Source organism: Phocoena phocoena, chromosome 11 (assembly GCF_963924675.1).
Source record: "Phocoena phocoena chromosome 11, mPhoPho1.1, whole genome shotgun sequence".
Lineage (NCBI taxonomy): Eukaryota > Metazoa > Chordata > Mammalia > Artiodactyla > Phocoenidae > Phocoena > Phocoena phocoena.
In genome coordinates this window covers 55,047,284-55,119,372 of record NC_089229.1, presented here as the reverse complement: position 1 = coordinate 55,119,372, position 72,089 = coordinate 55,047,284, and positions in this window count along the sequence as shown.

Genomic DNA, 72,089 nt, shown 5'->3' with positions numbered 1-72,089 from the left:
CTCCGAAGCTTACCCCAGCCCAAGCCCTGTCTCCACCAGTGAAGGGGTTTCTATTGTGTGGAAACTTTTCCTCCTTCACAGCTCCCTCCCAGATTCAGGTCCCACCTGTATTCTTTCATCTCTGTTTTTTGTTTTTTCTTTTATCCTATCCAGGTATTTGGGGAGGTTCTTGCCTTTTGGGAAGTCTGAGGTCTTCTGCCGGTATTCAGTAGGTGTTCTGTAGGAGTTGTTCTGCACGTAGATATATTTTTGATGTATTTGTGAAGAGGAAGGTGTTACTCCTCCGCCATCTTGAAGGTCCTCCCTCGAGACTTGATTTTCTTAAACATTAAGTCACATAAAATTAGACAAGCTCTAATCCTCAGTTACTTGCCATTTTCAAACTGATTATGACTTCTCTGTCACATCCATTTTTATTGTAAAATTCAGGGAAATTCTTATGTGTCTTTGATCTCATGTGGGACCACAGCTAAGTAATTACGAATTTTCATTATTGGTACCCTAAGAACTACACATTATACAATGGTACAGTGAGGCTACAGTACTTGGGATACTTAAGTTTAAATCCTGATTCAGTTACTGAAAACCTTTAAGAAAATCCTTTCAAGTCTTAGTGCTTAAGTCATGGATTTTAGAAACAGACTGCCTGGATTCATATCTTTAGCTGTGTACTCTTCAGGAAGGTACTCTTCTCCAGAGTGAAGATTGCTATCCTACCTACCGCAGGTACCACCCTACAGATGGCTAGAGCTGAAGGAAGGGAGAAACTTACTCTTCAATTCACTTTATAGTTTTGATTATTGGTGCTGAGCTGGACTTAATAAATACTGAACATAGACTAGACTTTGTGACTTAGAGTTTTTTATTATTTTGTTTGCTTATTTTTATTTTCTTGGTTACTTAGCCTTTTATTACTTACTTATTTTTATTGAAGTATAGTTCATTTACAATGTTTAATTTCTGCTGTACAGCAAAGTGATTCAGTTATACATATATATAGATATTCTTTTTTATATTCTCTTATGTTATGTGCTTATTTGTTTTTTAAAATAAAAGAGATCAGCAAAGTCTTAAGGACTGCTGTTATTATCATTGGAGGCAGAAATAAAACTAGACAAATGAGTACCTTCCAGGAACATTGGAAGCAAAAAAAAATATTGTTTTATGATTACTTCCCTAAGTCCTGGTTATTTATAATAACATATACCCAGATATTGCAAGGATATAGCCTCCATATTGGGAACTCCTCCAACCCACTGTCAACACTGCGTTTTACTAAATGCAACTTAAGGAATACATATAAAGGGACTCTGTTCCCTTCCTAGAAGAGTTCTTCCAGACATACTCGTATTTTATTTACTTCTGCCTAACCTATATCATGTTATGGTTATCTTAAAATAGTCCCATGTATTTACTGGGTATTGTGTTCCTATACTAAAAAGAATAATAACAATAACATTAAGTATAAGTAGGGTTAAAATACCTCAGGGATCTGTGTGAAGCATATCCTTAGTTTTCAGACTATTTGAAACAGTTCCCTGTGGTTCACCAGTTACAGTCTGTCTAGAGCAACTTACCACAGGAAGTTACAGTTCAATATTAGTTGTTGTGGTCCTTTACTTATTCGCTGTTTAGGGAAAGAACACACGGATAAAAAGAAATGCAGCGTAGTTTTCACCTTCAATGAGTCTTAAACACTTTACATAAAAAGGACAATTGAAGGAGCTATACTAAATATTTAATCAAAAGCAAACTGCGGGCTACGAGGGGAAGATAGCGGAAGAGTAAGAGGCAGAGATCACCTTCCTCCCCACAGATACACCAGAAATACATCTACACGTGGAACAACTCCTACAGAACACCTACTGAATGCTGGCAGAAGACCTCAGACCTCCCAAAAGGCAAGAAAGTCCCCACGTACCTGGGTAGGGCAAAAGAAAAAAGAATAAACAGAGACAAAAGGATAGGGACGGGACCTGCACCAGGGAGGGAGCTGTGAAGGAGGAAAGGTTTCCACACACTATGAAGCCCCTTCACGGGCAGAGACTGCGGGTGGCAGAGCGGGGAGCTTCAGCGCCGCGGAGGAGAGCACAGCAACAGGAGTGCGGAGGGCAAAGCGGGGAGATTCCCACACAGAGGATTGGTGCCGACTGGCACTCACCAGCCTGAGAGGCTTGTCTGCTCACCTTCCGGGGCGGGTGGGACTGGGAGCTGAGGCTCAGGCTTTGGTCGGAGAGCAGGGAGAGGACTGGGGTTGGTGGTGTGAACATAGCCTGAAGGGGTTAGTGCACCATGGCTAGCCGGGAGGGAGTCCTGGAAAAGGTCTGGAGCTGCCGAAGAGGCAAGAGACTTTTTCTTCCCTCTTTGTTTCGTGTTTTGTTTGGTGCAAGAAGAGAGGGGATTAAGAGTGCGGCTTTAAAGGAGCCCACGAGACAGGCGCAAGCTGCGGCTATAAGTGTGGACCCCAGAGACGGGCAGGAGATGCTAAGGCTGCTGCCGCTGCCACCAAGAAGCCTGTGTGCGAGCACAGGTCACTATCCACACCTCCCTTCTGGGGAGCCTGTGCAGCCCGCCACTGCCAGGTTGCCGGGATCCAGGGACAACTTCCCCAGGAGAACGCACGGCACGCCTCAGGCTGGTGCAACGTCATGCCGGGCTCTGCCGCCGCAGGCCCGCCCCGCACTCCGTGCCCCTCCCCACCCCCGGCCTGAGTGAGCCAGAGCCCCCGAATCAGCGGCTCCTTTAATCCCATCCTGCCTGAACGGAAAACAGACGCCCTCCGGCGACCTACACACAGAGGAGGGGCCAAATCCAAAGCTGAGCCCCTGGGAGCTGTGAGAACAAAGAAGAGAAAGGGAAATCTCTCCCAGCAGCCTCAGGAGCAGCAGATTAAATCTCCACAATCAACTTTATGTGCCCTGCATCTGTGGAATACATGAATAGACAACGAATCATCCCAAATTGAGGACGTGGACTTTGAGAGCAAGATTTATGATTTTTTCCCCTTTTCCTCTTTTTGTGAGTGTGCATGTGTACGCTTCTCTGTGAGAGTTTGTCTGTAGAGCTTTGCTTCCACCATTTGTCCTAGGGTGCTATCCGTCCGTTTTTAAAAAATTTTTCTTAATAATTAATTTTAATAACTTTATTTTATCTTCTTTCTTTCCTTTCTTTCCTCTTTCTTGCTTTTCTTCTTTCTTTCTTTCTTTCTTTCTTTCCTTTCTTTTTTCTTTCTTTCTTTCTTTCTTTCTTTCTTTCTTTCTTTCCTTCCTTCCTTCCCTTCCTCTTTTTGTGAGTGTGTATGTGTATGCTTCTATGTGAGATTTTGTCTGTATAGCTTTGCTTCCACCATTTGTCCTAAGTATCTATCTGTCTGTTTTATTCTTAATAATTATTTTTTAATTAATTTAACAACTTTATTATATTTTACTTTATCTTTTTTCTTTCTTTTTTCCTTCTTTCCCTCCTTCCTTCCTTCCTTCCTCCCACTGTCCCTCCCTCCTTTCTTTCTTTCCTTCTTTCTTTCTTTCTTCATTCCTTCCTTCCTTCCTCTCTTTCTTTCTTTCTACTAATTCTTTCTCTCTACTTTTTCTCCCTTTTATTCTGAGCCGTGTGGATGAAAGGCTCTTGGTGCTGCACGCAGGAGTCAGTGCTGTGTCTCTGAGGTGGGAGAGCCAACTTCAGGACACAGATCCACAAGAGACCTCCCAGCTCCACATAATATCAAATGGTGAAAATCTCCCAGAGATCTTCATCTCAACGCCAGCACCCAGCTTCACTCAACGACAAGCAACCTACAGTGCTGGACACTCTATGCCAAACAACTAGCAAAACAGGAACACAACCCCACCCATTAGCAGAGAGGCTGCCTAAAATCATAATAAGGCCACAGACACACCAAAACACACCAACAGACGTGGACCTGCCCACCAGAAACACAAGATCCAGCCTCACCCACCAGAACACAGGCACTAGTCCCCTCCACCAGGAAGCCTACACAACCCACTGAACCAACTTTAGCCACTGGGGACAGACACCAAAAACAACGGGAACTACGAACCTGCAGCCTGCAAAAAGGAGACCCCAAACACAGTAAGATAAGCAAAATGAGGAGACAGAAAAACCGCAGATGAAGGAGCAAGATAAAAACCCACCAGACCTAACATATGAAGAGGAAATAGTCTACCTGAAAAAGAATTCAGAATAATGATAGTAAAGATGATCCAAAATCTTGGAAATAGAATACAGAAAATGCAAGAAACATTGAACAAGAACCTAGAAGAACTAAAGATGAAACAAACAACGATGAACAACACAATAAGTGAAATGAACAATACTCTAGATGGGATCAATAGCAGAATAACTGAGGCAGAAGAACGGATAAGTGACCTGGAAGATAAAATAGCAGAAATAACTACTGCAGAGCAGAATAAAGAAAAAAGAATGAAAAGAGGACAGTCTCAGAGACCTCTGGGACAACATTAAACGCACCAACATTCAAATTATACGGGTTCCAGAAGAAGAAGAGAAAAAGAAAGGGACTGAGAAAATATTTGAAGAGATTATAGATGAAAACTTCCGTATATGGGAAAGGAAATAGTTAAGTCAAGGAAGCACAGAGAGTCCTATACAGGATAAATCCAAGGAGAAATACGCCAAGACACATATTAATCAAACTGTCAAAAATTAACTACACAGAAAGCATATGAAAAGCAGCAAGGGAAAAACAACAAATAACACACAAGGGAATCCCCATAAGGTTAACAGCTGATCTTTCAGCAGAAACTCTGCAAGCCAGAAGGGAGTGGCAGGACATATTTAAAGTGATGATGGAGAGAAACCTGCAACCAAGATTACTCTACCCAGCAAGGATTTCATTCAGATTTGATGGAGAAATTAAAACCTTTACAGACAATCAAAAGCTGAGAGAGTTCAGCACCAACAAACCAGCTTTACAACAAATGCTAAAGGAACTTCTCTAGGCAAGAAACACAAGAGGAGGAAAAGACCTACAATAATGAACCGAAAACAATTTAGAAAATGGGCATAGGAAAATACATATCGAAAATTACCTTAAATGTAAATGGACTAAATGCTCCCACCAAAAGACACAGATTGGCTGAATGGATACAAAAACAAGACCCATATATATGCTGTCTACAAGAGACCCACTTCAGACCTAGAGACACATACAGACTGAAAGTACGGGGATGGAAAAAGATATTCCATGCAAATGGAAACCAAAAGAAAGCTGGAGTAGCAATTCTCATATCAGACAAAATAGACTTTAAAATGAAGACTATTAGAAGAGACAAAGAAGGACACTACATAATGATCAAGGGATCGATCCAAGAAGAAGATATAACAATTGTAAATATTTATGCACCCAACATAGGAGCACCTCAATACATAAGGGAAATACTAACAGCCATAAAAGGGGAAATTGACAGTAACCCTTTATAGTAGGGACGTTAACACCCCACTTTCACCCATGGACAGATCATCCAAAATGAAAATAACTAAGGAAACACAAGCTTTAAATGATACATTAAACAAGATGGACTTAATTGATATTTATAGGACATTCCATCCAAAAACAACAGAAAACACATTTTTCTCAAGTGCTTATGGAACATTCTCCAGGATAGATCATATCTTGGGTCACAAATCAAGCCTTGGTAAACTTAATAAAATTGAAATCTTATCAAGTATCTTTTCCGACCACAACGCTATGAGACTAGATATCAATTACAGGAAAAGATCTGTAAAAAATACAAACACATGGAGGCTAAACAATACACTACTTAATAACGAAGTGATTACTGAAGAAATCAAAGAGGAAATTGAAAAAATACCTAGAAACAAATGACAATGGAGACATGACAACCCAAAACCTATGGGATGAAGCAAAAGCAGTTCTAAGAGGGAAGTTTATAGCAATACAAGCCAACCTTAAGAAACAGGAAGCATCTCGAATAAACAACCTAACCTTGCACCTAAAGCAATTAGAGAAAGAAGAACAAAACACCCCCAAAGTTAGCAGAAGGAAAGAAATCATAAGTATCAGATCAGAAATAAGTGAAAAAGAAATGAAGGAAATAATAGTAAAGATCAATAAAACTAAAAGCTGGTTCTTTGAGAAGATAAACAAAATAGATAAACCACTAGCCAGACTCATCAAGAAAAAAAGGGAGGAGACTCAAATCAATAGAATTAGAAATGAAAAAGGAGAAGTAACAACTGACACTACAGAAATACAAAAGATCATGAGAGATTACTACAAGCAACTCTATGCCAATAAAATGAACAACCTGGAAGAAATGGACAAATTCTTAGAAATGCACAACCTGCCAAGACTGAATCAGGAAGAACTAGACAATATGAGCAGACCAATCACAAGCACTGCAATTGAAACTGAGATTACAAGTCTTCCAACAAACAAAAGCCCAGGACCAGATGGCTTTACAGGCGAATTCTATCAAACATTTAGAGAAGAGCTATCACCTATCCTTCTCAAACTCTTCCAAAATATAGCAGAGGGAGTAACACTCCCTAATTCATTCTACGAGGCCACCATCACCTTGATACCAAAACCAGACAAGGAAGTCACAAAAAAAGAAAATTACAGGCCAATATCACTGATGAACATAGATGCAAAAATCCTCAACAAAACACTAGCAAACAGAATCTAACAGCACATTAAAAGGATCATACACCATGATCAAGTGGGGTTTATGATCAAGTGGGGTTTATTCCGGGAATGCAAGGATTCTTCAATATACGCAAATCTATCAATCTGATAAACCATATTAACAAATTGGAGAAAAAGCATATGATCATCTCAATAGATGCAGAGAAAGCTTTTGACAAAACTCAACACCCATTTATGATAAAAACCCTGCAGAAAGTAGGCATAGAGGGAATTTTCCTCAACATAATAAAGGCCATATATGACAAGCCCACAGCAAACATCATCCTCAATGGTGAAAAACTGAAAGCATTTCCACTAAGATCAGGAACAAGACAAGGTTGCCCACTCTCACCACTCTTATTCAACATAGTTTTGAAAGTTTTGGCCACAGCAATCAGAAAAGAAAAGGAAATAAAAGGAATCCAAATCGGAAAAGAAGAAGTAAAGCTGTCACTGTTTGCAGATGACATGCTACTATACATAGAGAATTCTAAAGATGCTACCAGAAAACTACTAGAGCTAATCAATGAATTTGGTAAAGTTGCAGGATACAAAATTAATGCACAGAAATCTCTGGCATTCCTATACACTAATGATGAAAAATGTGAAAGTGAAATGAAGAAAATCCTCCCATTTATCATTGCAACAAAAAGAATAAAATATCTAGGAATAAACCTACCTAAGGAGACAAAAGACCTGTATGCAGAAAATTATAAGACACTGATGAAAGAAATTAAAGATGATACAAATAGATGGAGAGATATACCATGTTCTTGGATTGGAAGAATCAATATTGTGAAAATGACTCTACTACCCAAAGCAATCTATAGATTCAATGCAATCCCTATCAAACTACCACAGGCATTTTTCACAGAATTAGAACAAAAAATTTCACAATTTGTATGGAAACACAAAAGACCCGGAATAGCCAAAGCAATCTTGAGAACGAAAAACAGAGCTGGAGGATTCAGGCTCCCTGACTTCAAACTATACTACAAAGCTACAGTCATCAAGACAGTATGGTACTGGCACAAAAACAGATAGATCAATGGAACAGGATAGAAAGCCCAGAGATAAACCCACGCACATATGGTCACCTTATCTTTGATAAAGGAGGCCGGAATGTACAGTGGAGAAAGGACAACCTCTTCAATAAGTGGTGCTGGGAAAACTGGACAGCTACATGTAAAAGTGTGAGATTAGATCACTCCCTAAAACCGTACTCAAAAATAAGCTTAAAATGGATTAAAGACCTAAATGTAAAGCCAGAAACTATCAAACTCTTAGAGGAAAACATAGGCAGAACACTCTATGACATAAATCACAGCAAGATCCTTTTTGACCCACCTCCTAGAGAAATGGAAATAAAAATAGAAATAAACAAATGGGACCTAGTGAAACTTCAAAGCTGTTGAACAGCAAAGGAAACCATAAACAAGACCAAAAGACAACCCTCAGAATGGGAGAAAATATTTGCAAATGAAGCAACTGACAAAGGATTAATCTCCAAAATTTACAAGCAGCTCATGCAGCTCAATAACAGAAAAACAAAGAACCCAATCCAAAAATGGGCAGAAAAGCTAAATAGACATTTCTCCAAATAAGATATACAGACTGCCAACAAACACATGAGAGAATGTTCAACGTCATTAATCATTAGAGAAATGCAAATCAAAACTACAATGAGATATCATCTCATGCCAGTCAGAATGGCCATCATCAAAAAATCTACAAACAGTAAATGCTGGAGAGGGTGTGGAGAAAAGGGAACACTCTTGCACTGCTGGTGGGAATGTGAATTGGTACAGCCACTATGGAGAACAGTATGGAGGTTTCTTAAAAAACTACAAATAGGGCTTCCCTGGTAGCGCAGTGGTTGAGAGTCCACCTGCCGATGCGGGGGACACGGGTTCGTGCCCCGGTCTTGGAAGATCCCACATGCCGCGGAGCAGCTGGGCCCGTGAGCCATGGCCGCTGGGCCTGTGTGTCTGGAGCCTGTGCTCCGCAACGGGAGAGGCCACAGCAGTGAGAGGCCCACGTACACCAAAAAAAAAAAAAAGAAAAGTACAAATAGAACTACTATATGACCCAGCAATCCCACTACTGGGCATATACCCTGAGAAAACCATAATTCAAAAAGAGTCATGTACCAAAATGTTCATTGCAGCTCTATTTACAATAGCCAGAACATGGAAACAACCTAAGTGCCCATCATCAGATGAATGGATAAAGAAGATGTGGCACATATATACAATGGAATATTACTCAGCCATAAAAGGAAATGAAATTGAGCTATTTGTAATGAGGTGGATAGACGTAGAATCTGTCATACAGAGTGAAGTAAGTTAGAAAGAGAACGACAAATACTGTATGTTAACACATATATATGGAATTTAAGGAAAAAATGTCATTAAAAACCTAGGGGTAAGACAGGAATAAAGACACAGACCTACTGGAGTACAGACTTGAGGATATGGGGGGGGGGAAGGGTGAGCTGTGACAAAGCGAGAGAGAAGCATGGACATATATACACTACCAAACGTAAGGTAGATAGCTAGTGGGAAGCAGCCGCATAGCACAGGGAGATCAGCTCAGTGCTTTGTGACCGCCTGGAGGGGTGGGATAGGGAGGGTGGGAGGGAGGGAGACACAAGAGGGAAGAGATCTGTGAACATATGTATATGTGTAACTGATTCACTTTGTTATAAAGCAGAAACTAACACACCATTGTAAAGCAATTATACCCCAATAAAGATGTTAAAAAAAAAATCAAACTGCATTCCTTTTTTGCATCTGGTGATGAATTTACATGGCTACTTAAATGATATTATTATTTTCTGAAGAAATATTCCACTACAGGCAGCATAAATTATATCCATGGTGTTTTTTCTAGGAAACACAACATAATAAGAGATTATGTATCATTTTAAGTTAGGTATAAATACTGGTGACATTGTATGAAGTGACCTACCTAAAGCTTCAGGCAGAAAACTTCACACATTGAATGTGCTAATAGTTCTCTCATCCTTCATAGTCTTACTTGCATTTCTGTGGAAGGGGCTGCTCTTTGAAACTTACATCATCTCCTAGTATATATCACCTGTCACCAGTATTTGAGAAATATTACTCAAACTATCAAGGCCACAGCGGTGAAGTCACCGCTGAATTCTTCTCTCCATACAGATAATTCCCTTGTACTCAGGCCTTTTTAGAGTATTTATTACAATTTCTGATTTATTTTAATTTTCCACAGAGGTCTCTATCGGCAAAGAATAGGATAACTCATATAGCTATGATTTTCAAGACATTGCAAGAATGTGGCCTAAAAAATCCAGGAAGACTGCCTAGTTATTAAGTATTTTCTTCAAGCTTCATCTATGCTCTTACTTTGATGCCCTCCCTAAGCCAAGGAAATTTAGGAAACTAAAATAGCTGACAATAACATCTGTAAAAATTCCCTCTATATGACATGTTTATTTTATCATAAAATAGTGGCTTTTCATATTCCAAGTACGCATTTTTCTCATGTTTGCTTATTATTGATTATATTGGCACATTACTCTTCTGATAGCTTCTATTTGACATATACAGTTGTAAAAATAATTCAAAATATCATACGTTAAAATGAAAAATACATGGCCATTTTAGGCCCCGTACCTTGCTACTTGAGATGTAGTTCTCAGATCAATAGCATCAGCGTCTCCTTGGGAGCTTATGCGAAATGCAGAATCTCAGACTCACCTCAGACTTAGTGTATTAGAATCTGCACGTGAGCAAGATCTCTATTATATATACACTGAAGTGTGAAAAACACTATTCTAAAATTGTAATAGAAATCTTATGAAAATTCAGGTATAGATGAGTAAAGCAACACAGATTTTTTTCTTCTAATTTTTAAAATTATTGTTTTCTTGGAGTAAATATCATTATAATAGACTATTGAGTAAAAAATCCTATAAGCTGGGGATTAGGCTTATTCTGTCTAGTAATATGGAAAATAGCATGCAATGAGGATGGTTGGCTACAGGAGGGAATGGAAACAAAAAATACTAATGTTTTAATAACTGAATTTTTGAAATGTGAATACATTCAAATGTGTATGATTAATTTATTGCTTTTTGATAAGCACAGGCTGCCTTTTCATTTCGTTGATTTCTTCTTATGATGTGCAGAGCTTTTTAGTTTGATGTAGCCTTTGGGACGTTGTCTTTAAAGTGCTGGAAGAATAAATGATGTAATTAAGCACTGTACCTACGTTTGAAGACTTCTGACTGACGGCCCTTCCTTGAAAATGTTTCAGGTACCTATAATTTTGTATTCTTTCTTGCATAAACTACTCACATAACATATTGGTTATTATTTTTCTTTTCATTTTTTTAATGGAGTGAAAATTTAGACTCATGAACTTTATATTTTTATGATCATTTTCTCTGGTTTTTAAATTTTTCTTGGTGTGATACATTTATTAACATTTTTTTCATAACATGTCATTACTCTTTACAGTTATTTCATTCATTGTTGACATAAAGAACTGCTATTATTAAATCCATATTTCTTAATAACTTTAATAATTTTTCATAAGTAAGTACTACTACCATAAATTGGTTTGAGTACGGATAAAACTGACTCTTTGTAAGCATACTCCTCAGTTTGTGGGCGTAGAGGAAATAACCTACAAGATATGAAGTTTATATTTTCTCCCTATTTTCAATAGAGGAGTGAATTTGTGAGTTTTCTGAGTTGATTAACTGGAGGTTGGGAAACAGCTTCCTAATTTATTTTACATTTTCTCTTATTTTGGCTTCTTTGCTTGTTTCTTTGTGAGTTTATTTTTGCAGAATACAAAATATGGGGCATATTTTACCATACATATACTTTCACATTTTTTCCACTGACCCCACTGACAGATGGCTAAAGCTGCTCCATGTATCTCACAGATCATAACATGAGCTGTACCCCATACAACCAGAAGGAAAGCATATTATGAAATATTGAGTTGGCCAAAAAGTTCATTTGCATTTTTCCGTAACATCTTACAGGAAAACCTGAACGAACTTTTTGGCTGACCCAATACTTGGTTGACCTGAAATAAACTGTCTGCCTGTCACCAGGCTGTGACAACTACAGAGCAAAAAGGAGGCCATGCCAAACATGCAGTGAAGGCTCTGGTCACCACAACACCAACACATCCCTTATCAAGGGAACAGGGCCAGCACACTATGAGGAAAGACATGGCAAGCATCCATACCAAAAAAAAAAAAAAAAACCCACACACCAAAAATACTGAACTCTCTCAGTCTACAGAGGGTTGCTCCCACATGAAAACAGCCCTTCAAGACCACAGCAGATAACTGTTTATCCTAAATTCACAGAGTCAGAGAAATATAAATAAAATAAGAAAGCAGAGAAACCACTGCCAATTAAAAGAATAAGAGAACTCCCCTGGAAGAACAAACAATTAAACAAACCTCTCTGGTCAGCTAGACCCTGAGTTCAAAAAGGAGGTAATAAAAAATGCTGAAGGATTTGAGAAAGAAAGACTATTGATATAAATGCAGATCACTAACAAGGAACTAGAAACTATAAAGAGAAACCAATCAAAATTAGACAACTCAATTGCTGATATGGAAACTGAGCTAAAGGAAATAAATAGCAAACTAAATAATATAGAAGAACAAATAATTTTTCCAGAGAATATAATAACAGAAATCACCCAATCAGAACAGCAGACAGAAAGACAAATGAAAGAAAAAAAGAAAGCAACATATGAGATCTACAGGATAATATAAAGTGTGACAATCTATGCACAATAGGAATCCCAGGAGATGAAAGGGAAAAGGGGTATTGAAAATGTATTTGGATAAATTATGGCTGTAAAATCCCCAAACCTGAAAAAGGAAACAGATATCCAGCTACAGAAAGCACAGAGGGTCCCAAAAAAAGATGAACCCCACAGAAATAGCTACTCCAAGACATAATCAAAATGATAAAAGTTAAAGAGTATTCGGGCTTCCCTGGTGGCACAGTGGTTGGGAGTCTGCCTGCCGATGCGGGGGACGCGGGGTTCGTGCCCCGGTCCGGGAGGATCCCATGTGCCACAGAGCGGCTGGGCCCGTGGACAGTGGCTGCTGGGCCTGCGCATCCTGAGCCTGTGCTCCGCAGCAGGGGAGGCCACGGCAGTGAGGCCTGCGTACTGCAAAAAAAAAAAAAAGTATTCTAGGGCTTCCCTGGTGGCCCAGTGGTTAAGAACCTGCCTGCCAACGCAGGGGATACAGGTTCGAGCCCTGGTCCAGGAAGATCACACATGCTGCGGAGCAACTAAACCCATGTACCACAACTACTGAAGCCTGCGCACCTAGAGCCTGTGTTCCACAACAAGAGGAGCCACCGCAATGAGAAGCCTGCACACCACAATGAAGAGTAGCCCCCGCTCGCCGCAACTAGAGAAAGCCCGCACACAGCAACAAAGACGCAATGCAACCAAAAATAAATAATAAATTAATTAATTTAAAAAAATGGATTCTAAAGGCAGCAGGAGAAAAGCAGAGTCAGTTACAAGGGAATCCTCATAAGGCTGTCACTGATAGGCTATCAGCTACTTTCACTACAGAAACTTTGCAGGTCAGAAGGGAGTGGCAAGATATATCCAAAGTTCCCAAAGGGAAAAACTTGTACTCTTATCCAGTAAGATTATCATTTAGAGTAGAAGGAGAGAGAAAAATATTTCTCAGACAAGCAAAGTGAAAGAATACAACAATACTAAACCTGTACTATAAGAAATACTGAAATGTCTTCTCTAAATAAAAGAGAAGCAAGAATCTATAGGAAAAGGAAAATCACAATAGGAAAGGCAAATATATATATAAATTGATGATCACTTAAGCCAGTGCAAAAAAAAATACAAAATAAAAAAAAATTCTGTGAAAGCAATTATAACTACAATGAACAACAAAAGATAAACATGAAGATGTAAAATAGGACATCAAAATCACAAAATGTGAGGGGGAGGAGTAAGAAAATGTAGATCTTTTAGAATGTGTTTGAGCTTACATGACTACCAGCCTAAAGCAAGTACACATAGTTTTTGGATAAAATACTTGAAAACCAGATTAACCACAAATCAAAAACATACAGGGATTTCCCTGGTGATGCAGTGGTTAAGAATCTGCCTGCCAGAGCTTCCCTGGTGGTGCAGTGGTTGAGAGTCCACCTGCTGATGCAGGGGACGCGGGTTCGTGCCCCGGTCCGGAGGCCACAACAGTGAGAGGCCACAACAGTGAGAGGCCCGCATACCACAAAAAAAAAAAAAAAGAAGAATCCGCCTGCCAATGAAGGAGACACAGGTTCGAGCCCTGGTCCAGGAAGATCCCACATGCCGCGGAGCTGCTAAGCCCATGCACCACAACTACTGAGCCTGTGCTCTAGAGCCTGCAACCCACAACTACTGAAGCACTCATGCCACAACTACTGAAGCCTGCACGCCTAGAGCCCATGCTCCGTGATAAGAGAAGCCACTGTAATGAGAAGCCTGTGCACTTCAATGAAGAGTAGTCCCCACGTGCCACAACTAGAGAAAGCCCACGCACAGCAATGAAGACCCAAAGCAGCCAAAAATAATATATAAATTTATTTTAAAAAACCCAAACATACAGATTTACCAAAAAAAAAAACCCAAAGAAACTTACGCATAATACAAAAGAAAACAATCAAACCAGAAAAGGAGAAACAAAAAGAAGAAATGAATTAAGAAGAAATGCAAAACAAAACAACAAAAAAAACCCAAAAACAACAGCAACAAAAAAATACAAAATCAACTGGAGAAAAAGTTTTAAAATGGCAATAAAAACATACTTTTCAATAATTATTTTAAATATTAATGTACAACAGGTGAATGGATATAGAAAATGTGGTACATTCCACATACAATGGAATATTACTCAGCCATTAAAAGAAATGAAATTGCGTCATTTGTAGAGATGTGGATGGACCTAGAATCTGTCATACAGAGTGAAGTAAGTCAGAAAAAGAAAAACAAATATCGTATATTAACACATGTATGTGGAATCTAGAAAAATCGTACAGATGAACCTATTTGCATGGCAGGAATAGGAAGGCAGATATAGAGAATGGACGTGTGGACACAGGCTGAAGGGGAGGGCGGGATGAACTGGGAGATTAGATTTGACATAAATACACTACCATGTGTAAAATGAATAGCTAGTGGGAACCTGCTGTATAGCACATGGAGCTCAGCTCGGTGCTCTGTGATGGCCTCACTGGGTGGGATGGTGGGGAGGCAGGTGCAAGAGGGAGGGGATGCAAAAACAGACATACAGATTAATGGAACAGAATAGCAAGGACAGAAATAAACCCACACTCCTATGGTCAATTAATCTTCGACAAAGGGAGCAAGAATACAGAATGACACAAAGACAATCTCTTCAGCAAGTGGTGTTGGGAAAGCTTAACAGCCACATGTAAATCTATGAAGTTAGAACACTCCCTCACACCACACACAAAAATAAACTCAAAATGGGTTAAAGACTTAAATATAAAACATGGGGCCATAAAACTCCTAGTTCTAAGAGAACATAGGCAAAACATTCTCTGACATAAATTGTAGCAATATTTTCTTAGGTCAGTCTCCCAAGGCAAAAGAAATAAAAGCAAAAGTAAAAAAAGGAACATAACCTTACAAGCTTTTGCACAGCAAAGGAAACCATCAACAAATCAAAAAGACAACTTACAGAATGGGAGAAAATATTTGCAAAGATGGGACTGACAAGGGGCTAATTTCTAAAATACACAAACAGCTCATACAACTCAATATCAAAAAGAGAAAAAAAAAGCCAATCAGAAAATGAGCAGAAAACCTAAATAGACATTTCTCCAGAGAAGACATACATATGGCCAACAGACACATGAAAAGATGCTCAACATCACTAATTATTAGATAATGCAAATCAAAACTACAATGACGTACCACCTCACACTGGTTAGAATGGCCATCATTAAAAAGTCTACAAATAATAAATACTGGAGAGGGTGTGGTGAAAAGCGAACACTCCTACACTGTTGGTGAGAATGTAAATTGGTTCTGCCATTATGGAAAACAGTATGGAGGTTCCTTAAAAAACTAAAAATAGAGTTACTATATGATCCAGCAATCCCACTCCTGGGCATATATCTGGAAAAGGACAAAAATAATAATTTGAAAAGATACATGCACCCCACTGTTCATAGCACTATTTACAATACTCATAACATGGAAGCAACCTAAATGTCCACTGACGAATGGCTAAAGAAGACATGGTATATATATTTAATATATATTAATACTATACACAGCCATAAAAAAGAATGAAATAATGCCATTTGCAACAATATGGATGGACCTAGAGGTTATCACACTAAGGGACTTAAGTCAGAGAAAGACAAATATATCACCTATATGTGGAATCTAAAAAATAATACAAATTATTGTATTCACAAAGCAGAAACAGACTCACAGACATAGAAAATAAATTTATGGTAACCAAAGGGGAAGGGGGAGGGAGGGATAAACTACGAATATGGGATATACACTATCATATATAAAACAGATAAACAACAAGGTCCACTGGATCACTTCTCTTTACACCTGAAACTAACACAGTATTATAAATAAACTATACTTCAATTTTTTTTTATAAAAAAGAGATGCCTAAAGTTTCTTGTGCCCAGTTTTCCAGGGGTTTTATTTTTTATTTTTTTTTTAATCTGTGAATATTCTGCATGCTGTCCTTGAAAAGGAAGGTTTCAGTGATGTCTTATTTGGAAAGATTTGTGAAAAGGAAAAAAGCATGTCAGTCAACTTTCAGTTTTAAACAAATGTGAAAAGGAAAATTCTCTGTGTATCATATTACTGAATATGACTCTAGTTGAAGCTATAAATGTAGTAGATGTCTACCAAGTTCAACCTATTTTAATTTACTAAAAATACTTGTTTAAAAATTAGAAGCCCAGTATACACAAATGTTATTTACTTAGTCAAACTATGAGGTACATTTAGACTCATAATAGGAAGCTTATAATTGAATTGTAGTTATGTATAAGAAACTCTGTCTTTACTTGAAAGAATTTTTTGAAGGCTAGTCAGGGATTCAATCTCATTCATATTTGTACTACACCAGGTGTCTTAACTGCTTCTAGATATACAGAAGAGAAGCAGTATTGTTTGAAAGAAAAAATTAATAATGAATTAATCTATTTTATTACTAAATCCTACTGGAACTCTGGCATATATTTGTGAGAAGTTTGCTCAGAAGTGTTGTCAAAGGAAATATAACAGAATAATAGCACTTTATACACAGTGAGTAAAAGCCCATGTCATTGACTTTATTTGCACAATGGTCTAAACAAATTGACTAGAAAAAAACTCCAGTGTGACTATCTATGGACTGTAATGAATTTGACTTCTTACTATTTACAGAAGAAGTTAGATAACCTGAATGAAGTAAAAATCCTAGTTTAAAGAAGCGTTGTGTCTCCGTACTCAAGTTGTATACATTAAATATTAAGATATTTTTACAAGTTAATCATACCTCAGTAAAATGGTTTTAAAAAAAGAAATATCGTGAATTTTTCTGAAATGGTTCAACTGTTTGTAAAACTAGTTGAGTCATTTGCATTATCACACAAACTATACATTCTATATCATTATTAAAAAGGGCAATGTTGGAACAAATTTCCTGACTGTGTACTGGTGCTATAGCTGCAGAAAGCACAGTTATACAAATGTCCAACAAAAAGTTTCTGAAGTAACTGAAGAAATGTTTATGAAAATTGGAATTATGTAAAGATTGCTTCTCTGGGGTTCTAACAGATGCAAAGCTTTATTAAGGCTACTGAAAATAGATAGATATAGATAGATAGATAGATTAGATAGATACAAAGAAGGAAGTATAACACATTGCTATTAATGAACACACAGTATTTTATGCTCCATGGCCACTATAAATACATGATCAGGTATACAGTAACTCATATATCCATGCAAAACAAACATTATTGTATCATAATAGTCTTAAAAACATCTAAATCAAAAGATGAGTCGGGACTTCCTGGCAGTCCAGTGGTTAAGACTTTGCCTTCCAATGCAGGGGGTGTAGGTTCAATCCCTGGTCAGGGAGCTAAGATCCCACATGCCTGTGGGCAAAAAACCAAAATATAAACAGAAGCAATACTGTGACAAATTCAATAAAGACTTCAAAAAAAAAATGGTCCACATCAAAAAAAAATATCTTAAAAAAAAAGGAGATGGGGCTTCCCTGGTGGCGCAGTGGTTGAGAGTCCGCCTGCCGATGTGGGGGACATGGGTTCGTGCCCCAGTCTGGGAAGATCCCACATGCCGCAGAATGGCTGGGCCCTTGAGCCATGGCCGCTGAGCCTGCTCGTCTGGAGCCTGTGCTCCGCAACGGGAGAGGCCACAACAGTGAGAGGCCCGCGTACCGCAAAAAAAAAAAAAAAAAAAAAGAGTCGATGCTATGTTGTAGTTAATAATATGACTAGGGGAAGTATGCATTTCAAAAGATACATTGGTGGTGAAATGATTAAAGATATGGAATCTAGAACAAACTATATACTTTAAAAGTATCCAGTTTTACATTTATTTCTTAGTTTTATTTGTCATGCTGTTTTAGATATTAATATAGGAAGTAAAATGAAGAACTAAATATTTAATGAACATAATGTCTTTGAAATTTTCAGAGATTAAAACACTCTCTGAGGCTGCACAAAGTTTTGATGTTTAAAAAAATGTAGAAAAAGAAAAACAAAAAGCATTAATACTAACTTCTCCAACCAAAAAACTACTAGGAAAAAAAGTAGAGTGTGACTTATTTGTGAGTTTCATAATTGCTCCATCTCATAATTGCTCCATGTCATAACTGGTCTCAAAATTGTATATAAATTAATTCACTTTTTCTATGTTAGATACATCATCTTAAGCCAAAACAAAACAAACAAACAAAACATGGCTTACTAAAGAGCATTATGGTCTTTTCAGTGTAGTAAAGACACGGACTGAACAAGTTTTAGAGTTATGATGGATAATTGAAATTTACTATATATACTAAAATATGTTATAATGTTTAAGGTACTCAGAAGTTATTTAGAAATGTAGTTGTTCCCTTTAATATACTGCAATATATTTTAGTATTAATTTTCCAAGCATATATGAGTGTGTGTATATTTTGTCATTATATATTTAAATTCTCTTGTAGTATATTGTAAACTGAAGTTTCCAAAATTAAATTTCTTAAATGACTTTGAGGTCTGCAATGTTAACAGAATACATTTTCTAATCATAATAAAATAAAATTAGAAAGCCTAACAAAACTCTATCTTAAAAATCCTATTTGTCTCGAAATAAAATAGTGATTTAAAGAGGAATTCATAAGAGAAATCATAAGTAACAATTAAGTCAATGCATGTTAAATTTTGTGAAACTTAAAGCAGAACTTAGAAGAAAGTTTATAGCTTTAAATTTTTTTTTAATTAATTTATTTTTGGCTGTACTGGGTCTTTGTTGTTGCCCGTGAGCTTTCTCTAGTTGCAGAGAGCAGGGGCTACTCTTTGTTGCAGTGTACGGGCTTCTCATTGCAGTGGCCTCTCTTGTTGCGGAGCACCGGCTCTAGGTGCACGGGCTTCAGTAGTTGTAGCCCGTGGGCTCTAGAGCACAGACTTAGTAGTTGTGGCGCGTGGGCTTAATTGCTCCATGACATGTGGGAATCTTCCCAGAGCAGGGCTCGAATCCATGTCTCCTGCATTGGCAGGCGGATTCTTAACCACTGTGCCACCAGGGAAACCCTATAGCTTTAAATTTTATTTGAGCACAAAGTTTGGATTTATTTCAACACAAATGATCTAGTATTCAGTAGAATAATAGAGTCAGTTACAAAATATGAATAATTATGATCAGTAATCAATAATGATAAAGTAAAAATGGAGGGGATTGGGACTTTGAAAAGATTAAGAAATTTGGCAACGTTTTTTGTGAGAGTGATGAGTACAGCATAGAACAAAAATACAGAATGAAAAGGGGTACCTTGAAACCTTTATGAAACATATATTCTAGAAAAATATAAAGCATCATAATTGATATGAGAAAATATAACTTGAAATCCATTCAGAAAACTTGAACACCTACAGTCAATCTTCGACAAATGAGGCAAGAATATACAATGGAGAAAAGACAGTCTCTTTGGCAAGTGGTGTTGGGAAAGCCGGACAGCCACATATAAATCAATGAAGTCAGAACACTCCCTCACACTATACACAAAAACTAAACTCAAAATGGCTTAAAGACTTAAATATAAGATAGAACACCATAAAACTCCCAGAAGAGAACATAGGCAAAACATTCTCTGACATAAATCACAGTGATGTTTTCTTAGGTTAATCTCCCAAGACAATAGAAATAAAAGCAAAAATAAACAAATGGGACCTAATCAAACTTATAAGCTTTTTCACAGCAAATGAAACCATAAACAAAACAAAAAGAAAACCTACAGAATGGGAGAAAATACTTGCAAATGATGTGACCAGAAAGGAATTAATGTCCAAAATATATAAACAGCTTATACACCTCAATATCTAAAAAACAACCCAATTAAAACATAGGCAGAAGACCTAAGTAGACATTTCTCCAAAGAAGGTGCACAGATGGCCAACAGGCACATGAAAATATGCTCAACATTGTTAATCATCAGAAAAATGCAAATCAAAACTACAATGAGGTACCACCGCACTCTAGTCAGAATGGCCATAATCAAAAAGTCCACAAACAATAAATGCTGGAGAGGATGTGGAGAAGTGGGAATGCTCCTACACTGTTGATGGGAATGTAAATTGGTACTACCCCTATGGAAAACAGTATTGAGGTTCCTTAAAAAATTTTCATATATTATTTATATGTGGAATCTAAAATATGATACAAATGAACTTATTTACAAAACAGAAACAGACTCACAAGCAGACTCTTACGGTTAGCAAAGGGGAGGGGGGGATAAATTTAGGGGTTTGGGATTACCAGCTACAAACTACTATATATAAAATAGATAAACAACAAGGTCCTAGTGTATAGCAAAGGGAACTATATTCAATATCTTTTAATAGCCTATAATGGAAAAGAATGTGAAAAAAATATATATAAAACCAAATTACTTTCCTGTACAACAGAAACTAACACAACATTGTAAATCAACTATACTTCGATTTAAAAAAAGGAACGTCCATGAGGTCATCAGGCACCCTGCAACCCTCTCCTTGATCTTGCCTTTAAAAACCATCCCCTGAGAGCCATGGGGCCTTTTTTTTTTTTTTGCAGTACGCAGGCCTCTCACTGTTGTGGCCTCTCCCTTTGTGGAGCACAGGCTCCCAATGCGCAGGCTCAGTGGCCATGGCTCACGGGCCCAGCCGCTCCGCGGCATGTGGGATCTTCCCGGACCGGGGCACGAACCTGCATCAGCAGGTGGACTCTCAACCACTGCGCCACCAGGGAAGCCCTATGGGGACTTTTTTGAGCAGTAGCCACCCACTCTCCTTGTTTGGCCTCACAATAAACCCTGTACTTTCTTTCCTTCACCATAAAATATATTTAATAAATAAAAGAAAAAGAAAACTTGATAATCTATTAGCTCAAAAAAAACTTAGATCTAGATGAATTTCAAGTAAATTTTGCCATATTACCCAATTTTATGCACTTTTATATACAAAAATGAGAAACAGAAGAATGATTCCCAATTTAATATGATTAACAATATTTATTCCAAAATCTAATAAGAATAGTATAAAAAGGAAAAGTTATAGAACTATTTCTCTCATAAAGATAGTTACAGATATCTTAAATAAAGCAGAAGTACACTGCACCAAATGGGGAATTTAAGCAGACTTTCATCCCAAGAATAAAAGAATTGCTTAACTTCAAATAATCCATTAGTATAATTTATATAACAACATATAAAAAATAAAAGAATATGAAGGATGAAATTAGCTCAATGAAATGAATAAAAATTAAGTTAAATGTTGAATATTAAGTTAAATGTTTTTCATGATAAAAACCTCAAATTAATTACAATCTGTGAGCACTTTCATAACTTAATAGACTGTTCCTCTACGATGAAAACAAACCACAAGATCAAAATCATACTTAACTGAGATATATATTCTTTAAAATTGGAAATAAAGCAAGTTGTGTCACTATTATAGGGACTATTTGAGAGTCTACACAACTGATAATTAGGAAAATAAGAAATTCAAATACTGCAAGAGAAGAGATAAATTGTCAATATTTACTATTAGTAGGTTATCTAATACTAACTATATCAGAATCAGTGCACAAACTTCTTGACTTGTCAAGAAATATCAATAGGTTTGGTAGAAACAAAATCAGAGGAATAGACAACTTAAAAAATGAAGCAGTATACCCAATACCATGTACTGATGGGAACACAGGTGGATTAAACCCTCATATAATACTGATAAAGGTTTAAACTTGCCATCTGCCTGTCAAACAATCCATTTGTTCTCAGTGATGTTAAACATGTTTATACCCTCTGATTTAGCATTCCATCCCTCAGTATGTAACCTAGAATAATTCTTATGTAAGGGTGATGAAGAGTGATGAAGTGTATAAGAGGATGGTAGTGGGAAGCTGAAAATCACCCATCTACCATGAGGAAGAGTAGACAGAATGTAGAAGGCATGTACTTAAGACATAGTTAGAGAATAATTAAATATGCACACCAAAGCCTGGAGCAATGTAAAGACAGTGTTGAGTGAATCAAATTTAGAAACCAAAGGTACTCTATACCTTGATAATAGTTAAATGGAAAACACAGAGATAAGCAGCATATATATGTTACAAATATATTTTACTTTTTCAGGGACATATACCGAATCTATTCAAGTAAGCCCTTATGTAAAAGAGCATGGAAAGAAGTAAAAAGTAAATAAATAAAACAGAAGCATAAAATAAGAAAGAGGACTAAACACAACAATTACAATTCTCTGTGTATTGAGGAATAGGAATAGCTCATATCTCAGAACATGAGACTATAATATAAAATAAATGATATTTAAAATCAAATAAAAATATTATGTCACTATGTATTAACCCTGTGTTTGTTACCTAATTCTTACAACAATACTATAAGGTAATTGTTATACCTACTCTCACCAGGGTGTTTCTAGACATCTATGATTGCCTAGCAAATGTAACCAAGATTTAACATGCTTAGAACTGGTATTTTATTTCAATAATGTAAATACTGTAATGCAAATATACATAGAATTTTTGAGTTTTCTAATTTGCTTGACATAGCCCTAGTTTTTGCATTTAGCTATTTATTATATGTTGTTGAATATGTTTGGACAATTTCACTTTTAAACCAGCTAGGTCTACCTATTTTTGTTTCCACCATAACATTTGATAAATAAAATTTTGTAGAAGAAAAGGAAATATCTTTTCTTCAGGGGTAAACATTTTCTCAATCATGTTATTTCAGAAGCATGTTAACTTATATGAAATATGGATACTTTGAGGCTGCAGGCCAGGAAGAACTAAACTAATGGCTCATGTGATTGGCACCATTAATAACTTCCACTCTGATTTTCATTCAGACTACCATGACACTACTTTGTACTGCATATTTTTCTTCCTTTACAGTGCCCTATACAGAAGAAAGCAGTTGAGTTCAAAAGCGCAGTACTAATCAGAATAGTTTCCCTATAGCATTTGTTGGCTAGAAATTCAATATTACATTTTCAAATAGGGTTTCAAGTCTCATGTGAAGAAATCCAATAATAAATCTATTTCAAATTTTACAAACAGATACATAAGAGAGATGTGTAGAGGCTTTCAATATAAAGTAAATTTTTATAAAATAACCAAATATGTTAAGGAAGGTAAATAGTATATCTACTACCTGACATGTCAAAGTATATATTGATATAGTTGATTTTCATATACACACTTTGGGTGAATATACACAGAAAATTGTATTATTTCTATTTTTAAAAACTTTGATATTTCAAGCAATGTCACATTACCTACTTCCAACAGACTGTAAACCTCAAGGCCAATATTTATAAAAATGGCTACATTAGTAGGAATAGTATTAAATGTATACCAATTCAATATACTAAATATATAATAAATATACATGTTTAAATGCATGTCTGTAAAAATACTTAAAATTTAAATGTAAACATGATATACATACCTAAATTATTCATTCAGCAACAGAAACAAAAAAGTTAAAGATACACAATTATGTTCTAAATATTTTGTTGGGTGGCCATTCATATGGATCACATTCTTTCCAATATAGTAAAAGAAGTATCATTAGATTTATATAAATAGCCACAATTATTTTAAAAGGCACTTTTAAAAATAAAATTTATGTACCTTTTCTTTATAAAACCACCGCATAAATTCACTTTCCAACTGCACTTTGCTTGCTACTTGACTAAAACATATTAATATGTAAGTATTTTTTATTTAGTGCCTGCCTTTTTTTAAAATCAAGACTTTACTTTTTTAGCGCTTTTAGGTTTAAAACCAGAGAGAGGTAGAGATTTCCCATATAATCCCTGCCCCTACACATGCATTGCCTTCCCATTATCAACATCCCTCCACAAAAGTGGTAACTTTAATGAACCTACATAGACCCAACATAATCACCCAAAATCCATACTTTACATTAGGGTTCACTCTTGGTATTGACATTCTGTGGGTATGGACAAATGTATAGTGTCATGTATCCATCATTATGGTATCATACAGAGTATTTCTCTGCCCCCAAAATCCTCTGTGCTCTACCTATTCATCCCCACTCCCCAAGAGTCTGCCTTTTAAAATGTTTTTTCCCCCCCAGAGCCCAGAATGTCCTAGTTATTAACAATATGACTGTTATTTATTAGCTAATAATTTGCCTCAGGTAATATGCTCAGTGAATTACATGTAGTATCTCACTTTTTACTATATCTCTGTGAGGCTAATTACTATTATCATTATCATCTTTATCACTTAAATTTTAAAAATGAGTAAACCAAGCCATATGAAGATTTTTTTTTATAACATGCACAAAACCAAATACCTTAAAAATGACTGAGGCAAGATGTGAATTAATTATCTCTACTCCAATATTAAGCTTTTAGCCACTATACCTACTTCTATGCCAAATCACACTAGAGACATTTATTTTGTCCAGGTAGTGGGGGACAACTCTGATGTCACAGCAGTTGTCATAGCATTCAAAGTTAGAAGACACAGGGTATTTGATAATTAATAGCTTTTAACCTATCAGGAGCACCCTATCTTCATGAAAGCCTGTCATTTTAATTTTTCATAGAATATTTCTAACCCACTCTAGCTAACAATTCATATATTTGCCAAATACTGTGACGTTATATTTACGGAAAGTACCTTTCAGAACCTTTCTATCTAGTTGTTTTTCTAAATATGTTTTATTTGTTTAAAATATATTGAATTGACAGTGTTGGGAGAACAACCTACAGAATGAAGTTAATGGCCTTTCCATCTAGTTTTTTAAAAAATAGAAAATTCAATAAACATAATTTAGGCAGAAACACATCTCTTTTGCAAGCTATGTTTCAAGTATTAATAAAATTCTCAAACTTGATTTCATATATCTTGTAGGTTGTGATCAAGTTTGTAGATTTAACACTGTTCAAGGAATAGATTAAACATTTCATTTCTTTTGTTATTGCCAAAAAAAAGAAAATGAGACGGAAGTGCAAAGAAACACCAATGCTGTAACAATACAATTATAAAGAATTAACATGAAAACTAAACAAAGAAACATGGCAATTGGGAAGGAGTTTCAATGAAGTCTTTGAGATATAAGTATGATGTAAAAAAGAATACCTTTAATATGTTATTTTGCATATTATGAAATGGCTTATTAAAGATATGATGGAAATAACTTCCCTCAAATTACACAGAGATAGACTGGAAATATTTTTATCAACCAAAAAGGACACTTTTGAGAATGAAAAGGGGCACTATTAAGAATTACACTGGGGCAACAGGCATACCAGGGTAAACCAGAGCCTACGATCATCCTACTTAAAAAGACGCCTATCTCTGGAGTCTCTATGAAGTACACTACACCAGGGATCTTATATTTCTGTAAACTATTTTTTATCATAATCCATGCACTGTAAGGATAAGCCCTTTAAGAATTCCCAACATGGTTCCAAAAATTTGACTGCAAGTTCTACATTGTAAATTATAGAGAAAAACAACGATTCCATGTTCATACAACATCCCACATGTTACTACAGGAGCAGAGGAGGACTATTTTACCACTTGGTTATACATGGCTATTGTTGGGATGACTAACAGGAAGCTTATATGCATTTGCACTGAATTGTCAAAGAAATATGCACTTGAAAGATTATTTATACAGGTAAAAAAAAAAATTCAAGTCAGTAGTTTCATGTCTCTATGATAAATTGCTAGCAAGGGGTCTAGAATTTCAGAGTTAAAAGGTGTCTTAAAGAAAGGCCAATACTCTTAATTTATAATTAAGCAGACTAAAGTATGAATCAGTTAAGTGATTCACCAAAATGAAACAAAAAATTGGTGAAGGAGCTCTCACAACTGTCACTAATCTTGACATGGGACATTCAGTGCTCTTTCCACTATAGAGGACTGCCCCCAATGATGTGTAGCTGCTGCAGAGTCTTAGTTTGGCTTCTGTCCTATTTCATCATAGTGAATTATTAAATATCCAAGGATATGAATATTCCACACTCTATAATTTTGCCAGTTCCCTCAGTGCCCCTCACTGCATATAAAGGGCCGTCTGCTTACTGCAACCCAAAATACAATTTCCTTCCGTTTTTAAGATCCCTGTAAATAAAAACGGTTCACTTTTAAAAGTTTCCAAGAGTCTGAACAATATTGGTCTACTTCTCAAATGAATAATTCTACAAAATCTAATGATGGAACACAGAGGATAACACAGCAGACTTAAAGGTTAAAGTTCAAATGCTGTAATTTCAAACTATTGATCAATGGTAATTTGGGGCACTTCTGAGTTACTTCTGGCGTGTGGCAAACAAGCAAGTTAGGTTAAGTATGAATGATTAATATCAAAGTAACTCAATTTACTAAATTTTCATAGATTTACCTAGCCTACATTTTCTCCTTTATTCCCCCATGGTTGGTCTATACTTCTAATCTACCCATTTGTTTGTTTGGAAAATGATATTGCCTGTAACTAATTAGGACAGAACTAGAAGAAGCAGCTTTAATTAGGACAAAGTCAGAAAAAGAGCAATGTTTAAATGAACCATTGGCTAAAAAATTAGGTCAAAGTCCATCTTTCTAAAGGTATGGGTAGCCATCAAATAATTCTATCTCGTATTAGTAAGACAGTATAGTAAAAACACTCTCTATCTGTTTATCACTTCTCAGGTCTCAAAAATAAGTATATTGTACTTTTACCTGCCACTTTGAAACATTATAAGCTAAAGTTAGCAAAGAATTAAAATATATTAATATTCTTCAATTCAAATGTCTTTAGTCCTTTGCATGAAAAGGGCTATATTTATACTATATATGTATTTATATAGTTGAATAAATTTTAAATGATAAAATATTGGAAAGGCAATTTGGTATATTTTAAAGATGATTTACTTACAGCTATAAAAATTTTCAGTTATATTGTTGTTGGATGTATTTTCCATGGTAGTTCAGCAGTGTTAGATATTGCATATTTTATTTCCAACTACAGTGAAATAAAAAATGCTCAGTACTCAAACCCACATAGAACTTAAGGGAATACAAATCTGTGTTAACAAGTGAAAGCATTTATTTCGAAGTTGAAAATAAAAGCAGAAAGCCTTTTTATTTCACCTAACCTGGTGGAATGTCCTGTTTACTAAGTCCAAAGTAATTTAGGTTTAATACAAGTATGAAGGAGTCACTGAGCTGCTGTTTTTATTTCAAATGCACAATGGAGGCCTCAGTGAAGATTTTACTCTTCCAATTCTTCCTGCATTTGCTCCCTTTCTTGTTGTTTTTACTTGGGGACATCACTGCAGGAGAGTTATTGGCAAGAGTAGGGAAGGAGACATGCACTTCCCAAATGAACCCCACAGGAAATAAAGTCTTTGACCTTCAGAATATATTTTATGGTCACAAGCCCACGATACTTCAAGATATGTCTTTTTTGCACTTGATGGATTTCTAAATGTGTTTAAACAAAGCACGTGTAACAAGTAATCAGACTTCACTAGGATTCTTCAGTTAATGAATCCTCTGAATGTTTAAACCCTTCTATTTTAAACGAAGAGAATAATCAGATATCTTGGTAAGAAATGTTTGCCTGTTTCATATATTGAATAGTGCTTCCCAGTACTAATTTACAGTCTTCCTTTGTTTCCCTAACCTTTTGACTACAAATACATATATGCACACATACATATATAGACTCAACACTCACACATATTCATGCATCATTTTATCCTCCCTAGGTTCCAGGAGCGGTAGAGTACAGATAAAGAAAAGTTTGGTTCACAGTAACTTTGACAATTCTATTTAAACCTCATCATCTCAGGTTCAACTCAAAGAAAGAACATTTACAATGATGTATTCAAGGGGCTACCACATATATGTTGATTCTTTCTTCAGTGTCTAACCCAATCAGTCCATTAGCATATATAGCACACATCCCACAAAAACAAATAAGGTACTATATAGAATAAATTTCAATATTTATCTTCTGACAGATATCATATTTAAATCCATATCTTTATTTAAAAATGTTGCTTTCCTCTGATCTTCAAAATGATCCGTTAAGGAGCACAGGTGCGAGTCCAGTCATTTCATAATCAGACAGGGCCATACATTCTTCCTCCACAGTACCTCTCATCTATATGTCAAAGTTCCCAGGAAACTTACATCTATATTAGATAAATTTGTATAATTGCATATTTATATTTAATTGTCAATGTGGACTATAACCTGAGAAAATAAAAATACATAATAAGGTGGCTTTAAATTTTATCACAAAATATTATGGCAAGAGAAGAAGATGGACCCGAAAAGGACCAATTAAAAAAAAAAAGTACTATTAGGTTTTTGGTAAATTGCTATTTATTGTGCAGCTCTCTAAGTATTTCAAAAAGGGAATGATTTAAATAAGAAAAGTCAAGAGTCTTCTATATCAGAGGTCATTTATGAATTTAGGTCTTAGAACAACAAAGACAGATGTTGTTTGTTTATTTTGAATAGCTAGTTATAAAAATCACTACAGAGGAGAGGGGGAAGATGGCGGAAGAGTAAGAGGCAGAGATCACCTTCCTCCCCACAGATACATCAGAAATACATCTACATGTGGAACAACTCCTACAGAACACCTACTGAACCGTGGCAGAAGACCTCAGACCTCCCAAAAGGCAAGAAACTCCCCACGTATCTGGGTAGGGCAAAAGAAAAAAGAAAAAACAGAGACAAAAGGATAGGGACAGCACCTGCACCAGTGGGAGGAAGCCATGAAGGGGGAAAGGTTTCCTCACACTAGAAGCCCCTTCGCGGGTGGAGGCTGTGGGTGGCGGGGGGGTGGGTAGCTTCGGATCCGCGGAGGAGAGCGCAGACACACGGGTGCGGAGCGCAAAGCAGAGAGATTCCTGCACAGAGGATCAGTGCCGACCGGCACTAACCAGCCTGAGAGGCTCGTCTGCTCACCCGCCGGAGCGAGCGGGGCTGGGAGCTGAGGCTCGGGCTTTGGTCGGAGTGTAGGGAGAGGACTGGGGTTGGCGGCGTGAACACAGCCTGAAGGGGTTAGTGTGCCACGGCTAGCCGAGAGGGACTCCTGGAAAAAGTCTGGACCTGCCGAAGAGGCAAGAGACTTTTTCTTCCCTCTTTGTTTCCTGGTGCTCGAGGAGAGGGGATTAAGAGCACTGCTTAAAGGAGCTCCAGAGATGGGCGCGAGCTGCGGCTAACAGCGCGGACCCCAGAGACGGGCATGAGACCCTAAGGCTGGTGCTGCCGCCACCAAGAAGCCTGTGTGCGAGCACAGGTCACTATCCCCACCTCTCCTCCCGGGAGCTTCTGCAGCCCGCCACTGCCAGGGTCCCAGGATCCAGGGACAACTTCCCCGGGAGAACGCACGGCACGCCTCTGGCTGGTGCAATGTCACACTGGCCTCTGCCACCGCAGGCTCGCCCCGCACTCCGTGCCCCTCCCTCCCCCTGGCCTGAGTGACCCAGAGCCCCCGAATCAGCTGCTCCTTTAACCCTATCCTGTCTGAGCGAAGAACAGACGCCCTCCGGCGACCTACACGCAGAGGCGGGGCCAAATCCAAAACTGAACCCCGGGAGTTGTGCGAACAAAGAATAGAAAGGGAAATCTCCCCTAGCAGCCTCAGGAGCAGTGGATTAAATCTCCACAGTCACCTTGATGTACCCTGCATCGGTGGAATACATGAATAGACAACGAATCCTCCCAAATTGAGGAGGTGGACTTTGAGACCAAGATATATTATTTTTCCCCTTTTCCTCTTTTTGTGGGTGTGTATGTGTATGCTTCTGTGTGACATTTTGTCTGTATAGCTTTGCTTTCACCATTTGTCCTAGGGTGCTGTCCGTTTTTGTTTTTTTTTTAATTAAAAAATTTTTTTTCTTAATAATTGCTTTTATTTTATATTACTTTATTTTATTTTATCCTCTTTCTTTCTTTCATTCTACCTTTTCTCCCTTTTATTCTGAGCCGTGTGGATGAAAGGCTCTTAGTGTTCCAGCCAGGAGTCAGTGCTGTGCCTCTGAGGTGGGAGAGCCAAATTCAGGACACTGGTCCACAAGAGACCTCCCAGCTCCACAGAATATCAAACAGCAAAAATCTCGCAAAGATCTACATCTCAACGCCAAGACCCAGCTTCACTCAACAACCAGCAAGATACAGTGCTAGACACTCTATGCCAAACAACTAGCAAGACAGAAACACAACCCCACCCATTAGCAGAGAGGCTGCCTAAAATCATAATAAGGCCACAGACACACCAAAACACACCAACAGACGTGGACCTGCCCACCAGAAAGACAAGATCCAGCCTCATCCATCAGAACACAGGCACTAGTCCCCTCCACCAGGAAGCCTACACAACCCACTGAACCAACTTTAGCCACTGGGACAGACACCAAAAACAACGGGAACTATGAACCTGCAGCCTGCAAAAAGGAGACCCCAAACACAGTAAGATAAGCAAAATGAAGACAGAAAAATACACAGCAGATGAAGGAGCAAGATAAAAACCCACCAGACCTAACAAATGAAGAGGAAATAGGCAGTCTACCTGAAAAACAATTCAGAATAATGACAGTAAAAATGATTCAAAATCTTGGAAATAGAATAGACAAAATGCAAGAAACATTTAACAAGGACCTAGAAGAACTAAAGAGGAAACAAGCAACGATGAACAACACAATAAATGAAATGAACAATACTCTAGATGGGATCAATAGCAGAACAACTGAGGCAGAAGAACGCTGGAAGATAAAATAGTGGAAATAACTACTACAGAGCAGAATAAAGAAAAAAGAATGAAAAGAACTGAGGACAGTCTCAGAGACCTCTGGGACAACATTAAATGCACCAATATTCGAATTATAGGGGTCCCAGAAGAAGAAGAGAAAAAGAAAGGAACTGAGAAAATAGTTGAAGAGATTATAGTTGAAAACTTCCCTAATATGAAAAAGGAAATAGTTAATCAAGTCCAGGAAGCACAGAGAGTCCCATACAGGATAAATACAAGTAGAAACACGCCAAGACACATATTAATCAAACTGTCAAAAATTAAATACACAGAAAACATATGAAAAGCAGCAAGGGAAAAACAACAAATAACACACAAAGGAGTCCCCATAAGGGAATAAAGCTGATCTTTAAGCAGAAACTTTGCAAGCCAGAAGGGAGTGGCAGGACATATTTAAAGTGATGAAGGAGAAAAACCTACAACCAAGATTACTCTACCCAGCAAGGATCTCATTCAGATTTGATGGAGAAATTAAAACCTTTACAGACAAGCAAAAGCTGAGAGAGTTCAGCACCACCAAACCAGCTTTACAACAAATGCTAAAGGATCTTCTCTAGGCAAGAAACACAAGAGAAGGAAAAGGCCTACAATAACAAACCCAAAACAAGTAAGAAAATGGGAATAGGAACATACATATCGATATTTACCTTTAATGTAAATGGATTAAATGCTCCCTCCAAAAGACACAGACTGGCTGAATGGATACAAAAACAAGACCCATATATATGCTGTCTACAAGAGACCCACTTCAGACCTAGGAACACATACAGACTGAAAATGAGGGGATTGAAAAACATATTCCATGCAAATGGAAATCAAAAGAAAGCTGGAGTAGCAATTCTAATATCAGACAAAATAGACTTTAAAATAAAGAGTATTACAGGAGACAAAGAAGGACACTACATAATGATTAAGGGATCGATCCAAGAAGAAGATATAACAATTGTAAATATTTATGCACCCAACATAGAAGCACATCAATACATAAGGCAAATACTAACAGCCATAAAAGGGGAAATCAACAGTAACACATTCATAGTAGGGGACTTTAACACCCCACTTTCACCAATGGACAGATGCTCCAAAATGAAAATAAATAAGGAAACACAAGCTTTAAATGATACATTAAATAAGATGGACTTAATTGATATTTGTAGGACATTCCATCCAAAAACAACAGAATACACATTTTGTCAAGTGCTCATGGAACATTCTCCAGGATAGATCATATCTTGGGTCACAAATCAAGCCTTGGTAAATTTAAGAAAATTGAAATTGTATCAAGTATCTTTTCTGACCACAACGCTATGAGACTAGATATCAATTACAGGAAAAAATCTGTAAAAAATACAAACACATGGAGGCTAAATAATACACTACTTAATAACGAAGTGATCACTGAAGAAATCAAAGAGGAAATCAAAAAATACCTAGAGACAAATGACAATGGAGACATGACGACCCAAAACCTATGGGATACAGCAAAAGCAGTTCTAAGAAGGACGTTTATAGTAATACAATCCTACCTTAATAAACAGGAAACATCTTGGGCTTACCTGGTGGTGCAGTGGCTGAGAGTCTGCCAGCCGATGCAGGAGACATGGGTTTGTACCCCGGTCCAGGAAGATCCCACATACTCCAGAGCGGCTGGGCCCATGATCTATGGCCGCTGAGCCTATGCGTCCAGAGCCTGTGCTCCTCAATGGAAGAGGCCACAACAGTGAGAGGCACGCCTACTGCAAAAAAAAAAAAAAAAAAAAAAAAAGAAGAGTAACAGGAAACATCTCAAAGAAACAACCTAACCTTTTAGAGAAAGAACAAAAATACCCCAAAGGTAGCAGAAGGAAAGAAATCATAAAGATTAGATCAGAAATAAATGAAAAAGAAATGAAGGAAACAATTGCAAAGATCAATAAAACTAAAAGCTGGTTCTTTGAGAAGATAAAAAAAATTGATAAACCATTAGCCAAACTCATCAAGAAAAAAAGGGAGAACACTCAAATCAATAGAATTAGAAAAGAAAAAGAAGTAACAACTGACACTGCCGAAATACAAAGATCATAAGAGATTATTACTACAAGCAACTCTATGCCAATAAAATGGACAACCTGGAAGAAATGGACAAATTCTTAGAAATGCAAACCTGCCAAGACTGAACCAGGAGAAACAGAAAATATGAACAGGCCAATCACAAGCACTGAAATTGAGACTGTGATTAAAAATCTTCCAACAAACAAAAGCCCAGGACCAGATGGCTTCACAGGAAACTTCTATCAAACATTTAGAGAAGAGCTAACACCGATCCTTCTCAAACTCTTCCAAAATATAGCAGAGGGAGGAACACTCCCAAACTCATTCCATCATCAAAAAATCTAGAAACAGATGCTGGAGAGGGTGTGTAGAAAAGGGAACAATCTTGCACTGCTGGTGGGAATGTTAATTGATACAGCCACTATGGAGAACAGTATGGAGGTTCCTTAAAAAACTAAAAATAGAACTACCATACAACCCAGCAATCCCACTACTGGGCATATACTCTGAGAAAACCAGAATTCAAAGAGTCATGTACCAAAATGTTCATTGCAGCTCTATTTACAATAGCCAGGACATGGAAGCAAACTAAGTGTCCATCGTCGGATGAATGGATAAAGAAGATGTGGCACATATATATAATGGAATATTAGCCATAAAAAGAAACTAAACTGAGTTATTTGTAGTGAGGTGGATGAACCTAGAATGTGTCATACAGAGTGAAGTAAGTCAGAAAGAGAAAAACAAATACCATATGCTAACACATATATATGGATTCTAAGAAAAAAAAAAAAGGTCATGAAGAACCTAGGGGTATGACGGGAATAAAGACACGGACCTACTAGAAATGGGCTTGAAGATATGGAGAGGGGGAAGGGTAAGCTGTGACAAAGTGAGAGAGTGGCATGGACATATATACACTACCAAACGTAAAACAGATAGCTAGTGGGAAGCAGCCGCATAGCACAGGGAGATCAGCTCGGTGCTTTGTGACCACCAAGAGGGGTGGGATAGGGAGGGTTGGAGGGAGGGAGATGCAAGAGGGACGAGATATGGGAACATATGTATAACTGATTCACTTTGTTATAAAGCAGAAACTAACACACCATTGTAAAGCAATTATACTCCAATAAAGATGTTAAAAAAAAATCACTACAAAACCGTCAGGGTAATTGACAAGAAATATTCAAACAATTTGTATACCTATATCTGTCTAACTTATCTATTTTTATCTATCTATTTATCTTGAAGGAAGAGAGATGGAGAGCGAGCAGCTGGAGAGACAGGTCTGTACTGTGATCCTCCTATAGGTGCTTGATACATTCTTCATACATCTTCTCTGTTTGCCACAGAAACTTCAGTTGGGTATCCTTGAGTCTATTTTGGCATCTATTTTCATAAGGTGCAGTGTCTGGTCATTTTAATTCTATTCTGAGCAAGTTAGATTCTTTATTTTTATTTTGTTGCATCCATCTAAATCTTATTGAGTTTTATTCTGGCAAACAAGCAAATCAGCTTGATCCTGTCAAACGTTAGTTTCAGGTATCAGGCAGGATCCAGACTATTCCTCACTTAAGAGTTAGAGATGTCCTACTTCTAAAACATCTTTCTAGCGTTATAATAAAATACCCAGATGTTCAGTTAGGTATCTTCACTGTTCCCCATTAGCTGTTCTCTTCCTGGCCTCACAGCGTCTGTCTCAGTGCCCACACAGCTTAGTCTTCAGGGAAAACCTCAAGGAGGACCCTGTGCAGAGCTCCAGATCTGCTTATCTGTGCAAAGTCTTCATCACTGATTTCCTGTCCTACAAATTCCAGCTGATTCAACCATGTGTCTTCTAGTTAGGTCTCTGTTCTGTCTAGGCTCTTATTCTTTGTGTCACAATTTGGGTAGTGACCCCACAGAAAGCAAATGTGGATGTGACCTCTTATGTTCCTTTTTCTCAAGCATCACCACCCTGTGCTGGCCGACGCCTGATAAATAGGTGCTTCATGTGTGCTTACTGTCTTTGCTTCTTAGTGGTTCAAGTCAGAAGGATCCATCTAATACCTGCTACGATGTCAAGGCTCCATCCGAAGTTCCTGTCTACTTTTCATGCCTCTGCTTTCTTTTATCTCCCTCAAATTTGCCTCTTTAGCAATAACTTGAAAAATATGCATGCTTTCCTATTTTTGGTTAAAATTTGAGATTTTATCACCATGATTTCCCAGACGACTTGAAAAGTGTATTACTCCTGATTACTTTCAGTTCAGATAAAATTTTTAACATTTAACTTCTTTTTCCCTTCACCAATGGTTTTGTTTTAGAAACAAAACTGTTATTAACAATATAGTTTTGTGTTAATGGAATTGCTTTCAGGGATTATTTTTAGCATTTGTATTGTCTCAAATTTTTTTCTTAGTTTTATACCAATATCCAATATCATGCCTTTATACCATATTTTCTCATTGCTGAATTCTCTACCAAATGAAATTAAAGCATGGGAAAGCCTGGCCTTACACAGGCATTTCATAAATAATATCTGTTCCTACTGCTGTCATCATCATTGTCATCATCATTAAATTACAGCAACATCAAAATTTCTCAAGCCGCAAACTGCTTTTGAATTCATTTACCAATTACAGAGATGACAGATCCAACGACATCTCTTTTCGAAAAAACTGAGTTCTCTCTCTCTCTCTCATGAAAAACATTTTGACAACTAGTTGACTGTACAAAAAATAATAGAGAAATGAACAAGTTCTATAGTATATTTTTAATAATGTGATTCTAAGTGCTAAAAGTTTATGAGGTTATTTGATTTATGGACTACTTCAAAAATTTTAGAAAATATCTTATGTCAATATAAAGTCACTGTCTAATTCAGTTGCAGATATAATTCACAGCATCTGTAAATCACTACGATTAATTAAAAAAAAAACCCATAGGACTTCTTTTCAAGAGAAATACTGCCTCAAATAGGCAATCATATATATTTATAGTGATTTTGACTATAACACCATGGACTTTGAACCTCAGTTATCACTAAGTGTTTTTCCTGACCCAATTCTATCAAAAAGTGTTGCAGTTATGAGTGTGGAAATGACTTAGAGCTGAATTTCAATCTGGTTTTATGTCAAATACCTCCTTTAATTAACGGGAACAATGAGGAGGTTCGGGAATCCTAGAATTGGAATGTCGTGCCCTAACTTTCCCCAATACTCATTCCACGTATAAACTGGAGGAAAGAATAAGTGATATGTTTTGGATTTGTTTTCAGTGCTATGAGGAAAACTAAGACCAAGAAACGTATGTTGATAACCATCTGTCTTTTCATTGCTATTCTGTAAAGATTTTATTCTCCGTCAAAGATTCACTAAGCTCTCCTGACATATATGTAAACTTCCTGAGGATGCATTTGTGTCTCTAATGACAAAACTGAACCCCTTATAAAAAATAAGTATGGAAAGTCCATCAAAAAAAAGGTTTGTAAGAAAATTGAAACTGTTTAGAAGTCCAAGTCAGGGGTTGAATATATGTGCAGATTTAACGTTATGAATGCATTTGCATTTTTTTTTTTTTTTTTTTTTTTTGCGGTATGCGGGCCTCTCACTGCTGTGGCCTCTCCCGCTGCGGAGCACAGGCTCCGGACGCGCAGGCCCAGCAGCCACGGCTCACGGGCCCAGCCGCTCCGCGGCACGCGGGATCCTCCCGGACCGGGGCACGAACCCGCGTCCCCTGCATCGGCAGGCGGACTCCCAACCACTGCGCCACCAGGGAAGCCCGCATTTGCATTTTTAAGGGAGTTTAAATCAATTCCCTTTACATATACCTGTCATACTTTGGGTTTAAGGTTTTTTAAAATATGGTGTGATAAGTAGAGGCCATGTAGCCCTTATAATACAGGTTGTGTTCCCATCTTAGTGATGATATAATGACTCATGTTCATAATAAATCATGATAATAGCTTTCTCTGATGGAATTCAGGTTCCCACTTTCCTTTAGCATTTGATTCTATAATCAGGCTAAATCCATGTGCAGAGAAGCCACTTATGAGTCTGGGGTTGTAGTTCTTTGTACAACCTGACTATAGAACATAAATAAATATGGACACTAAGGAAAAGTAGGGTTTTGAATGTGAAAAGTTATTCCCAAAATTTTTCACTAACTGCAAAACTAAAGTTTACATATACAATTCCCATGCCTCCATCTCCTCAGATGTAAAACTAGAGAACTGACAGTGACTGTCTTCAAATTTTCCTCCAGCTCAAAAATTCTAAAATTTTATTAAAAATTAATTATACAAAATTGAAATCCTTCTTACTGAGGCTCAAGTTTTTTCTAATAAGAGTTTTATTTCCTAGTTTATATATTACTAACAGAGATTTGAAATATCCCTTTCCAAAGGATCTTAAATATCATGACGAATGCTTGGCATTTTGGAAGTTTTCAAATGCAACTGCCATATTTCGGCTATGTTACGTGTAAAAATCTCACCTAACATATATAAGATACGATTTCCTTACATATGGAAGAAGCACATACTTTACTTGCCCATGTGAAGGGAGTGGAAAAACTTGCTGACTATTAAAATTTAAGATATCATCTATTACCATGATAATATTGATATTAACAGTAAAATTATATTTCATTAGTTTAATAATAAAATTAGTTGGCTCTTGACTTTAGGAATTTTCTAACCTGAGACAAAATTAGGTTTTACACAAAATTTTCAAAAATTGTTGTCAAAGAGGACATACCCTGTCCAGGCATAAAATTTTAAATTATAAGTTATCATTTACTTATTTATTAATAAATGATCTTTACCTTAAACCATGATGGCGCAAATGGTTTATTCATTCCTACAAATCCTAAAAATCTAGACTTGCAAAAATCTGTGAATAAAAAATAGATGTGCTGAGGAAGGGAAATATGGTAAGAAAGGTAGAACACTAGGCTATAGGGTATTGATCATTCTTAGAAAATCCATTAACTTTTCTTTCTACTTTACCAGACAAATTAAAGGAAAAAAGGGGATGGGTTGTCACACAAGAGCTTCTATAGAAGATGGAGAGTATCTTCTGTGTTGTGAGTGGCCGTAACTATGTGGTTCATTGTGGTTCTTGGGTAGCTAGCCAGAAAAGTTGTGCTATATGAGTCCACCTACTGAGAAAAGAAGAAAATAATACAAAAAAAAAAAAGCAAAAACAAAACACTCTTTGTTGTCTCTACTCTCCCAGAAGCAAACTGCCACATCTATTCATAGAACAGTGCCTTCCCTGGGCATAAACCACACAGTAGATTTGACAGTAGACTAGACCACATTGTGAGTTACACTGATTTGAATCTCACAATTTAATACTTTGAGAGAAAAGTGCCTAACATCTAGAAGAAGTGTGAAGCAAGGAGACATATTTGGAGTCTCCAGGTAGACAGTGTTTAAGAGAAAAACAAACTTTACTATCTCTCTTTTTCTTCTCTGAGAAGGGAAAAGTCCCTGAGGAGTACAATGGGAGTAATTCTGTCTGTGATAGTTTACAATCATCCAGAAGCCTAAGGTTTTACAATAAAAGATGACTCCCTCGTCTTCATTGATGAATGGCTATAATTTTCCATTGGACATCTTGAATCGGCTACCGTGCCAGAACAGGGAAAAAAGCGCTCTAACTATGAATTGAAGGTATAATTCTAAACTGTAATGCTTTACTGTGCAAAAATAACACATTTTCTAGGAACCTTTAATATATAAGAGTTGTAGAGAAAAATAAAAGGGTAGGTATTTACATAGCACAGGCATATAGATAAATTTATATATTTCATTATAAGTGACAAAATGATAATGAGCTAAGAAAATAAATATTCTGAAACACATGGTAAGAAATTTAGTAAAAAATGAAATTCAAACAAAGCTATCATGTGAAACACAATCAGTCAAAGTGTCTTGAGTACCTAGTATATTCTCAATCTTGGAAAAATATCTGGTGGCAGGGGGCATACACCCAAATACCCCTACACAGACAAACATCTCACATTCTATTTTAAAGAATGTACAACATACAGCAGATAAACTGATAAATGCTTAAGTATGAAACACTTATTTTACTATAAGATAAATGATATTTCATACCTGGCACTTAAAGTTTGCCTTTTTGATTATTTTTGCCTCTTCTCTATGTCATGCTGCCCCTGGAAGTAGTTACTCCTTTCTACTTTAAGGTATCTCAAGTTGATTTATCCATTACCTTTTCTACTGAGGGGGTCAAACCATTATATAGTATGAACATTAGAAACTGCACTGCATTTAAGAAACTTGTATTATTTTTTTTTAAATTCAAAAGTTAGAAATTTGCTCTAATTACTGTAATTATCTTGCAATTTGGATATTACTACTGCACTGTCGTGCATCAATATTGGCAGCTACTGAACATTCATTGTAGTGTCAGTTGCATATTCAGTGAGCAAGAAGAAGCAACATTAACTCAGTTTAAAAATACATATTTCCAAGACAGTGCTAATACTGGATAAATGATAATGAACTGAAATGAATAAGCAATAAGAATGCCTGAGACAGATTTCTGTGGATAAATTACTTACTAGTGCTGTTGTACAGAAGGTATCAAGGCTTCTATATCTCTGCCCAATGAAACCTTTCAAATTGGATTCCAATTAAAAGTGATTTCTTCCCCCAAAAGAATATTACTATGATAGTGGGTAAAACACATGGCTCTCTAATGAAATACACAGACATTTAAGTCCATATAGACAGAGTTTATATGGGATACACAGAGTTTCAGCCAGTGGCAGCTCCTACATTTATATAGAGAAACAAGCTGGTCACAGATGACCAGGGATATTCATTGGAATCACAGAGGTCTCCTCTGCTTAGTTAGTGTGCTTATGTGGAGAAGCAAAGATACCCTTTGATGTCCACTTACCACAGCACCACACAAAGGAAACAAACAATTCCTAAAGTAATTAATAAAGAAGCAATCAAAATTTTAAGGTTCTGGAGGAAGCAGCACTTCACAATGTAACAATAGTGTGTGCTTGAATTCAACTTTGAACAAATGCATTGAGAGAAAAGAATGTGAACTTTGATAAGGAGACAAAAGTATAAAATCTTCCCTGGTGTTCCTCTGTTCACCTGTATTTATTGGCAAACAGAGGAACGCCAATAAATATAGACAGAAATCATGTTAATCATTTTTAGTTCACATCTCCATTATTGTGTGAAGAAACCATATCTTGGCCTCGAGGGTTAAATGATTTACTTCACCAATCACTAAGTAAGAGGAAATTAAGACTTTATAACAAAATTCCAAGTTTTAGTATTAAAAACAGATGCATGGATCTTTATACTTAAAGTAAATTTAAAGAAAATATAGTTTCCAATCAATAAAATTCATCTATTACCAGAAAAATACTTTTTCATAAAACTCCCACTTAAAAATATCTTGTCTAACAAGCAGCTGGAATGACCTAACCTGAGAAAACCATCTATTTCATCCCGGTTCCTATCACAGGATGCATCCTGTGTGGAATATGAAACAGAAACAGCCAATCGTACAGTAGCCCAGCTTAATCAAAAGGTCTTTATTTTGAAGACCTTTCACACCACAAGTCTATAACTGATGCTGTTTCACAACTGTGCTTTGAATTTGCTGTTCCTCCTCTTGGAATATTCTCTATTCTTGTCCATGTCTACAGTTCCATTCATCCTCAAAAATTCTCATTAAACTCTGATTCTTGTTTTTTTCTTGCACTCTGCTCTCCCATATACAGTTGGCTTGCACTTACACTGTATATTTCTGTTCTTTAAGAGCCCTATATATTATTTCAGATTTCAAGTATCAGTATATTTATATATTGAATGTGTAACATATGCTATGTATCATTACATTATGTTTGTATATTGTATGTTATGTATTGTATATATTACATATTTTAAATATAAAACATCACAAGCATATATTATATGTATATTTAAATATTAATTTATAATATAATTTTATGCAAATCTAAACTAACCTGCCCCCCATGTTTGAATGGTAGTTCTTTTCCTAATAGCAAGGTTACATCATTTTTGACTTTCCCTTTCCAGAATCAAATAAATACTTGTTAAATCTACATTGATTAAATAGAACTCCACCCTAATATTTAGATAAAGTCATAAACAAAACACTAAGTGAACACCAGGCAGAAAGTAAACACCAGAAACAGAAAACCTCAAGGTGGAAAACAGTAAATTGAGTAAATTTTTTCTTATTCAGATAAAAAATCTGAGGCCAAAATAGAATTGGAAGTACTAAATGTAGAAAAAAAATGAATCCATCTGGTATCTTCTACATTAAAACTAGTCATCAGTGCTGGTCAGGTATTTGTTGGGGACAAATTTAACATAAATAAGAGCAGAAGCAACAACACGGAAACTGCCAAAATTACAATAATCATTCACTTACTCTGTATTGAAGCCCCTGAGAGCTTTGTGTTAAACCCAAACAATAAAATGATTCTTGATGCCAAAATATGTGTTCAAAGCAAGAAGAAAGAAATTTTAAAGGCGTCCTTCAATAAAGAATGAAAAGCAAGGTCTATAGCTCTCAAAGAGGGAAGGTGGAAACTGAAGAAACCCATGATAGTGCTGTGACTGTGACTCTAGGTGATAAATGTTGGCATGGGGGACAATTGTGAATAAGGGGTAGACAGGCCAGGGGGAGAAACAAATCATTCTTAACAGGAATAAAAATTTTGAATGAAGCTAGGTAGGTATACCAATGATCCCACGATCAGGAGTAGGGTTTGGAAGAATTACTCAGATGATTTTCGTTAATGCCCACGAATCGGGCTGGCCTGCCACCGCTAAATTGTTCATGTGGTCCTATACGGTTTCTACCAGTGCTGGCAGGATTGGATGTGATTGTAGTTTGTGCTGAGAAGTCTTCCTATCTTCTTTTTCTCTGAATATAGACATGTTGTCCCCTATAAACCTCAAACCAGAGGTCAGAGCTTCCTAAGCTGAATTCCTCAAGCTTAAGAGCAAAGACAGCTTATCCACTTTTACTGCTTACCAGCCCACAACTACCTATGAGATCTCGACAGACAGACCTGAGGATTGAGTGATTCCCTCACTGGATTTAAGCAGGCAAAAAAAGGAACAAGCAATTTATGAAGAGGGATCAAGAAACACAGGTTAGAGTGTGAGTATTGCTATGGTCAAGCTACAGCCTGATGTATATATAGGTTTAACTTTCTGCTTCACCATTTACTAACTTACAAGCTCTGGAAAATTACTTAATGTCTCAGTATCTCAATGTTTTCATCTATAAAGTATGAATTGCTGTATCCAGCTGATACAGTACTTTCTGAGAATTAAATGAATTGATTTTTATATAAAGCCCTTAGAAAACTTTGTGCATACAAAGTATTATATATGTTAGCTATTGTGATATCCCAGCAAGATACTTAAATTAGAGACAGTCTTGATTTATTCAGAGTTCTGAGAATGTTTCAGTGAGGCTACTGGAAAGTCTCCAAGCAAAGTTACCTAGTAAAGGGGTCTGTAATCCCTTAGGACTGGGTCAAGGTGAGAGTCACTCTAAGGCTGGCTCTTAGGAATTCCATTACCTGATGCTGACATTCCAAAAATGCCAGCCTTAGATTGACTCAACTGCAGGACCTCTGAATTTCAAATTCTGAGAAAAATGATCTAATTACTAGACTTGGATATGATGTACAACTGTAGAGCTGATATACATCCCTGGATCAGTCAGCTATGCCTGGGATAGAGCCCCTGGCAGAAGTAATGAGAAGATTATGCTGTGTTATCTACCATAGATATGATTGTCACACATCCATGCATAGCAGGTACTAAAGAAAAGAAGAGAGAATCTCATTTCTTATTATTGCTGTTTACATTTTTTAGTGGGTCTTAGAGAAAAATAAGCTAACATAAAATAAAGAATTATTTCTAAATTCATCTTGGAGAAATGAATTACTGAGGCTCTGTGCTCTTAGAAATGGATATTTTTAGGGAGAAGGGTAGAAGCAGAAGCATAATAAGCGGACAGAGCACTGACTGAGTTCATGGATAATATCTTGCAAATCTTCCCCAGTGATAAGTTGAACTCCATAAATTTCCTGAGAAATGTACAGAAGAAGCAAGCAGAAGCCAGGTCACAGTCTTGGTTGAAAATGGATCTCTAATTCCATAGCTGCTGTCCCCTATATCCTTCTCAAGGAAAATATCTGAGTCAACCTTCCTCAGGTGCAGACATGAGAAGAAACATGGCAGATTAATGGCTCATGTCATTTACTTTGTTTCCTTCTTTGTCCAGTGACCCAACATCACTGTCATTGTTGCTTTTTTTTTTTCTTTTAACCCAGCATTTTAAGGTTTTCCTTCTAGTTAAGGAACATGAATATGTTGAAAAGAATTAAGGTAGAGTAGATTTTAATTCCTCTACCTGGTTCAGAAATCAAATGGTCAGTAAAAAACATTTTCTAGCAAAACTAGGCAATGGATAAAGTCTGATTTTATTACACTTTTTAAAAACCTAAATCTTCCTTTACTTTATCTCCTCTCACCTCCAGCGAGCCCATCAACTCATTTTATCCACAGTGAAAAATTTCCCCGTACTGTTCTCAGAGGGGATTACCTCAAAATTACACAATTGTCACATCAAATGATCCAATTCCCTGAGGGTCCACGTTTCAGCTACCTGCCCCAGGAAATCATCACACGAACCATGCTGAGACCATGGCTGATACCACTGAATATTACACAATTTTGGTTTGTGAAAGCTATGGCAATGAACGTGTACAGAGTTAGTATTCTAATAAGTAAGTAGAACATGATTATTATTAGAAAACAAAACAATTAGAAAAAAAAAGGTGTGTAATATTTTATTTTTAAGAAAAGGGAAGGAAATCCCCAACTGCTCTATTAATATTTTGTGCCATTCCTGTTTTGAACTTTCTGTTGTTGAGACTATGCTTCCATTTAATCCCCTTCAGTTTGTTTTTCAAATGTATTGTTCTGTATGTAATATATAGTTTTGGATATTTTCCCAATAGAAAGTGATTAAATGTGATCACGTTCATATAACAAACTCTGGAATAAAGTGCTTCTTAAAACTTTGTTTTTGTTAATCATGTATTTTCCTTTAGTATCACATTTCAAGCATTCTTAACATGGCTGGGAATATAGTGCCTATGAAATTTTGTGTCATTAACCATAATACAATTCTAATGTAATTTTTATTGAGAATTAATCACACAGAAAGTGCATATATATGTAGGCATAGTCAAAGAATATTTATGAAATGAACACCTAGGTAACTGCAGTCACAGCACTCTCACTGTCTCTAGAGTTAATCACCATTCTGACTTCTGTGAAGATCTTTGTCTTTTTTAAAGCTTTTCTAATTAATTGAAAAACAGTTTAGCTTTTGCTATTTTAAATAAATAAATATCAGATCATGATATTTTTGACTTTTCTTTTTGATTTGTTTTTTGTTTAATATTGTGATATTTATCCAGTTTAATGTGTAATTATATTTAATTTTATTTGTGGATTAGTATCCTATTATAGCAATATACTACAATTTGTGTATCCACTTGCACTATTCTGGTGAACAACACCTCGAGGTCAACAGAAAGATGGAGGTTAGGATGTTAAGAAGTAGACAGTAGCTTGAGAAGCAGAAAACAAACACTACTCCCATGGAACACTCTGCTGGGGGAGGTCACTGAAAAAAACATGACCACTGGTTTGACCTGAAAGCGGGACCTGTAATCAGAGGCTCCTCACCCCCTCTCCCTTCCTTGGAATGTACATTCTGTCTACTGTTCCTGCAGTGGGAGCTGTTACAAGGACACAGTCTTGAGAGATTAAGGTGTTGTTGAGACCATCTGGACTTAATACGTGACTGATCCCAGTTAAGGCCTCTATATAAACTTACAAGATTCTGGCATGCGGATGCAGACAGACACCCAAGACAAGCTTCATAAGTAAGTTCCCTTCCTTATTAAACCTGCCACCTACTAATCTAGAGTGGTCTGCCTCTTCCTTCAGTCTCTCCTTGCCCTCTGTGAGTCCAGAGGCCAGTTTTATTTTATTTCATTTTTTGTTTTTTGTCTTTTGGTTTTTTTTGGCCACATCACACAGCGTGTGGGATATTAGTTCCCTGACGAGGGACTGTACCCATGCCCCCTGCAGTGGAAGTGCAGAGTCTTAACCACTGGACAGATGGGGAAGTCCCCAGAGGCTGGTTTCAGATTACTCCTGGGAAGCTCCCAGGTTGTGACCCAACACAGCTGTCACTTGCTTTTCTTCAACGTGCTAAGCAGTGACTCTGACATGGAAAAGGGAGTTGGATGATATGCGTTACTTGGCCCAAAGAATGGATTGATCTCTGTCTCTCTCTCCCTGGCTGTGTCTTTCTCTCTCCCCAAACCCCCAGCTTTGACCACTTCTCAGTCCTAGCAAGTGCACCAAATGACCACTGTTTGTGGATGTCAACATAAGGGATTGGAGTAGTCTTAGGATCAGTGTTTGGCAGTCCACAGCTCACTCAACGCCTTTTGACCCAGAGAGTAAAAGTTTAGTGTTAATTAGCAGGGTTATCAGCTGATTCACTTCATTATACAGCAGAAACTAACACAACATTGTAAAGCAATTTTACTCCAATTAACAGAAATAAAAAATAAAGTGGAAAAAAAAAATTAGCAGAGTTAGCTTATATGCCAATTGGAAGAGTCCCAGGCAGTCTGAGCGCAGCCAACATTTTATTGGTCTGTGTTGCGTCAGCCATATTCTGATCAACTCTACTGTGTATTATATAAATCCTTACCTAATTGTTATTACACAAGTCATTTAACTCTTCAACAATACATTCCAGAAACTTCTGGCACTTTCTATAACATATTTATTGCAATTATCTACAACTTTGAGGTAACCACTTTTAAAAGAAAAGAAGTGCTTTCCAGCAAATGGAAACTTGTGAGAGAAAAGACGATTGTAATCTCAGTGAACATACTTGCAGTCATATATTAAAATGTAAAGTGAGGCATGCTTTATGAGCTTCTTTTGACACATCACAGATGATCAACACATTCAGCAGTTGATCATTGTGTTTATTCAGGTCCTGGGAGAGGCAGATACCGAGATGGGGTTAGAAATGCAGGAGGTGCACTGGGTGATATGTTAAGAACAAAGTAGAGGAAGAACTCTGGGAGAGCCTTCATACTATGATGCATATCTGACAACAGTGTAAGACAGGATTGGGCAAGAGAGTCTCAGACTACTGGACAGTTCTAAGAAAGTTTTGGCCAGATTAATGGGAGAGTTCCAGAGCCAAAGTGGACATTAGAGGATTTCCATGTCCCACAGACAGGGGCTAGCATTGGTACCCTGCCATGCTCAGTCACTGGCTGACAGCAGCCTGGTGAAAGTGTGGTCCTTATGTGAACATTATGGTGGTTTCACAAGGATGGTAACAGGTCTGTCATCAACTACGCTCCCTGCAGCCATTTCTCTTTGATGGAGATTGAACCGCATATTTCCACTGCTGCCACAGTCTACCACTCGTCCCACAGATCCATTCCTCCCAGACAGTGATCATTAAAAACGTTGCTAAGTGTAGCCAGCACTCCTTTTGCCACTTGGTTCCTAAACCCATGGATTCTACTTCTTGAGATACAGCACACTATAGACACCCATGGTTTAATATGTATACTGAATTCTGAGGGCACCTCATCTTTCAGAATATTGCCTCCAAGTAGGTGCTTCACCTGTGTCTCCAGTTGGGTATTCTAGCACTCAGTTAGGGTAATAGCATCTAGATGGTGTGATATATAATACAAACAGTGCATCTTCTAGTCATAGTCTATTCTCATATCTCTTTCTTTGTGTAGCGGGCCACTGGATTAGATGCTACGTTATGTGGAATTCTGTGCCTGTAAAAGCAGTTATTTAATTAGCCCCTCAGTAGAGATTCTGACTGAGGTTCTATGGGATGAAAAGGCAAACCCATACCCAGAAGAGGTATCTATCTCTCTGAGGACAAACTGATGGCCCTTCTGAAACGGGAGGGGTTTAACAGCCAACAAGTAACTGAGTCATCCTTAAGAAATGATGCTGTGTTAGGGGATCACCATTTGTCTCTATAGCTTGCACGCTGAATATTCAGAGACATTAGCCATGTTCATCTCAGTAAATGAGAGTCGATGCTAGTGACCCCACACATACCCTCCATATCTGCCACTGTGGCCACTTTGTGTGCTATTATACCTGATCTGAGATAGGCAATGAAGATAAGCTAATATTAATTCTTTTTGGATACTGAGTATCTACTATCTGATGGATGCATTCTGGGAGAGATTACCATGTAAATATAATATCTTCATACTTCATGCCCATATGTCTGCTCACATGCCTAAACCCTAATTCCCTTATCTCTAAGCCTCCAGCCATTTTTCTTCCCAGCCTCCTGCCTTTAACCACTTTCCAGGAACCTGTACATATTGTTATCTTAGCCCACTTCTCTTTGCACACAAAGTGGATTACCAGGTATACCACTTACAGCTCTACCCACTAGGAAACTCTTCCATCTTAGCTACCTTTTAGAGCCACCCCGAATGTGACAGTAATGCAGCTGCCACCTATTTTGAACTTGCTCTGGCTGACTGCTCAATGGAGAATGCTGTGGCATCATCCTGGAACTGCTTGTCCTCTACCTGCCAGCACTGCCACACCACAAACCAAGCTCTTGTGACGTAGCCGGAGCCGGGAAGAAGTCAGGGATTGATGCACACAGAATATAGCATCTTCTGCAATCAGTGAAGGAGTCGTGGTGGTCACCAGAGTGAAATCATATAGACTTCATATAGACCAAGAGGGTAGACACAGAATGGGGTAGGGATGGATTTTAGTTGAGGAATGAAAGAACAGTTTGTCTTATCTCAAATAATAATCCTACATTTCTTTTATGGTACATTTATTATTTACCAATAGAAATTGTTTCTTTGAGCAAAGACAGTGTACCTCTGGGAATCTGTTAAATTACAAACCACTAAAAGAAGAAATGTCCCATTAGCGACTTCATATGAGATAGTTTAAGAAGTTATTTCCCAAAAGGATATGCCTGAGTATTAAAAGGGGCAGCCATGCATTTTGGGATAGGAATGAGAAAGACAAATTTATATTTTCAACCTTCTTTAAATATTACAGTGTGATTTACCATCATCTGCAACAAAATAAAATAGATGTTCTTGGCATAGACTCTAAAATCTTTTGCTAATTTAGGCTTTGCTTAGTCATGTATTCTTTTTTTAATCACTGTTTTCTATTTACATATCATTATTTAGCTATATCAAATTTTTTTGTTTCCATTGCCTCAGCAAATCCCCTGTCAGTTAACTGAACTCTACTCATTATTCAAGATGTAACTGAGGGCTATTTCCATAAAGGTTTTCATGCCCACCTTTGCTCAACCTTTCCCTCAATCTTGATTAGATTATTTTCCTATAGCTTCTCATAATATGCTGTGCAAATGCTCTCCGAACACTTACTATGTTAATGAACAATGAGACCCAAGTATAACGCCAGCACATAATAGGTACTCAATAAATGACCCCAGATCCAGGGGACCTCCCGCAATGAACAGACCTCAAACAGCTCCACAACGAGAGTTCCTTGGACGGCAAAAGAGATATAAATTAAAAAAATATTGCCTCCATCAGATATTTTGCTGAGAATCACCCTGGCGCATATATATATGTTTTGCATATATATATTCTGCGCCCCATAGGAAAGTTATTGCTAGAGATCTCTTGGAAATTACTTTTATAAATCACCAGAGAAAAGATCCAGAAATGATAACTAAGTGTGTTTGGGGAATTTGCAATAAGTACTAATATAAAAATAGAGTAAACTAAGTGGTGCACATCATTAAAAAATAAAATTCTCTCTTCTTCAAATTTTAAATCATTTAACTGCATTTAAATATTTAAGGCTTAAACTCTTTGGAGGAAATGAAGGCCCCACTGATGTCTCCAAAGGAATGCATCTATCCAGCGCTCCTGAACTAATGTCAATATTTAAATGTTTTAAAAGTCATCTTTGAACAGCAGAAATTCTTCATCCTGAAACAGTTTGCCTTTGTTGAAGCCTAAGAAACTACAGATGTTTATATCAGAATCTGCGTACTAAAAACCCTCTTCATTTCTAATGCAAATTAACTTGCCACAAAGTCACTTATGTAAAACTCAACTTCCATTTTCCACATCCTTTGCTCTTTTAATAATTGAGATAGTGACTATTTATTGAATACCTTCTTTTTTTCTGGGGCTTTATATTAATTTTTTCTAATCCTCACCCCTAGTTAAATATGCTATTTGTATCATACAGATGAGGGAACTGATGGTAAGAGATGGTAACTGACTCATTCAAGGAGTAACTGCAAATATTTTCAGGTATATAGTTGCAGGAAGAAACTTTTCTAGAGAGTCCATTGTTTAAGACTACACTTAAAGAAAACTTTGAGTATTTGCAGGCACAAAGCTTAAAAACAATGTAAAAAGTGACCTAAAAATAAACACACACAATTCCAGTAGAAAAGAGTGTGGGACAAGAATGGCTGTGACATATAGCAAAGGATTAACAGAAAGTAGATAATAAAAGAAACTATCATAAAAGATACTATTCTCTTACTTATCCCAAGAGTTTTCTCAGTTTTCCCTGTGAGGAAAAACTGGAAACTTACATGAAAATTTTACAATCAATCATCAATTTTTCTCTATAGTGTATGCATTTGATTTCAGGAATATATGGAATTATTACTCTAATTTTTATCACTTCCAATCAATACATGTTTAAACACACACACACACACACACACACATACACATATATACACATATATATATATGGGGTTTTGCACACATTATTAAAATACATTTACCCCCAATACACGTGTAATGTATATATGTATAGTACGTAAGTATTATTAGAGCCAAGACTATAAGGATGAAAAAAAAGTATCCAGGTGAATAGAGAGTATAAGATGTTTCTGTTCATTTAGATTTCTTTTGTTTATGTGTGTTTTAAATTATATAAGTATTGGGCCACTAATAGGTCAATAGGGAGAATCTAAATGTCAGATATAAAGCAGAGAGGAAGGAAGGACTAGAAGACAAGGATGAGAAAGAGAAGGATGAGGAGAGGAGGACAGAGAGAAAAAGACTGATATTTAAGCAAGTTTACAGATTTTAAAGATGTAAAAATATTTTGGACCACATATGAATAAGTTATATTATGAAAGAAACACTATAATAACATCTGTATTCATTTATTGTTTCAGCTGAACCACACTGCAGAATAATGAAGACGTGACTATAGAAGGAAGGTTATTTTAAAAGTTAATAATTAATCTGAGTACTTATATATTTATGACGAACATATGAAAAATCAACTTTTTCAACCAACAATAACTTTCATAATTATCACTCCACATACAAGGTTTAAAATTGTAAATGGACTTCCCTGACCCCACAATATGCTGATGTATTATGTGTTACAGTAAGAAAACATAAAAATGATACCTAGGGAGCTAATACACCCTTGCTAAGGCTACTAAACAGAATGCTTATCTTTCTTGGGGGAAGTATTTGAAATCTATAGGGAATAAAGAGGTTATCAAGTGACTATGCCAGCCCACAGACCAGAGAATGTCACAATCAATCAGAGGGGAAACCTACATGAGCAACTCATGGCATCTTATGTTTCACTCACTCTCGGAGAAACTTCTCTCCAGAAGGAAGAAGATCTAAACAGCAAAAGAATATGGCTATGAGTCGACAGAGCAAAGCTCTTTTCAGAGTGCTCATTTTTCCCCATTATTATTTTTTATTTAGTAATTCAACAAATATGTGCTTATTTCTCTAGGTGTTTAATAAATTATGCTTTGAAATATACCTGTCAATAAAAAGCCTAGGAAATTGTAATTGTCAATATAAGGCAGACGTTAGAAAAATGTTGATTACTTCCAAAATCATATATAACTTCCATATTTGTAAGAAAGCAAGAAAAATAGGAACTGAATTGTCTTTTCCATTCTGGGAAATATCCAGATCCTGGGCATTCTGATATCCTTCTAATATATTGCAGCTTAACTAAAATTTTATTTGTTGTTTTATAAATATAAATAATTCTAGTTATTACACTTTGGAACACAGCCTGAAGGATGTTTCTCAAGGTTAAATAGCCTCAGACTTCCCCGGTGGCGCAGTGGTTAAGAATCTGCCTGCCAATGCAGGGGATACAGGTTCGATCCCTCATCTGGGAAGATCCCACATGCCATGGAGCAGCTAAGCCCGTGCAGCACGACTACTGAGCCTGCGCTCTAGGGCCCGCGAGCCACAACTACTGAGCCCACATGCCACAACTACTGAAGCCCACGTGCCTACAGCCTGTGCTCCGCAACAAGAGAAGCCACTGCAATGAGAAGCCCGCACATGACAACAAAGAGTAGCCCCTGCTCACCCCAAATAGAGAAAGCCCCTGCACGGCAACGAAGACCCAATGCAACCAAAAATAAAATTTATTAATTAAAAAAAACTCTTATTAAAAAAAAAGTTAAATAGCCTCACACATGTAATAGTTCAGAAAATAAACAAAATCCCAGCATTTACAGAACGGACTACTGCTTTAGAATTGAGTTTTCTTAACATAAATATCCGTAGAAGAGGAAACTATATTTGCTTTGCATATAAAATGCTATTTTTAAATTTTTTACATGATGAAATACAACTGTTACTTGTTTTAATAGAAATCTTTTGTCATCTTTGCCTTTTCATATCTTCATGTATGTCATGGGGATAAAGTTCAGACCACACAATTGTGATACTCAAGTAAATGACCTTTCATGATACCCAAAGTGAATGACATATAATTATTATATTAGATATACTTATCCATTATATAATATTTAATTTTCTATAATCTTCATGCTAAAAATAAAATAGCTCATCTTTCTCTTTGACAAAAGAAAATATAGGAGGACCTAGAAGATGGCAGAAGAGTAAGATGCGGAGATCACCTTCCTCCCCACAGATACACCAGAAATACATCTACACATGGAACAACTCCTACAGAACACCTACTGAAGGCTGGTAGAAGACCTCAGACCTCCCAAAAGACAACGAATCATCCCAAATTGAGGAGGTGGTCTCTGAGAGCAAAATTTATGATTTTTCCCCCTTTACCTCTTTTTGTGAGGGTGTATGTGTATGATTCTGTGTAAGATTTTGTCTGTATAGCCTTGCTTCCAACATTTGTCCTAAGGTTCTATCCGTCGCTTTTTTTTTTTACCTAAATATTTTTTAATTCAATAACTTTATTATACTTTATTTTATTTTTACTGTATTTTCTTTCTTTCTTTTTTCCTTCTTTCCCTCCTTCCTTCCTTCCTCCCTCCCTCCCTCCCTCCTTTCATTCCTTCTTTCCTTCTTTGCTTCTTTCTTTCTTTCTTTCTTTTTCCTTCCTTCCTTCCTTCCCTCCTTTCCTTCTTTCTTTCCTCATACTTCTACTAATTCTCTCTACTTTTTCTCCCTTTTATTCTGAGCCATGTGGATGAAAGGCTCTTGGTGCTCCAACCAGGAGTCAGAGCTCTGCCTCTGAGGTAGGAGAGCCAACTTCAGGACACTGGTCCACAAGAGACCTCCCAGCTCCACATAATATCAAACGGCGAAAATCTCCCAGAGACCTCCACCTTAACACCAGCACCCAGCTTCACTCAACGACCAGTAAGCTACAGTGCTGGACAACCTATGCCAAACAACAAGCAAAACAGGAACACAACCCCACCCATTACCAGAGAGGCTGCCTAAAATCATAATAAGGCCAGAGACACCCCAAAACACACCACCAGACGTGAACCTGCCCACTAGAGAGACAAGATCCAGCCTCATCCACCACAACAGAGGCACTAGTCCCCTCCACCAGGAAGCCTACACAACCCACTGAACCAAGCTTAGCCACTGGGGACAGACACCAAAAACAACGGGAACTACGAACCTGCAGCCTACAAAAAGGAGACCCCAAACACAGTAAGATAAGCAAAATGAGAAGACAGAAAAACACACAGCAGATAAAAGAGCAAGATAAAAATGCACCAGACCTAACAAATAAAGAGAAAATAGGCAGTCTACCTGAAAAAGAATTCAGAATAATGATAGTAAGGATGATACGAAATCTTGGAAATAGAATGGACAAAATGCAAGAAACAGTTAACAAGGACCTAGAAGTAATAAAGATGAAACAAGCAACAATGAACACCACAATAAATGAAATGAACAATACTCTAGATGGGATCAATAGCAGAATAACTGAGACAGAAGAACGGATAAGTGACCTGGAAGATAAAATAGTGGAAATAACTACTGCAGAGCAGAATAAAGAAAAAATAATGAAAAGAACTGAGGACACTCTCAGAGACCTCTGGGACAACATTAAACGCACCAACATTCGAATTATAGGGGTTCCAGAAGAAGAAGAGAAAAAGAAAGGAACTGAGAAAATAGTTGAAGAGATTATAGTTGAAAACTTCCCTAATATGGGAAAAGAAATAGTTACTCAAGTCCAGGAAGCACAGAGAGTCCCATACAGGATAAATACAAGGAGAAACATGCCAACACACATATTAATCAAACTGTCAAAAATTAAATACAAAGAAAGCATATTAAAAGCAGCAAGGGAAAAACAACAAATAACACACAAGGGAATCCCCATAAGGTTAACAGCTGATCTCTCAGCAGAAACCCTACAAGCCAGAAGGGAGTGGCAGGACATACTGAAAGTGATGAAGGAGAAAAACCTGCAACCAAGACTACTCTACCCAGCAAGGATCTCATTCACATTTGATGGAGAAATTAAAACCTTTACAGACAAGCAAAAGCTGAGGGAGTTCAGCACCACCAAACCAGCTTTACAACAAATGCTAAAGGAACTTCTGTAGGCAAGAAACACAAGAGAAGAAAAAGACCTATAATAACGAACCCAAAACAATTTAGAAAACGGGAATAGGAACATACATATCGAAAATTACCTTACATGTAAATGGACTAAATGCTCCCACCAAAAGACACAGATTGGCTGAATGGATACAAAAGCAAGACCCTTATATATGCTGTCTACAAGAGACCCACTTCAGACCTAGAGACACATACAGACTGAAAGTAAGGGAATGGAAAAAGATATTCCATGCAAATGGAAACCAAAAGAAAGCTGGAGTAGCAATTCTCATATCAGACAAAATAGACTTTAAAATAAGGACTATTAAAAGAGACAAAGAAGGACACTACATAATGATCAAGGGATCGATCCAAGAAGAAGATATAACAATTGTAAATATTTATGCACCCAACATAGGAGCACCTCAATACATAAGGCAAATACTAACAGCCATAAAAGGGGAAATCAACAGTAACACATTCATAGTACGGGACTTTAACACCCCACTTTCACCCATGGACAGATCATCCAAAATGAAAATAAATAAGGAAACACAAGCTTTAAATGATACATTAAACAAGATGGACTTAACTGATATTTGTAGGACATTCCATCCAAAAACAACAGAATACACATTTTTCTCAAGTGCTCATGGAACATTCTCCAGGAGAGATATCTTAGGTCACAAATCAAACCTTGGTAAATTTAAGAAAACTGAAATTGTATCAAGTATCTTTTCTGACCACAACGCCATGAGACTAGATATCAATTACAGGAAAAGATCTGTAAAAAATACAAACACATGGAGGCTAAACAATACACTACTTAATAATGAAGTGATCACTGAAGAAATCAAAGACAAAATAACAAAATACCTAGAAGCAAATGACAATGGAGACACAACAACCCAAAACCTATGGGATGCAGCAAAAGCAGTTCTAAGGGGGAACTTTATAGCAATACAAGCCCACCTTAAGAAGCAGGAACATCTCGAATAAACAACCTAACCTTGCACCTCAAGCAATTAGAGAAAGAAGACCAAAAAAACCCCAAAGCTAACAGAAGGAAAGAAATCATAAAAATCAGATCAGAAATAAATGAAAAAGTAATGAAGGAAACAATAGTAAAGATCAATATAACTAAAAGCTGGTTCTTTGAGAAGATAAACAAAATAGATAAACCACTAGCCAGACTCATCAAGAAAAAAAGGGAGGAGACTCAAATCAATAGAATTAGAAATGAAAAAGGAGAAGTAACAACTGACACTGCAGACATAAAAAAGATCATGAGACATTACTACAAGCAACTCTATGCCAATAAAATGGACAATCTGGAAGAAATGGACAAATTCTTAGAAACGCACAACCTGCCAAGACTGAATCAGGAAGAAATAGAAAATATGAACAGACCAATCACAAGCACTGAAATTGAAACTGTGATTAAAAATCTTCCAACAAACAACAGTCCAGGACCAGATGGCTTCACAGGTGAATTCTATCAAACATTTAGAGAAGAGCTAACACCTATCCTTCTCAAACTCTTCCAAAATATAGCAGAGGGAGGAACACTCCCAAATTCCTTCTACGAGGCCCCCATCACCTTGATACCAAAACCAGACAAGGATGTCACAAAGAAAGAAAACTGCAGGCCAATATCACTGATGAACATAGATGCAAAAATCCTCAACAAAATACTAGCAAACAGAATCCAACAGCACATTAAAAGGATCATACACCATGATCAAGTGGGGTTTATTCCAGAAATGCAAGGATTCTTCAATATACGCAAATCTATCAATGTGATAAACCATATTAACAAATTGAAAGAGAAAAACCATATGATCATCTCAATAGATGCAGAGAAAGCTTTTGACAAAATTCAACACCCATTTATGATAAAAACCCTGCAGAAGGTAGGCATAGAGGGAACTTTCCTCAACATAATAAAGGCCATATATGACAAGCCCACAGCAAACATCATCCTCAATGGTGAAAAACTGAAAGCATTTCCACTAAGATCAGGAACAAGACAAGGTTGCCCACTCTCATCACTCTTATTCAACATAGTTTTGGAAGTTTTAGCCACAGCAATCAGAGAAGAAAAGGAAATAAAAGGAATCCAAATTGGAAAAGAAGTAGTAAAGCTGTCACTGTTTGCAGGTGACATGCTACTATACATAGAGAATCCTAAAGATGCTACCAGAAAACTACTAGAGCTAATCAATGAATTTGGTAAAGTAGCAGGATACAAAATTAATGCACAGAAATCTCTGGCATTCCTATATACTAATGATGAAAAATCTGAAATTGAAATCAAGAAAACACTCCCATTTACCATTGCAACAAAAAGAATAAAATATCTAGGAATAAACCTACCTAAGGAGACGAAAGACCTGTATGCAGAAAATTATAAGACACTGATGAAAGAAATTAAAGATGATACAAATAGATGGAGAGATATACCATGTTCTTGGAATGGAAGGATCAATATTGTGAAAATGACTCTACTACCCAAAGCAATCTATAGATTCAATGCAATCCCTATCAAACTACCACTGGCATTTTTCACAGAACTAGAACAAAAAATTTCGCAATTTGTATGGAAACACAAAAGACCCCGAATAGCCAAAGCAATCCTGAGAATGAAAAAAGGAGCTGGAGGAATCAGGCTCCCTGACTTCAGACTATACTACAAAGCTACAGTAATCAAGACAGTATGGTACTGGCACAAAAACAGAAAGATAGATCAATGGAACAGGATAGAAAGCCCAGAGATAAACCCACGCACATATGGACACCTTATCTTTGGTAAAGGTGGCAGGAATGTACAGTGGAGAAAGGACAACCTCTTCAATAAGTGGTGCTGGGAAAACTGGACACCTACATGTAAAAGTATGAGATTAGATCACTCCCTAACACCATACACAAAAATAAGCTCAAAATGGACTAAAAACCTAAATGTAAGGCCAGAAACTATCAAACTCTTAGAGGAAAACATAGGCAGAACACTCTATGACATAAATCACAGCAAGATCCTTTCTGACCCACCTCCTAGAAGAATGGAAATAAAAACAAAAATAAAATGGGACCTAATGAAACTTCAAAGCTTTTGCACAGCAAAGGAAACCATAAACAAGACCAAAAGACAACCCTCAGAATGGGAGAAAATATTTGCAAATGAAGCAACTGACAAAGGATTAATCTCCAAAATTTACAAGCAGCTCATGCAGCTCAATAACAAAAAAACAAACAACCCAATCCAAAAATGGGCAGAAGACCTAAATAGACATTTCTCTAAAGAAGATATACAGACTGCCATCAAACACATGAAAGAATGCTCAACATCATTAATCATTAGAGAAATGCAAATCAAAACTACAATGAGATATCATCTCACACCAGTCAGAATGGACATCATCAAAAAATCTAGAAACAATAAATGCTGGAGAGGGTGTGGAGAAAAGGGAACACTCTTGCACTGCTGGTGGGAATGTGAATTGGTTCAGCCACTATGGAGAACTGTATGGAGGTTCCTTAAAAAACTACAAATAAATCTACCATATGACCCAGCAATCCCACTACTGGGCATATACCCTGAGAAAACCAAAATTCAAAAAGAGTCATGTACCAAAATGTTCATTGCAGCTCTATTTACAATAGCCCAGAGATGGAAACAACCTAAGTGCCCATCATCGGATGAATGGATAAAGAAGATGTGGTACATATATACAATGGAATATTACTCAGCCATAAAAAGAAACGAAATTGAGCTATTTGTAATGAGGTGGATAGACCTAGAGTCTGTCATACAGAGTGAAGTAAGTCAGAATGAAAAGACAAATACCGTATGCTAACACATATATATGGAATTTAAGAAAAAAAAATGTCATGAAGAACCTAGGGGTAAGACAGGAATAAAGACGCAGACCTACTGGAGAACGGACTTGAGGATATGGGGAGAGGGAAGGGTGAGCTGTGACAGGGCGAGAGAGAGTCATGGACATATACACACTAAGAAACGTAAGGTAGATAGCTAGTGGGAAGCAGCCACATGGCACAGGGATATTGGCTCGGTGCTTTGTGACAGCCTGGAGGGGTGGGATAGGGAGGGTGGGAGGGAGGGAGACGCAAGAGGGAAGACATATGGGAACATATGTATATGTATAACTGATTCACTTTGTTATAAAGCAGAAACTAACACACCATTGTAAAGCAATTATACCCCAATAAAGATGTTAAAAAAAAAAAAGAAAATATAAATTATATAATTACCTTTCCCTGTTAACTGTAGCAAAGATGGAGTACATCTGTTAAGGAACCTGGATCCTTTACCAGGTGTATGTGTCTGGGCAGAGGGAGTGAGGGGAGCCTCACTCCCTCTGCAAGGAATGAAAAAGTTAACATAGGCTTCATGTTGGATAGACATGTAACAGTGCCTTCCTGAGAATGGAAGAAAAGGATGAATCTATAAAACCCAGTGGGGTAAGTGTAGGTGTCACAATGCACAAAGGGAAAACGTTACATAAACACACACGTTTGGAAAGCTTTATCACTTCACTCTGGGTCCCTTTCAACACAATCTTTATTACTGACTGATGTCTTCCTGGATTTATCAGTTCCCCATTCTTTCTGCTAGCTTCCCTAGCTCTACTGTGCCCACCCCGACCATAAAGGGAAGATGTGTTTATGTGGCTACCGTCCTGACAGTGTCACCCAGCTCTTCCTACAAAATTTGCTTCTTCACAGCAAGTTGTAATAACTATGTTAATAATCAACTTTCTTCTTGAACTGCAGAAGACTTGCCTATACTTTGTTCCACAAAATATTAACCCTACCAAATATTCGTCTCAACATTCCATTGTTTTTAAAAAACTTTCTTCATCTGGCTGCTGGGAGGCAGCTCTCTTTGATTCTCCCCAGTTTTTTTCCTAGGTTTGCTCCTCACCAGTCTGTAAACATAGGAGTGCCTCAGGATTCAGTCCTTTTGCTCCCCTTCTCTGTCCATATTCATTTCTGGAAGGACAGAGGGGAGGGAGAGCCCATCACCTAATGGCCTTAAGTACTGTGTATATATGCCAACGACACCAAAATTTATGTCTGTACCACAAGCTTCTCTCAAACCATCAGACTCATATCCATGACAACTTGACACCTCCACTTGGGTGCCTTACACACAATTTATACTTAATATGTTCTAAAATTAACTCTTTTGTCCTATCCCCCCAATCTTTCCTCTGTCCTTCTTCCTTATGGTAAATGACATACGATCCTTCCCTTTGCTCAGGAGGAAACTTCTTGGAGCCATACTTTACATGCCTCTTTTTTTCTGATATTCCAGACAATCCATCAGAAATTCTTTTTAACTTCAAAGTATATGATGTTTTAATATCTCCTACCATTAGTTTATTTTGCTACCATGGTCCAAGTCGTCCCTCTGTTTCAAATTATTATAACAAATACCTATTACAATCTTGCTCTAAAGAAAACTATTCAAGATTGTTTAATGCAGGTTTAAGTTACTTGACCACAAAACTACATGTCGTAACGTTTTGTGACATCTCAACTTTTGCTGGAAATAGAGTATGTTTTGGAAAACACCACTGTAAAAATGCTGATTTGTCAGAGTAAGCGCAGTCCCTCTTTTCTCTTTCAAGTTTTCAGTGTAGCTCAGTTTTACTCTATTGTCACCCTCCAACCCTCCTGCCATATCTCAGCAGGTCACGTATCAGATACAAGCTCGGTTTGGACATACAAGATTAATGGCTACATATACGTATCAATCTGAAACCCAAGTACTTCTCTTGGTTAGCTCAACCATGAATGCTCATGAAGATGCTTTTAATATGTCTGAGTTTGAGCATCTTTATATTTGGCTGATACGATTGCCATCGCCAGCCATCCTGATATCTAAATAGTACTTTAATTTGAATAATATTGAAAAGTCAAACAAACAAAAAACAGTGGAGATATATATATATATATATATATATATACTGATTCATTTTGCTGTACACCTGAAACTAACACAACAGTTTAGATCAGCTATACTCAATAAAATTTAAAAAAAGAAAGAAAAGTCACATTTTATTTCCTCACAACAAAATTCAAGTAGCATAATGGCATTCCAAAAGAAGAAAAGGTGAATGAACTTCTTTTATTCTAAAGGAAGAAAACAGGAATGTACTTATGGTCCTCAAAAAATTTTTCAAGTAGATGAAAGAAGTGGTTATATTCTACTCATTTTATGGTCTCTCACTGTCCATTGAAGCAACTGAGATTTTGAACACTTAGCTACATGTCTATCTCTCTAATCATACTATTCTTCACTGAAACACAATGACCATAACTTATTAGTGGTTGCAGCCCTATTGCATAGCCCAGTGCATAACAAAGTGCAGTCACTCAATGAAATGCTACCGAAGGAAACTCTCAGGTTTAATCTAATTCTGAGGTTCACACTTAGAATTTACAAGGGAATGAAAATAGTGTAAAAGAGAAAACTTCCATAAATGTAACAAAAACCAAAATTCACCATTAATTTAAAGATACATTTTACCTATAAGGTTGATGAAAAATAAACTATTTCAATGTGTTTAAAATATTTCAGTATGCTTAAAATAAAAGGTTACCATTCTTTAAAAATTACCACATAGTATTTAAGTGTGAAATATATTATTGATGGATTTTTTTAAAAAAATTAAAAACACACTTATGAATTAATCCATATTGGCTATATTCAATAACATGCATATGTTATTCAATTATGCATTCACTAATGTGAATTAGTCCATAACTTTAGGAGACTCGTTTAGAAAATAGATGTGATAAAACAATAGAATCCTACAACACTGATTGGGAGAAATAGATCATAATTAAGAAGATAATCTCTAACAATTTCTTGACCAAGAATAAGAAAGTTTCTCTTATTTGTAAGAAGTCAGAATGACTATTTACTATTTATAGGGCAAAAGAATATAGCCAAGTAGATTTGACACTAGTGTGATATTTTCCTTCATGTGGTCTTTAAAATATAAATTATAGTGTGATTAAACTAAATGACTTTTTGAATTCCTTCCACTTTGTTGCTTCCTAGATATGACAGTATTTCTCTTCTCTCACCACAGTACTGGAAGGATATTGCCTTAGAGGTCTAGTCATTCATGGATATAATCCTGAGTCTGAGAGGTCAATGGTTCATAAAAGAGCTTCTATCTAGTCTGGCACAGTTCTGAATATTTGGCAGGATTTATTCAAGATAGGTCCAAGATGGGAATAGCAGAGGCATTGCTGGCAGAAACACATAGGAACATATAGGGATACTTTCCTTCTCTGTTCTTGGCTCTAGCTGGTGCTATTTAGCCATCATTTTATGAAAACATGAACACAGAACTCAGTCATGCCTCTTTAAATGGAGCAAAAAGCTAAGCTAAAAATAGGCCATCATTTCACTGAGCTTCAGTCATGCAGTCTTACCTGGTGTGCATTTGTTGCTGACTGGCAGACTCACCCAAAAGTAGATGGTGACGTTTTCCTGGCTTATCCTTTCATGTACAGGTACTGCTCAAACTACGATGTTTTATTCAGTTCTAAGTGCTACGGACCAAAACTTTTCCTTGTAGCAGCATAGTGAATTTCTATCAACTCTGGAAATGGAATGCTTTACCCGTGTTTGTAAAGAGAAGGACAGTAAAATCTGTTTCCTTTTTAAATTTTAATATATAGTATTATTGAATTTGTCTCCTTATAAATAATCTAGTTCTGGTAAGACATCAAATAGAAAGGATTCTTTTCAAAAACATCCCTTAGGACCTAGGTGCTCAATCAGCGTTATTCAATGAAATCTAAATTTGATTTCATTGGGAAAATAATACAAAATTCTTGATAGATCTTTACGAATATAACGATCATTTCTGTCACATAAACATGTCAAATAAATAATCTATCCTGCTTCTAGTAATTAACATACTTTTGGAATGAGTTTTGCTAGTCTTATGAAATAAATTTAGCAGATTTACAAGCAATACTTCATATTGTTTTGTTTGTAATCTATTTCAGCTATATTTTTATCAAGGGGAGCACAATAAATATATATTTTTTAAATTTAAGTGATTATGTTGCAAATACAATGTTTTAAAATCTACCTTTCATTCCAAAATGTTCCTAAATGATTAACAACTTTTCTATTAATAGAGTGACAGATAAAAATTCAGACTTACAATCTCCAATTCCATAATCCTACCATCTTGAAGTAACCAATAATGAACATTCCATGTGTATCCTTTCAAACATTTCCCTTTGTTCAAATAAATATATACTTGAAAATACATTTTTACTTTCCTCTTTATAAAAACTGGTATCCACTAATTTCATGTAATTAAGAGAGGTTTAATTACATTCACATTCTAAAACTTGTTCCTCCCCAAGGTTGCCCCTATTTAATTTTATCTCATTACAAAATATTTCAGACAAAAGAATGAATCCTGGATCATGAGGACCAAGTCTCTGCGACTTTCTGGATTCGGCCGTATTCCTAACTGTTGTAACAATTTATATTTCATATAAGTCAAATAACCTTTCTTTCACATTATTGACAAGGTGTGGAATTGTCAGGTTTTTTTTTCAACTCTCCAGAATGGGAAATACTATCTCATTGATTTTTTAATTGGGTTTCCACTTCGGTGACTTGTCTAATTATCATTTTGCCTGCTTGAAATCTCTACTTGAATATCTAGCAGATATCTCAATATAAAATGCCCAAAACTGAGCTTCTGATATTTATCCCCCAAGTTGCTATTCCTGTGGGTTCTCCATTTCAGGTAGTGTCAACTTCATCTTTTCTTTCCTGTTTCCCATGGCCAAACTCATGGAATTATCCTTTATACCTTATGCACACTCCCTCAACAAATACTATCAACACTACTTAAAAAATACATATCCAGTATGTATTCAACCTCTTCTTACCTCCACCACTGCCACCACCTGATTCTGAGCCATCATTATTTCTGCCTGGAATGTGACAGGTGCCTTTGAACTAGTCTCCTTCTTCGGTCCTTGCCCTTTATATTCTCAAAGGTGGAACAGTGTCATTCACTGTTAAAACCTCTTCCCATTCTAGTCTTAGTAAAAAGTGACTCTTTACCTTCGTCTATAAGCTCCTACAAGATCTGGTGTGATTTTAATTCTCTCACCTCATTTCCTAGTATTCCTCTCCCAATTTACCCAGACCCTCTGGCTTTGTGGAAGTTCCAGGGACACACCAGAGATTCTCCCGCTTTAGGGCCTTCTCCCTGGTCTGCACAACACTCTCTTCTTGGAATGTTCCTTATTCAATTATGCACAGTTTCTTTGTTCCCTTATTATTAATTTTTCTTTTCTTAAACATTACCTTCAAAGTAAGACCTTAACCTGTGCATTTTATTTAAAATTGCACAATACCCCTTCCATATCTTCCTCTCCTGCTTTATTTTCTTCCATAGTACTTATCACCAGCTAGCATATTACATATTTTACTGACTAACAGAGTGACTGACTTATCTTTCATCCAACATTTACTCTTACATTCCATTCCATCCAGGGTTCAATATTTTTCTTCTTAAAGTTAATCTTCAATTATTTATCACTTGGTGACAGCTTCATTTTTTGTTCATCTAAATGTTTCAGCTCTCTCTTCTAATGATAATATGTTAATGTTACCTTTCATTTTTCAGCAAGAATTTGGGTGGTATAGAACAAATCCCATATGAATGGGAAACAATGTGGTGTAGTTGAAACAGCATAGGACTGGGAGTCAGATGACTTGCATTTACTGTGGACTTCACTATTCAACAACTTAACTCTGGGATTATGGCCAATATTTTAATCTCTATGCTGAATCCTAAAATGAGAGAATAAGCCTTGATGGTCCCTTCCAGTGCTAAAACTTTACAGTTTTAAACTGTGCCAATTAAGTAGAGTGATATCAGTTAAGCCTTGGGCCTGAGAGAAGGGCGAGTGGGTAAAGAATACAGATTTTAAAGAATTTTTTGCATACATATTTTTATTTCACTTAAGATTTTATTGCTAAGTTTAATGAATCTGTTTATCTATATTGTTTTCATTGGCTTTATTTTTTTAAAATCTTCTTTGTCTTTTACTTCTCTGAAGCTTCACTTCAAAAGCTTATGTACACTCCTTTTGATATATGCTACCCAGTGGTTCATTTGTTTCTTGAATCTAAGCATTCATGTCTTTCAAATATTCTTGGAATATTTCTGCTATCAACTGTGTAAATATTACTTCTATCTTTTCACTCTTTCTATAATACCTATTAGATGAATGATAAAAATCTATCTTCTATACTTCTGCTGTAAAATAAGTATGCAAAATTGTATTAAAATAAGGTGGCACAGCAAATGATAAGTATATGGTCTGTACATTTTCATAAATAAATACTCCTTCTCTAAATTGTAGGTCAATATAAAGAATATTACCAGTATAGTATACTAATACTCCTGTTATGCCCCTACTAGTCATAGCCCCAATAAGAAGACCAAAGAACAGTTTCCCAAATGTATTAGTGTTCTCCAAAGAAACAGAACCATATATATATATATGTAGAGAGAGAGAGACAGAGACAGAGACAGAGACAGAGAAAGATGTAAGGGAATTGGCAATTGGCTCATTGTATAGAATAATGTTTAATCATATGTCTGGGCACTGTGGCCTAAGTTGGCACATAAAATCTACCATCAAGTAAACAGGTCCCATCTGTGAATGACTGGAGAGATTACTATCGAATACACTTATTGTCAAACTGTAGGGTCTTTCCTTATCAGGACATATCCTCTCATTTAGTGAAACACTTAATGGTCTGAGAACTGGCTCAGCTTTCTGGTCATGCATCCCTGATTTCTTTTGATTACATGAATTTTGCAATACCCTTGGCATCTGCACATCTATCTTGCCTCTAGGAACACTCTGTATAATTAACCAATCTTACTGTTGTCTGCAGGTCACAAGTCCATGACTGCCCCTGTGATCATGCTGCCCATTACAATAATTGCACCCACCTTGATTCTGATGTTTAAGCAACACCACCACCTGGATGCTATAACTTTGAGATCGTACCTCTGTAGTCAGGGATTCCATTATAACAGCATCTCCTACTATTAACCCTGGCATGCATAGAACCACTATGCATAGAACCACTCAGCTTTTGAATTATGCTGGTGCCATCTCACCAGATTATCCCTTACTGCTTTGGCACACAGTTTTTCTTTCAGAACTTTCTGCAGAAATTAATAGGCTGGCTGATTTTCTGGCTTCTATTTTACCACTCTACCTCTCAATTTTTCTCAATACTTAATATTGTATTTCTAGAATTAATTCATTTAGCACAGGACATATGTTTTCCCAATCTTCAAAGAGATACCTTACTAGTATATTAGCATTTTCTCTTGGGATTCTTGCCAGCATCCCTGCCAAGGAATTCTAGATTGGCAGTTTTTTTCTTTCACTATTTTAGTAATATCCTTCCACTGTCTTCTGGCTTTTCTCATTTCAGTTAGGTCAGCTATCAGTCTAACTTCTCCCCTATAAAGGTATCTATTTTTTCTTTTTCCTGGATATCTTTGTTTGTTTGTAATGTCGTTCAAATATTTTAATTGTTTTCTTCAGATATTTAATACTTTTAAATTCTGTATTATATTATGGATAACATGTATACATTTTTCTTCCAAATCACTTATTTTCCCTTTATTTTGATTTTGGGAAGATTTATTTTTTATTCTTTAATATCTGTTTGTATTTTTTTGATAATGATTTTTGTTCTAAGTTTTAAAATTTTCTTCACGATTTTAACTACTTTAACATAGTTATTTCACAGATTCTGATTATTAATCACATTACCTGAAGTTCTTGGAAACCTAACCTTGCTATTTTTAGTGTCTGATGACTCACTATATGTACAATATCTAAAATCTCAGTTTCTTCTCTACTAAGACTGTCACATCCCTTTGGACACCAGTTCTTTCTAAATTTCTTTGATTTTTACTTCACTCTTTGTTTTGATTTCCTGGGAACTTTATGTTATTGTTAACTAAATATTCATTTTTTTAAACTCAATTAAGTATTTAAAAATTTAGTTTTTATGCCTTATCCAAAATTTTGTCATGTTTTGACATAGAAGATTTTTTACTTTAGATAGTTTTATAATTTCTGAAAAGAGTTGTGAAAATTGTTTTTTCTTAACTTGTCAATAATTCTTGATATATTTCCATTTCAATACATGTAGTTCTATAAATTCTATTTGAAAATTATATTGTTTTTAAAAAACTTTAGTGCACTTTATTCCACTATATTCACCACTCATGCAGTCAAACTCAAATTACCAATATCAATAATGAGTGAGGTGATATCAGTGCAGATTTGCAAATTCAATAGCTATTAAAAGGATAATAAGTGGATATTGAGAACAACTTCATGCCTATAAATTTGGCAACTTTGATGAGATCAATACCCCCAAAACAACAAACTACCAGCAGTCACTCAAAAAGAAGTAGATCATCTATTTAGCTTAGAATCTATCATATAGTTTGTATTTAAAAAACCTTCCCACAGAGAAAATTCTAGGTACAGATGGTTACTTAAAACAATTTTCAAGAAAACTGAAGAAGAGAGAATAATTCTCAACTTATACTATGAGGCCAACATAATCCTGATACCAAAACCAGATAAAGATGATACAAGAAAATATTTCTCTTGCATATAAAGGATAAATCCTAAGCAAAATTTTAGCAAATTGAACTCAACATTATATATAAAGGATACTATAACACGATCAAGTGGTTTATCCCAGAAATGCAGGTTTGATTTGATGTCCAAAAGTGAATCTATGTAATTTGATACATTAAAAAATTACAAGAGGAGAGCCATATGATTGAGTCAATTGACACAGAAAAAGCATGTAAAAAAAAAATCCAACATCGATCCTGCTATTAAAAAACAAAACACAAAAACCCCCTCTCTCAGCAAAGTTAGAACAGAGGCGGACTTCCTTAACCTGCTAAAGGGCTTCTGTGAAAAAACCTACAGTTAACATCATACTTAATGACAGAAACAATGAATGTGTTCCCCCTAACCAGAAAGAAGCCAAGAATGTCTGTTCTTACCACTTCAACATTGTACTGGCTGATCCTGTCAGTGCTACTAGATAAGAAAAATAATTTTAAAATATCCATTTTGTAAAGTAAGAAGCATACCTGTCTTTATTCACAAACAAAATTATCATTATATAGAAATCTGTTGGAATCTATAAAAATGTTACTAGAATTAATAAATGAATTTGGCAAAGTTGTAAGAATTAACATATAAAACCAATTATATCTCTATTAGCAATGACCAAAATTCAGATTAAAGATAATTCCACTTACAAGAGTACCAAAAAATACAGGATATTTAGGACTCTATTTTGACAAAAGATATGAAAGACCTAAATGCTGAAAATTACAAAACATCGCTGAAATAAATTAAACATCACCTAAATAAATGGGGAGATATACGTGTTCATGGATTGGAGGATGCAGTAACTTTAAGATCTAAATTCTCCTCAGATTGACCTATAGATTCAATGCAATTTTACTCCAATTATCAGCAGATATTTTGGTAGAAAATTTCAAACTAGTTCTGAAAGTAATATAGCAAAGTACACATAGCTAAAACAACTCAGAAAATTAAAAACAAAGATAGAGAACCAGAATTGCCTGCTTTTGAGATTTATTATAAAGCTACACTATATACAACAGCATGATGTTGGTAAATAAATGGAACAAAATCAGATTATACATACATGATCAATTGATTTTAAGCAAAAGCGAAAGGCAATTCAGTGGACAAAGGAGAGTTTTTTAAAAACTGTTGTTGAAGCAGTTGGCTTATGCAAAATTGGCCATGCAGGAAAAACCCCCACAACATTTGATTTATGCCTGGAACCATATTCAAAAAACAATTCAAAATGAATCTTACACCTAAATGGAAAGCCTAAAATTATAAGAGAATAATAAAAGCATATATCCTTATAAAACTTCATATGAATGTTCAAAGTCAAAAACTGATCACAGCCCCATGTCTGTCAATAAAAGAATGAAAAAATGAACTGTCATTAATAAAATGACAGTTTTAGTTGTAATAAACTAGTTAGCAATAAAAATAATGAACTATTGATACAAACTACAACACGGATCTATCTCAAGAAAATGATTGAAAGAAACAAGACAAATGAGTACAAATTGTAAGATTCCATTTAAATAAATTTCTAGGAAATGTAAAATAATCTATAGTGACAGAAAGCAAATCAGAAGTTGCCTGGGTATGGGGATGGTAAGATTCTAGTGAAGGAAAGAGAGGGATTTAGAAGGTTCATGAGGAAATTTTGTGGTGATGGATATATTATCTTGATCATGGTGATGTTTTTCACGGATATGTACACGTCAATACTTAACAAATTTTATACTTTAATTATGTGGAAGTTATATAAATTATATGTTCATAAACTATTTTTAATAGATCTTTATTAGAGTATAATTGCTTCACAATACTGTGTTAGTTTCTATTGTACACCAAAGTGAATCAGCCATATGCATACATATGTCCCCATATCTCCTCCCTCTTGAGCCTCCCTCCCATACTCCCTATCCCACCCCTCTAGGTCATCACAAAGCACTCAGCTGACCTCCCTGTGCTATGCTGGTGCTTCCTACTAGCTAACTATCTGACATTTGGTAGTGTATATATGTCCATGCTACTCTCACTTTGCCCTAGCTTTCCCCTTCCCACCCCATGTCCTTAAGTCCATTCTCTATGTCCACATCTTTATTCCTGCCCTGCAACTACATTCATCAGTACCCTTTTTTTTATTTAGATTCCATATATATGCATTAGAATACAGTATTGGTTTTTGTCTTTCTGACTTACTTCACTCTGTATGACAGACTCTAGGTCCATCCACCTCACTACAAATAACTCCATTCCTTTTTTTTTTTTTTGGTGGTACACGGGCCTCTCACTGTTGTGGCCTCTCCCATTGCGGAGCACAGGCTCTGGACGCGCAGGCTCAGCAGCCATGGCTCACGGGCCCAGCCACTCCGTGGCATGTGGGATCTTCCCGGACCGGGGCACAAACCCGTGTCTCGTGCATCGGCAGGCGGACTCTCAACCACTGCGCCACCAGGGAAGCCCCATTTCATTTCTTTTTATGGCTGAGCAATATTCCACTGTATATATGTGCCACATCTTTATCCATTCATCTGTCAATGGACATTTAGGTTGGATCCATATGCTGGCTATTGTAAATAATGCTGCATTGAACATTGTGGTACATGTCTCTTCTTGAATTATGGTTTTCTCAGGATATATGCCCAGTAGTGGGACTGCTGGGTCATATGGTAATTCTATTTTTAGTTTTTGAAGGAACCTCCATACTGTTTTCCATAGTGGTTGTATCAATTTACATTACCACCAACAGTGCAGGAGGGTTCCCTTTACACCACACCCTTTCCAGCATTTATTGTTTCTAGATTTTTTGATAATAGCCATTCTGACTGATGTGAGGTGATACTTCATTATAGTTTTGATTTGCATTTCTCTAATAATTAGTGATATTGAGCATGTTTTCATGTGCCTCTTGGCCATCTGTATGTCTTCCTTGGTGAAATGTCTATTTAGGTCTTCCATCCATTTTTTAATTGGCTTGTTTGTTTTTTTGATATTGAGCTCCATGAGCTGTTTGTATATTTTGGAGATTAATCCTTTGTTATTTCATTAACAAATATTTTCTCCCATTCTGAGGGTTGTCTTTTTGTCTTGTTTATTTTGCTGTGCAAAAGCTTTTAAGTTTAATTAGTCCCATTTGTTTATTTTTGTTTTTTATTTCCATTACTCTAGGAGGTGGGTCAAAAAGATCTTGCTGTGGTTTATGTCAAAGAGCGTTTTTCCTGTGTTTTCCTCTAAGAGTTTTATAGTGTCTGGTCTTACATTTAGGTCTTTAATCCATTTGGAGTTTATTTTTGTGTATGGTGTTAGGGAGTGTTCTAATTTCATTCTTTTACATGTAGCTGTCCAGTTTTCCCCAACACCACTTATTGAAGAGGCTGTCTTTTCTCCATTGGATGTTCTTGCCTCCTTTGTTGTAAATTAGGTGACCATATGTGCGTGGGTTTATCTCTGGGCTTTCTATTCTGTATCACTAATCTATATTTCTGTTTTTGTGCCAGTACCATACTGTCTTGATTACTGTAGCTTTGTGGTATAGTTTGAAGCTGGGGAGCCTGATTCCTCCAACTCCATTTTTCTTTCTCAAGACTGCTTTGGCTATTCGTGGTCTTTTGTGTTTCCATACGAATTGTAAATTTTTTTGTTCTAATTCTGTGAAGAATGCCATTGGTAGTTTGATAGGGATTGCATGGAATCTGTAGACTGCTTTGGGTAGTATAGTCATTTTCACAATGTTGATTCTTCCAATCCAAGAACATGGTATATTTCTCCATCTTTTTATGCCATCTTTGATTTCTTTCACCAGTGTTTTATAGTTTTCTGAGTACAAGTCTTTTGCCTCCTTAGGCAGGTTTATTCCGAGGTACTTTATTCTTTTTGTTGGGATGGTAAATGGGATTGTTTCCTTAATTTCTCTTTCTGATTTATTAACAAATTAAGGAATAAAAACTTATGATCATCTCAGTAGATGCAGGAAAAGCTTTTGACAAAATTCAACATCCATTTATGATAAAAACTCTCCAGAAAATGGGCATAGAGGGAACCTACCTCAACATAATAAAGGCCATATATGACAAATCCACAGCAAGCATCATACTCAATGGTAAAAAACTGAAAGCATTTCTACTAAAATCAGGAACAAGACAAGCATGTCCACTCTTGCCATTATTATTCAACATAGTTTTGGAAGTCCTAGCCACAGCAATCAGATAAGAAAAAGAAATAAAAGGAATACAAATTGGAAAAGAAGTAAAACTGTCACTGTTTGTAGATGACATGATACTATATATAGAAAATCCTAAAGATGCCACCATTCAACTAATCAATTAATTTGGTAAGGTTGCAGGATACAAAACTAATGCACAGAAATCACTGGCGTTCATAAACTGTTGAAACTGGAACAAATTTGATGTTTGGAGCTGAACAGCTTTTAAACTTTAGATTTTTGTATGTAAAGAAAGATAATAAAGTTATCATGACATATGTAAATGCCTGAGTATTGCTTACCAAATTGGATCCAATAAGGCAGATTCTGCTTTAAACATTTAGCACTTTTAAATAGTTCATTTGTTAGAAAGAATGCAGATATCATATATAGTTTTATATGCCATAGATCATTCTAGTTAGAGTAGATAGGGATGAATGGATGGATGGATGGATGGATAGATAAACTGATAGCTGAATGAAGGAATGGGGAAATATGTTATAGATAGCTACATAAATCAGTAAATGCACACTTTAGTCTAAACTTAAGTTTATATAATCCAGGTAAACCAAATGCTTTTTCAAATTCCTTTGAAGAATCATCATATGGACAGATTCTTAAGCACAGAGGAGTCTCATTTGCAACTGATAACCCACAAGAGAAATGTGAGACAATGTGATTAAACTAACTATGTACAACACCATTCTGTTTCTATCTATCTACACATTACCTTTCCTGCAAAAAGAATTTTTTTAAATGATGCTATTACTTTAATAGTTTCCATTTGCATTTTGAATTTTCATTGTGCCAGTTATCCGTTCCAC